General features: G+C 42.3%; 1 protein-coding gene across 6 annotated transcripts; it reads right to left on the bottom strand.

Moving 5' to 3' along the window:
* Positions 1-11669: 11669 nt before the first annotated feature.
* On the bottom strand, positions 11670-64692 carry cald1a (caldesmon 1a). Of its 6 annotated transcripts, XR_011909981.1 has the most exons (17): positions 64562-64691; positions 40674-40759; positions 31446-31583; positions 27246-27666; positions 27121-27153; positions 26910-27020; positions 25789-25901; positions 24706-24973; positions 23602-23739; positions 18885-18928; positions 18698-18773; positions 17704-17844; positions 17474-17566; positions 16347-16415; positions 15983-16034; positions 14960-14996; positions 11670-13261 (listed from the first exon to the last, which is right to left on the bottom strand). XR_011909981.1 is itself a non-coding variant. In XM_072377980.1 (16 exons), the coding sequence occupies exons 2-16, from the start codon at positions 40748-40750 to the stop codon at positions 13248-13250; spliced, it is 1773 nt and encodes a 590-aa protein (XP_072234081.1). In that variant the 5' UTR covers positions 40751-40759; positions 64562-64691; the 3' UTR covers positions 11670-13247. The 6 variants fall into 6 exon arrangements, 5 of the variants coding, with proteins under 5 accessions (XP_072234081.1, XP_072234082.1, XP_072234083.1 ...); XM_072377980.1 differs by lacking the exon at positions 15983-16034; XM_072377981.1 differs by lacking the exons at positions 15983-16034; positions 64562-64691 and adding an exon at positions 41389-41523.
* Positions 64693-72089: the final 7397 nt, after the last annotated feature.

The raw sequence follows: 72089 nt of genomic DNA, 5'->3' as shown, positions 1-72089 counted from the left end.
CTGCATACATTTTTCTATGACACACTGATATATCTAAAGCTAAGCACATCGCAGTGGCATCGCAATTTTCCAGGTGCTGAGAAGGCTTTTAAGTGATGCGCTGCAAGAAATGTCAATCATGAATCGTGGTAATACTGCTTAACTGCATCATCCCAAAAATTAAGTTTCCTCAATTAGTTTATTTGAAATTTGTCGTTTTTGTACAAGAATATCTAATGTCTATTATAAGTAAATAAGGTCAACGAGGTCACAAAGCAGATGGTAAAAATCCATCTAATGCCCTTGGTTAGGTTTAGGACATAATGACTTAGTTTTAAATACAACATCTCAACATGTCTACCACAGACTAAGACATTAGATTTTTCTAGGTTAGCAGGAGTCGTGTCCTGTGTAGAAACATGCTGGATGTCAGGGGAAAAAAGACAGCTTGTATCCATCTCCTCCAACAAAAATGATTTAGTTTCTTGAATGTTTTAGTGTTTGTCATGAGAACTGAGGTCTGAGGAAGCAACTTCAATGAGGACAGGGTAGCCCCAGTCTTCGATTTTTAAAAAGAAGACCCTTGTTACAAACTTGCAGGTTTAAGGAGGTGGGTGTTAACTGGGCAGGGCGTTAACTCGAGGGTGTTAAGTGACATTATAGGACGCAATCTTTGGCGCTTGCTCATTTTTTTCAACGTTAGCCTCTTAAAGGAATAGTTTATTACGTTCTTGTTTGGAGTTAGTTTATAAGAAGATCAATCTCACTATTGCAGTAAGAATTCTGGCCAATAAATATTTATTCAGCCCCTGTAAAACCCTTGATACTGCACTGAATAAAATATTTATAAAATGCGCTAATCTGAAAGCCTGAGAGGCTGACTTTCCACATTAGCTTCTTCCTATGTTTATAATAAGCTACGCTAACAATTGTCATGAGTATTTTTAATGGTGTCAAACCATTCCTATATCTGTTGCTCTATATCTGTCCTTTAATGTGTTAAAAGTGCAATAATGACTCATTTCGACACCAGAAACAAATGTTTTAGATAAAACAACAACATGAAAATGTTGTTTTCAAGTTTACATGTACAGAGCTAATACATTTCCTTGAAATAAATAGTCCTATAGTGGATCTAACCACTGCAACAACAAGAATGAAATGCCAAGGAGGCCAAGGTTAAAGAAATGGACTCGATAAGGTTGCTGTGTCATTAGGTTACATGTCAAAATATGATTGCACACAGCAGTTCATTTGAACCTTTTCCACAGGCTTATAAATCAGCAGATCATAAAAAAACCCAATGTCAGATCAGCTGAAGAGTGGGGGCAGAATGAAGGTCTATTTTTAAGAATAATAGGGCGAGTTTTTGAACAGGTGTGGAGCAACTCCTCCAGACAATGGCTCTGGCTAACCTTGCCTGTACTCCAGTAAATCAATGAGCAGGGACCCACATTCAGACAGGCTATTTTCGTCTCTGCAGGTTTAACAGGCAGCCGCTGGTTTGGGGAACGCTTTTACAACAATGCCTCTCAAGGGGAGCTGGTCTTGACTTCTAACTATATTCTTCATTACAGAAACAAGTCAAAGATTTATTTTGATTCTGTATGAACACCGTTCCTCTCGTGTAGCTGCAGTCCTATTCTGTCTTTGTAAGTAATTTCAAAGAGCCAGCTGCACTTTCGATCTCCACATTCCACATTTGCACCTCCTGTGAATATGGTTACTGCCCCAAATTCATGCCACTATTTCGGTTTCTTATCTGTTAAATTCCCAGTGTTCTCGTGGATGTGGAGGCCTTGCATGGTTGTTATTAGTGCCAACAGATTGTACGTCTGACGTCAAATCATGAATGTGAAGAAGTGAACAAGAAGAGATAGAAAAGCAGAAATGAAAAAAAAAAACATCTGGTTGAGGAAAAGCACTGAACTGGAAACTCAGAAAGAATTCGCAGTGTATGAGGGCTGTCATGGCTGGGGTATTAAATGTGTATTTGCTTTAATGAATGCGGTCAGTTCCCGTCTGGCTGAAACAGTGGAACAACACACAGTCTGACGGTGGCAGGAATGTTGCGGGCGCTGGTTTCAGCATTAAGCAGCATTAAGTCAAAGCCTGCAAGGCATGCTACCAATACGACAGTCTCAGGGGCGAGCTTAGCACCTTCTTCGCCACCATATGCACTGCTCGGATCTCAAAGCCTGAAAAAAAGCCATCATAAGATCCGACAGTCTTCGTAGACAATGTCTAACTCAACATTTCTGACTCTCTATGAAAAATGGTTTGTCATCCCAGCGTGCGCACGTGCACGTGATGCAACAGAGTGTGCAGTTTGTTCTTTAAATTACAAAATGAGCAATATAAAAAAAAACTACTTTCATTCTCACTGAAAGCTATTCGCCTCACGTGTCAGTGTTAGTGGCCTTCTCACTGTCATGCTCCCTCAGGTTATTGTCATGCCCAACTCTTACCTCCTGCACTGTATATCCCCTGATGAAGAGATAGGATTAGCAGCAAGTACTGGTCTTATTGCTCCACATCCAGACAAAGACAAGTTCAATCACCCCCTGTCCAACCAAAACCCACACTTAATACAGTCATGTCTGTCATGTGACCACATATCTTTTGTATGACTGGTTAGGATAGTCAGTTCTATTGTTGGAGACACACAGATGAGTTATACCTTGGGGGGAGTGCTTGTCATAAACAGCTACATATAAAAGCAGAAACTGTAAGTAAACTGTTAAAGATCAAATGCAAAGTGACTGTGGAGATGGTTAGTCGACGGTCACAGTTGTTTCTTTTGTAAAATTATCACACTACAAAGCTGTGTTATGGAAAGACAAAATAAACATGAATGAATGAATGAATGAATAAATGAGTAAGTATTCATATACAAAAAACTACTTTATGTCACTCTTGATGACAGGCAGTTGATTTTAGTGCCATCATCAGTGGACCTATAGCTAAATATCTTAATTAATAGTAAGTTCTTATATGAAAAAATACTTCACAAAATGTTGTTGAGGATAGTTCTTGTCATAAATGGGACTTTAGAAACTGAAAATGAGTTATTTGATCAAAAACTAAACCTCTCATTTCTTTATTAGATTTAATCAAAACTGAAATATAAGGCTTATATTTTACTTGTTTTAACTTTGTATTATCATGGTCTTAAAATGAAAATCAAATACTATACATTTTTAAATTCCGATAACCAAAAGTCAGACTGGATAGCCCCAAACATCAAATCACACCAATGGAAAATTGTCAATGAACAATAAACTACATCATATTGTATTGTGAATAGAATTTAAAAGCAAGTAACTGTTAACTTGTAACTTCAGGGAAAGTGAAGGTGGGAAATTTGTGCGTCTGTGAGGTTTAAGTTTTACACATGCACAAAATATTTTTACAACTTCAAAATCTTTCTGACCCATATTTGGTCCCATAGAGAGCTTTAAGTTAGAAAGTTTGAGTCTCTGATTTAACGGCTCAAACTGTTACTGAGCAGCTTTTAGTTTGTGAAGATGAGGGATCAAAGCGCTTAAAATAATAAACTCTGCAGTTCAGCATCCGAACAGAAGAATGGAAGCAGCTCAGAAAGGAGGCTGAAGCTGTGATTTGGTGGTTCAGGCAGATACAGAACAGCTTCTGGAAGCAGAGAGAGGGGGTTCAACTCCTGTGGATGCTGATGGCCTTTTATAAAAGGAAGGGCAGGTTGTTCAGTTCAGAGTCAGCTGGGCTTTTTGAAGCCAAAATAAAAAGAGAAACTTTAGGATTCACCCTTTCAGTGTGGAGTTGAACAGCTCAGGCTGTTGGGTGAAATCTTTGAGCCTCTGAGAACGTGGAAACTATGATCACAGGACTTTTAAAGTTCAACGAAGCTGCTCAGAAAGAGTAGCTCAGGATGATGCGATGCTGCCTCGGGTTGGACTGCTCATAGGTTCAATTCCCTCAAATGGTCTGTAGACTTTCATTCTTTATGGAATCTAATCATCATTTCGTTCAGGGATAGCTCAGACTGATAAACCAGTGAGCTGTTGGTTGGGACAGCTGGTGATCGAAGCCCACAGCTGCAGAGGCACCTGCTGTGGGAGCTGTTAGGTGGACGATTCAAACTTTGGAAGCTCTGAATTTTACAGTCCGACACCTACAACGAAGACTTAAAAGCGCTCCGAGAACCTCCCCAAACACCAAGAGGGCTCGGTAGCGTGATGGAGTTGTCGGAGAGTACTCCAGCTACCTGTGGAGGAGACCCTGGTTCGAAACCTGCATGATGTCATAGATTAGAAGAAAAGAAGAGGAGAGCACAGAATAGAAGAAGAGTGCTTAGAGAGAGGAGAAGAATAGCATAGATAGAGGAGTATAGCATAGAGAGAGGAGAAGTATAGAATAGAGAGTGGAGGAGTATAGCATAGAGAGAGGAGTAGCATAGAAAGAGGAGAAGAATAGAATAGAGAGAGGAGAAGAATAGCATAGAGAGAGGAGGAGTATAGCACAGAGAGAGGTGAAGTATAGCACAGAGAGAGGAGAATTATAGAGAGAGGAGGAGTATAGCATAGAGAGAGGTGAAGTATAGCACAGAGAGAGGAGAAGTATAGCACAGATAGAGGAGGAGTATAGCACAGAGAGAGGTGAAGTATAGCACAGAGAGAGGAGGAGTATAGCATAGAGAGAGGAGGAGTATAGCATAGAGAGAGGAGGAGTATAGCATAGAGAGAGGAGGAGTATAGCACAGAGAGAGGAGAAGTATAGCATAGAGAGAGGAGGAGTATAGCATAGAGAGAGGAGAGGCATAGCACAGAGAGAGGTGAAGTATAGCACAGAGAGAGGAGAAGTATAGCATAGATAGAGGAGAAGGGCAGGGAAGTGATTATCAGAGGTACAATTAGTGGGTTATGCAGCAGAAAACTTCCCTCAGTCTAAAAATAACACTTATTTTATTATGATAAAATAATAAAACTAGCCTTTCTAATTTCTGTCCCTCACCTATCTACTCTACTCTCTGTCCCTTGCCGGCTCTTATTTCTGTCCCTACTCTACGCCTAATCCTCACCTGTCTACTCTACTCTAAATCCTGTCCCTTGCCGGCTCTAATTTCTGTCCCTACTCTAAGCCTAACCCTCGCCTGTCTACTCTCGTCTAATTTCTGTCCCTCGCCTATCTACTCTACTCTCGTTTAATTTCTGTCCCTCGCCTATCTACTCTACTCTACTCTAGCCCTAACCCTCGCCTATCTACTCTAGTCTAACCCTAGCCTATCTACTCTACTCTCGCCTAACCCTAACCCTCGCCTGCTCAAGCCCATGTCTACGCTAGTCTTTAAAACCTGAACCTTCTCTAGTCTTCTTCTGGCCCTACTTCCTGTCCCTCGCCTATCTACTCTACACTTGTCTACTTTCTGTCCCTCCCCTGGTGCTCTTCTGGTCCTACTTCCTGTCCCTCGCCTATCTACTCTACTCTGGTCTAACCCTAACCCTAACCTATCTACTCTACTCTGGTCTAACCCTAACCCTAACCTATCTACTCTAACCCTAACCTATCTACTCTACTCTGGTCTACTTCCTGTCCCTCGCCTGGTCCTCTTCTGGTCCTACTTCCTGTCCCTCGCCTATCTACTCTAGACTTGTCTACTTCCTGTCCCTCGCCTGGTCCTCTTCTGATCCTCTTCAGGTCCTCTTCTGGTCATCTGACATCAGGGGGTATGCGAACCAGGGTCTCCAAGGTCTCCGACAGCCTCCATCATGGTCCCTGACAACTCCACTTCACCGAGCCCTCTCGGCATTTGGAGGTGTTCTCGGAGTGCTTTTAAGTCTTTATTCTAGGTGTCGGACTGTAAAAAGTATTCAGATTTAGAGCTTCCACAGTTGAAACCACCCACACCAGGTGCATCTGCAAGTGGGCTTCGATCCCCAGCTGTCCCAAACAGCAGCTCACTGGTTTATCAGTCTGAGCTATCTGCCCATACTTTTAGCACTTTGTTTTAAAGGGATTGTTGGGATTGTGTCGTTGAACAGCTCAGGCTGTTGGGTGAAAGCTTTGAGCCTCTGAGAACGTGGAAACTATGATCACAGGACTTTTAAAGTTTAACTGAGGCACTCAGAAAGAGTAGCTCAGGATGATGGGATGCTGCCTGTGGTTGGACTGATCATGGGTTCAATTCCCTCTGATCTTCCGTGGACTTCCAGCTTTCATTCTTTAAGGAATCTGATAATCAATTATTTCAATGATAGAGACAAACATACTAACATTTGTGTAAAAGTGTTAAAACAATGGGTAAATAGCTCAAACTGATAAAACAGTGAGCTGCTGCTTGGGAGAGTTGGGGATCGAAGCCCACAGCTGCAAAGGCTCCAGCTGTTTGGTGAATGAAAGAATTTTACAGTCCAACACCTGGAAAGAAGATTTAAAAGCAGAACATCACCGAACACTGAGAGGACTTGGTGGTGTGATGGAGATGGTCATGGTGACCGTAAGCTGCCTGTGGAAAAGACCCTGGTTTGAGTCCTGCCTGATGTCAGCACCAAGGAGAAAGAAATGCACAAAACATATAAAATAATGAAAAAGAATAATTTTGTTAATATGATGAAATAATATAACTAACCTATTCTACCCTGCTCTACTCTTCCTGTCCCTTGCCGGCTCTAATTTCTGTCCCTCACCTGCTCTACTCTAATTCCTGTCCCTCACCTGCTCTACTCTAATTCCTCTCCCTTGCCGGCTCTACCTCCTGTCCCTCACCTGCTCTACTCTAGTTCCCTATTCTAGATCCCTCGCCTATTCTGTCCTACATCTATGCTCTTCTTCAAAACCTGAACCTTTTCTGCTCCTCTTGCTCTGCTACTCTACACTCAACTATTCTACTCTACGAAGCTCCTCTTCTGGTCATCTGACATCAGGGGGTATGCGAACCAGGGTCTCCAAGGTCTCCCACAGCCTCCATCATGGTCTCCGACAAATCCACTTCACCGAGCCCTCTCGGCATTTGGAGGTGTTCTCGGAGTGCTTTTAAGTCTTTATCCTAGGTGTCAGACTATAAAAATTATTCAGTCTCAGAGCTTCCACAGTTGAAACCACCCACACCAGGTGCCTCTCCAGCTGTGGACTTCGATCCCCAGCTGTCTGAGCTATCTGCCCATCCCTTTAACCCTTTGTTTTAAAGGGATTGTTGGTCTCTATCCCTGAATGAAATGATGATTTGATTCAGTAAAGAATCAAAGCTGGAAGTCCACAGAGTACCTAAGTGAACTGAACCCATGATCAGTCCAACCCCAGGTAGCATCCCATCATCCTGAGCTACTCTTTCTGAGAGTTTTTGTTGAACTTTAAAAGTCCTGTGATCATAGTTTCCACGTTCTCAGAAGCTCAAAGCTTTCACCCAACAGCCTAAGCTGTTCAACTCCACACTGAAAGGTTGAATCCTAAAGTTTCTCTTTTTATTTTGGCTTCAAAAAGCCCAGCTGGCTCTGAGCTGAACAACCTGCCCTTCCTATTAACCTATAAAGCCATCAGCATCCACAGGAGTTGAACCCCCTCCCTCTGCTTCCAGAAGCTGTTCTGTATCTGCCTGAGCCACCAAACCACAGCGTCAGCCTCCTTTCCAAACTGTTTTCATCCTTCTGTTCGGATGCTGAACTGCAGAGTTTATTCCTTTAAGAGCTTTGATCCCTCATCTTCACAAACTAAAAGCTGCTTCAGTAACAGTTTGAGCCATTAAATTAGAGACCCAAACTTTGCAACTTAAAGCTGTTTCCCTCTTTACTTTGACCTCTAAAACCTGAAGACATTTAAACTCTTTAAGCAGCTCACAGGACTTGAACATATGAGCTCCGAGTCCCAAAGCAGTTTATTGAGCCTCTGAGTTACGACTCTGCTGGTTTGTGCTGCTTTCTTGGCACTTTTTACCTGAGACTGATGACCACAGACTCTATATTTTAGTTTTCCAAAATGTTTCCTGTGAAGCAGCTCTGCTCATCAACTGTCTTTGGTTTGTTCAGCTGCTTGGTGTTGGGTTGGGACTGTTCTGTCTCCTAATCTGTATCCAGATGAAGTCTCTGACTTGTTGGTTTCAAAATTTGGAGACTGAGAAAAATTGAGTGGAACCTGGTAAAGACCTGAACTTAGTTCCTCTTCCTTTCCAAGCTGATATCTAACAGCCAGAGCTGTTCTTCCTGACAGAAGTTTGGTCTTTCTTGAAGCTTTTGACTTTTTTTTTTTTTAGTTTTGGCCTTCAAAAATGCAACCTGGTAAAGACTCTGCCTCCTCAGATCAGCAGGAGCAGCTGAGAACAGATTCGATGCAGATCAGTTTGGGAATCTACTGAAAGTAGTTTAATGATGGGATGGTGCTGAGAGCTTCTCATCCTGTTCTCAGCTGTTCCTGCTGATCTGCAACAACTCACATCTGACTGAATATTTCTGGGATGGGCTGCTCATTCTGACCACACTCCCCATTACAGTCAAACATGGCAGCGTTGGGATGTGGATGTGACGCACAGTTGACCAGGACAGCTGAGCGGCCTCTTCTGGGCGCCAATGAACGTGGACGCAGGTTAAGGCGTAACAGCAGCTGTCCAGAGACGGGGACTCGAGTCGCACTTAAGTTGCACAAACAAAGACTTGAGACTTGACTTGGACTCGAGGTTTGGGACTCGCACACAATCTTCATGTCATGAAAATGAAAATCGGAACATTTTCAATGCGGAGGTGAAAAATCATCAAATATCATCATTATGAAATAAAAAACAGGGACAAGTACTTTTTCATGTATCTTAACCAGCTTTTATTACACAAAAGGTGGAAATAAAAATATTAGTGACATTACAGTATCTCCTCATTCATCCATCTCAGGATCCTGGGTAGAATAAGAGCAGAACATGAGAAAAACATGTCATCACCTGGTAATCTCATGCTAATGTTAACTTTACAGCTTCGCTAATGACGGATATGAAAACTGTCATAATGTTAACATTCACTGACTTTTATAAAGTTACTTAGGTCTTCAATTCATGAAAACAATCATACTTTAATGTTACATCACTTCACACACACTCACAGCCAAGTCTACAGCCAGTCCACACAAGATAAATAAGTTAATACACAACATTAATTCAAACCAGGGTCTCCTCCACAGGTAGCTGGAGTACTCTCTGACAACTCCATCACGCTACCGAGCCCTCTTGGTTTTTGGGGAGGTTCTCGGAGCGCTTGTAAGTCTTCGTTGTAGGTGTCGGACTGTAAAATTTAGAGCTTCCAAAGTTTGAATAATCCACCAAACAGCTCCCACAGCAGGTGCCTCTGCAGCTGTGGGCTTCGATCTCCAGCTGTCCCAAACAGCAGCTCACTGGTTTATCATTCTGAGCTATCTGCCCATACCTTTAGCAATTTATTTTAACAGGATTGTTGGTCTCTATCCCTGAAAGAAATGATGATTAGATTCCTTAAAGAATGAAAGCCAGAAGTCCACAGATCATCTGAGGGAATTGAACCCATGATCAGTCCAACCCCAGGTAGCATCCCATCATCCTGAGCTACTCTTTCGGAGCACCTTTGTTGAACTGTTCAACTACTCACTGAAAGGTTGAATCCTAAAGTTTCTCTTTTTATTCTGGCTTCAAAAAGCCCAGCCGACTCTGAGCTGAACAACCTCCTCAGGAGTTGAACCTCCTCCCTCTGCTTCCAGAAGCTGTTCTGTATCTGCCTGAACCACCAAATTACAGCTTCAGCCTCCTTTCTGAGCTGCTTCCATCCTTCTGTTCGGGTGCTGAACTGCAGAGTTTATTCTTTAAGAGCTTTGATCCCTCATCTTCACAAACTAAAAGCTGCTTCAGTAACAGTTTGAGCCATTAAATTAGAGACTCAAGCTTTCTAACTTAAAGCTCTCTATGGGACCAAATAAGGGCCAGAAAGATTTTGAAGTTGTAAAAATATTTTGTGCATGTGTAAAACTTAAACCTGACAGACACACAAATTTCCCACCTTCACTTTCCCTGAAGTTACAAGTTAACAAAACTAAAGTTACAAGTACGAATCCTGACTCCTGAGTAAGGTGACCAGACGTCCCCGTTTTGGGTGACCTGTCCCCGGTCAAAGCTGTCCCCGAAAACATCCCCGATTTTGACACTGAATGGGGAAAATGCACGCCGACTCAAAGTAACACCAGTTGCTATGGTAGCCATTTAACACATCGCCAGAGAAGACATCTATGACGTATGAATGCAGCAGCGTCAACAACAACAATCTAGAGGCGGCAAAAAGGAAAAGGAGACCAGCGGCTGCGATAAATTATATGTTGTGTATTGACTTGTTTATCTTTGGCAGGGTTTTCTTTTTTTTTTTGGTGTATTTTTCACCTCCGCATTGAAAATGTCCCCTATTTTCATTTCACAAATCTGGTCACCTTAAAGTAAACTGTTAAAGATCAAATGCAAAGTGACTGTGGAGATGGTTAGTCGACGGTCACAGTTGTTTCTTTTGTAAAATTATCACACTACAAAGCTGTGTTATGGAAAGACAAAATAAACAAATGAATGAATGAATAAATGAGTGAGTATTATATACAAAAAATGTAAACTACTCTATGTCACTCTTGATTACAGGCAGTTGATTTTAGTGCCATCATCAGTGGACCTATAGTTAAATATCTTAATTAATAGTAGGTTCTTATATGAAAAAATACTTCACAAAATGTTGTTGAGGATAGTTCTTGTCATAAATGGGACTTTAGAAACTGAAAATGAGTTATTTGATCAAAAATAACCCCCTCGTTTTGTTATTAGATTTAACCAAAACTGAAATATAAGGCTTATTTTTTTACTTGTTTTAACTTTGTATTATCATGGTCTTAAAATGAAAATCAAATACTATACATTATTAAATTCCGATAACCAAAAGTCAGACTGGATAGCCCCAAACATCAAATCACACCAATGGAAAATTGTCAATGAACAACAAACTACATCATATAGCATTGTGAATAGAATTTAAAAGCAAGTCCTAACTTTATACCTTGATTTGGTGTGAAGTACAATCAGGTTTTGCTGTATTTTGTCAGATACCAGTCAGTAAATGAATTATTTTAATGCTCTGCTGCTAAGCTAACAGATTTAGCTAGCTAAAACTATTTTAAGAAGACACTTTTTTTTACCCATATATTTATCTGATAATGATTTAGCCAATGTCCACACTGGAAATAACTTTTGGATTGCAGTGTCCAATAAGTTGAACTTTACCATATCAAGCTAAATATTTAGAGCATAAGCTTATGATGGTGTGCTAACTTTGCTAGCTAATGTTAGCTGGTGTTTGCTTGCCTTTTCACAGCAGATCCGTACAAATGTATAAATGCTTGTTAGTCATAAGTCATACTGCTACTAAAGAAAGGTCTAAGGTGGTTATCTAGATTACAATATGCCAACTTGCCAACACATTATTTTGAGTTTTTGGGGTTAACAACTACTTGATAGGCTAAAGTGAACATGATCTGAGGGGCTGCAAGACATAGCTACATATTAGTTTCTCTTAAAAACTTTTATTCATGCAAATCTACAGAGGAGTCCCAGAATAAATGCAGAGATGGAAATGAGTATAATATATCCCCTTAGGGCAGCTTTTTAAACACATTTATATGTAGAACATAATGTGGTACATACATAATGGAGTGCAGGAGTTTTTAAAGGAAAATCCACAATATGCGATACCTCAATGTCTTTATTTCTGTTGTTGAGTCAAGGGTACAATGTTAAAAACATTTATCCGCTTGTAAAATTGTAGAGTACAAAAAAAAAACAGAGTACAGATATTGTGTTTTGCATAGGCTTAGCGCTACACAAACAAGTGCCTGGTTAAACATGGAAATAAAAGAATTAAAAAAAACATTAAATGGACACATAGTTGTAAAAAAAATACAGCATTATGAAACCACTGTATTAAAAAAAAAAAAAGTCACATTAATTCACTCTTAGAAATATTTTGGTCAAGCTCCCCTGCTCTTTTCAGGAGCAATGGAATGTGATTGTCAGACTCTTGAGCAGTAACATGGATCAATTTAATGCCCTGACAAACCGTTCATCTTCTTATCAATGCTTATGATGCGCAAACACTATGAGCTACTGAAGAACATGTCATAAAAAATAAAAATGAAAAGTCACAAGTCTCAAAAAATCATACTGTTGCCATGAAGCTTTTATGCACTGTTTCTTAGATTTAGTTAATATTGTCATTGCAATCATAAGGCGAGAGGTTTTACATAGTGGTAAATATCCTTGCACTGCTATGTTGCTATATTCTGAGGCACCCTGATTTACTTTGCATGCCCTAAATTTGAGAAGTGAAAGAGTGTATGAAAGCAAAAGTGTGAAGGCAGAATACAAAAGATGGTCCGTTTGCACATACTCTTTACATTATAAAACCTGCAGCTTTAAGCAGCAAAGGCACCTTGTGCATTTAAAAAGGAATGTCTTGAAGCTCCAAAGAACGGCTTGAAAAAAAGATAATCAAAACACATTAAAACTTAAATAAAAATGACATAAAGGATAATAAAAGTCATGGCTGTCTGAATATTCAACACTCCTATCACCTTCAAAATTAACTGCCTGTTGGTGAATACTTTTGGATACTAAAAGAAAAAGTAAAATTACCTTTTGTTATGAGTATACAGATGTTATATATGATAAAGTATGATAGGTCATATTCAAAACATCACATGTGCTAACTTATATTACTCAGACCATTGCTGCACTATTATTAAGACATAATTAAAGTGAAATCAGCTAAATTCTAGAAGTGCTTATATTTCTATCCTGAACTGGTGAACGTTGAATAAAATAGCAACGTGTGAAGCTTTCGCCTTAAATATAAATAAAAAAAAGAGATGGAAAATAATCTGTAAGAGGGAGAGAACCGATTTCACCATCTCTTTGGAATGTAGAAACTTTAAAAAAGGGAGTACTGAATCTAAATTTGACCAGCTTTGTCTTCCTGGCAGGATTTTTAAAAAAAGCAATTAGTAATCAGTTACGAATGTCCAAATTTCACAGCATTATTATTTATTTTATTTTTTAGAAAGCAAAACTCCTTGTGCAAAGGCACACTACTTGGCAACATTACAAAAATACGCTGTTTCAGTACAGTGCGAGGACAGCGTCTCTCCTGTCAACTCTGTGGTCTTGGGTCCCCACGAGGGAGTGTGGTCTACATTTAGTTTTTAAGAAAAAGCCAAAAGGAAGAGTATTGGATTGTTGTGGTCCCCAGCTTTAGTTCTTCAGGACATTAGTGTCCCATACCTGCCGAAAGACATAAAGCAACAAAAGATGTCTATCAGTGGCTTCACTGTGACAGACAGGTGTGACTTAATTAGGGTCAAACGGTGAAGTTTACTGCGGTCTGAAACAAATATATTACTATCAAAAGAACATTAAATATCCAGGGCACAGTTTTCCAAACTGCTGTGATTTATATGACAGACCAAAGGTCTTTAAATGACATATCATTCTAAATGAATTGCATTCACTGACCATCACTATGTCTAAAATGGTCTGCTATGTCAGACACTCCAGAGTAAAGCATGCAAACAGTGTGGGGCTGCTGACTTGGGTCGTGTCAAATGTCTATAAGGTCCAACAGCCAACCCTGAGTGAGAAATCCAAAATCTGTACAAATCCTCTGTCATCCTCTGAGTCAGACTGAGATGGTGCACTAATCTCCAACATAGCAGCTATTAATGTGACAAACCGGCCTGGCAGGAGCTCCACTTCTAACACTCATCGGGTCTGAGCAGAAAAGGGGTCTTGTGTGTGAGTGAGGAAGCTAAAGGGTTTGAGTGGCGTCACCACGGCTGTTGAGCATGTTCGTAGAGGTGGAACTCGCGTGTGCATGTGTGATCCCGTGCACTGAAAAAGCAGCACATTACGTAGACATGTATGGAATCCCTCAAGGCCAAATCTGCCATTCCTCCTGCTGGAGGGGAACAAAAGGGGAGCAGATCTGATTTTAAAATAGCAAACAATGCATTGGTGGCATCCTAAAACGCTGCGGAGCCGAAACCAAGGCCAAACGGCACACTGAAAAAGGCTGCGGGGTGAGCTGTTCACGGGCCACTTATTGGCTTTTGGACACATGGTGCTGCATAAATCAAGGCTCAGGTGACAATGTAACATGTGTGAAAAGAAGGTCACGCCTCCAACCTCTGGCCACATGTCAGAGCTTCGATATTTGTCGGAGCAAAAACTGGAAGGGGTTGCTGGTGGGACGCCAGCGTGGGATCATGTGCAGGAGCTACTTTTACCGAAGGGTGAGAACACCCTAATGGATGTTGTGATCTTAAATTTCAGCACACATTACATGCCCTTCTAAGCTCGGTGAACAAGCTTCTTTAACCTATGTCTAAGGGTTTTATCTGGTTCTCTTTAAGCTTGACTTTAAGTTCTGAATGTTTATTTTGTAATGTTTCAGCGTGTGCCTTTCAAACTGGGACTGATGCGCCTTTGTTGCACATCAGTATCCACCACTGATAGCCAGCAAGGAACAGAGGCAAAATGGGTTATATTTGTAAGGGTAAGCTGGCATTTTAGGAGCCACGAAGCGGCTTAATGTGTGTCAGTTGAGTTGCTTCTGAATTACCAATGAGGAACAGCGGGGAGACGGAGAGGATGTCTTTTTCTTGCCAGTACGCTGCAACTGATACATGACAAAGGCTCCTGATTGCCACTCACCTACTTTCAGTTAGATATCAAAGGACACCCTCACATACAGAGGGAGCTCCTCATACCTACTACCAGGTTTCATGTCTTTAGTTTCAGATCTGCTTGCCAGGTTTAAGTCACAACCCATTTCAGTGTCTTTACTTCAATAAAAGGATGAAATACACCTCTGTTTAACTGATAAAATGACCCATTTATTTGGCTCGGAAACGCGACTGACCATGTTATTCTACAAGCTCTGCAGTTAGAAGCAGACGCCTGCGATGCCTTGAGAAAACTCACCGTTGGCGACTGATTTGGTCTCACCTCTGCCTACCACCTGGAACACATGAGAACAGGAAGGTAACACGGAAGCTAAACAGAAATGAAGACCTTCTCCCCATGCAGATTGTTGACTCTGTCCCCATCTCCCTCACCACTGCTCTTCACTGACATCACAGCATAGCACGGTTAGCTAATGACAAGCTCTCTAACCGCTACTTTTCCTGTTGAGGACTGTTTTTGTACGTCAGTGCAGACCACCACCCGGTGCCCTCGCTGTTGCACCGCAGCCTGCAGCTCTGTAGCTGTTGGCTACGGGAACACACCGCTAACAGGGTAAGAAGGAATGAGAGAAGGAAAGTTCTTTGGAAAATAAGTGGGTGGTAGGATATCTTTGTCATACTCTTCTCTTTCAGCAGCTCTACAAACCCACTTTTATTTTCCAAAGGAAATTAAAATAAACACTTTAAAATGTGAGGTGTCAAACTGCCACTGCACTACGTAGCAAAGCGCCTTCCGTGTAATTAACGCCGTTTCTCCATTAGGGCAGTAAAAAGTTAAGGGAAGCTGGATGCAGAGGAGTGATTTGTGGTCGTCAGAAGTAGAAGCGGTGAAGTAATTTGTGAGAAGTGTGAAAAAGCCTGGGTCTCGAAGCTTTTTACAGCACAGTCTTTACACTGTATGAATGTTAATGGAGTCAACTGGAGCCTTGTTGGTATCACTCTGCAGCTTTCTTTAAGAACGCCTACAAAAACTGGCAAACTAGTTTTACAAGTTAAGAGTTTAAATGCAACAGTTAAAGTCTGTTGCTCATAATTTACAAACTCAAACCCTCTGACAGATCTGTCACATTATGAATGTCCAATCTCAAGCTAAGCCTCTCGGATGGCGATTTCTGTTACAACTAAAACAAGCTGTAGCGTCCAAGCAAAGCAAAAGTGCAGCTGTGTCAGTGACAGAGCAAAAAAGTCAACAGTGTGGCAGCAGCGTGTGAGCTCATTCTGTGATAAGCGCTGTGGAAACGTAGATTAATCACTCTTTTACCTCTCCAGGCTTATTCCAGACTGAACGGTGAGGTCAACTAGCTATGTGAATTCTTTAAAACAAAAACAAACACAAGTGATTGGAACTTCCACAGCAGGGTTAAAACAACGTGAGGCTGTTATATTTCTTCTTCATCACTTTAACAAAACGTACTCTTGACTGACATCGACTGGAAACCAAGGAAAACCATGGAAAGCCTTCCACAAGACCACAAACCACTTCAGCATAGTTTAAACGAGTCTGGATTTGTTCCACGGTGTCTAATGCCCACTTGGCTTTTCCCCAATGGCTAAAACTGGTACTCTAATCAACCTGCTTTCTTTATGCTACTGGACAAGGAGAGGGCTGAGATCAATAAAGCTACCTTCGTTGGAGTGGCGCCTTTGTTTTCCCATAGACTCCTCTTGTTGGTGACATCAACGGGCTTCAGGTCCTGTCGGGGTGCGTCAGAACACAAGAGACAGGGACTAAGTGTTTTATCAGCGGTGCTCGGCATTTGTAGATCTATCTGAGTTACACGGTGACAGTGGCAGAGTACTTGAGACGTAGAGGGATGCAATAACAACAGAGAACAGACAGCTCGAGGACTGACAGACAATACGCTGAAAGGGTGTTTGTCTGCAGGAAGTGGAAAATAACACTCCCACTGTGAGAAAGAGTCAGAGGCAATCTGCTTTCAAGACACTCCAGCACAGCGCAAAGCAAAATTCAGGGAACAGAAACATTTCAGAACAAGTAAGTTTTACCTCCTCATTTATTTTCCTCCATCTTTAAAGCAAGTCATACTCCACAACATAAGGAGAGTGACTACAGTTTGAAATAAAATGCCTTATTGACACTAAAGAGAGCATCCCTGCTGATGCTAATCGTTTTATAATAACCACATGTGTCGATAACGGCTTTAAGAGCAGAAAGCTCAGATAAGTCACAGTTCTATTTACGGCCACCAGGTGGTGCCAGATAGATAAACCAGCCTGACTTGCTTCACTGCATCTTTTGAAAATGATCATAAAACATGTCCAGTGATTGCTGTATTATATAATATTAAAGCTGATGCATAATTCAGAACGTTACACTTCCTTATGAGGAGCAGCAGACCAGTGCAGATTAACCGTATCTCACATATTGCAGGATGAGTGTTCTCACACACAAGCGACTACTAAATCCTTATAACAAGCACTCACAGAGCTCAACAGCTGTAAAAGTGTGTGGCTGAAGATCTGTTGTGACCAAACAATCCACCAAAAGTCATCAGATTCTGATTCAAATCAAGCTGATTGTGCATGCATTACATCACTCTGGTCCTCCACCTTCAAACCGGTGACATGAGCCCAAAAGTATACTCATGTCTCATGAAAACGAGTCAAACTCTGGCAGAGGAATGAGTGTGCATGTAGGTCCACACCGCTCACTAAGAAAATAAGTAAATATGCAGATTTAAATGGCTACTTCCTGGTAGCAGCAACGAGGGTTGCCATGGCAGTGACTTACCGCTGGCCTTCCTCCTGCCATCTTGCTCTCTGGGGTTTTATTCAGCCAGTCGTTGATGCGTCCAGCAACGCCTGTTTTTATCACAGCTGCTTCCTGTTTGGACAGGATCAAAGGTCGTCAATGACAACAGGATAGAGCAGGAATTGCCAGGGTAATGAGCTCTTTCCTTTCTCTTTCTTGTTCTGCCTCAGTCACATAAGTTTGATCTCACATCCTCCATTTTTTTTTACCTTGAATGCGCTCCCGCCACCTCCAGGCGAGGTGAACACGTTGCCTTTCTCCCACATGCTCTTAATGTTTCGTATGCTGTCGGTGACCATGGGAAGGTCCACGGCTCCAGAGCGAGGGGATCGAGACTCCTTGTTCTCTCTCTGAGGAGACAGAGAGGGCAGGTTGAAACTTTGAAATAATCATGATCATTGCTCTGATGTTAGTCACGGTCATTTACAGGCTTTTAATTTCATTTTGACCAACTAGCGGAGGTTTATAAAGCATTATTTTTCTCGTGCCGTACACTGCTCATGCATCCCTCTAAGGCCCAACCAGCCCTCCTCGTCTATGGCAGTGTGTAAGGCAGATTCAGACTCGTGTGTTTGAGCTCGGGCCGTCAGATTATGAGGCTAAATGATTATCGCAGCCAGTAGCACTCACAATATTCATGTATTCAATGCGTGAGGAAAGCATCGGGGAAGACATTTGCTGGTCATTCTATTGACCTTATATCAATAATAATACAGCGTCCACCTTCCAAGTCAGAGAAACTAAAAATACAGGTGATAATGAATGATTTGTTAGTTAATGTCAGCAGCTAAAATGAGGCTTTATCAGCTGAAATCAAATATTAGCATAACTTTAAATATCAGCACCATACTGCTGTTTCATTCTTTCAATATAGCAATTATTGTTACTACCGGTATCGCAGCACCCCTACTTTGAGGTGGAGGGCCACTGGGCAGGTATTATGCAAATGTGTTCATGATGACTTCAATTCATGTGGTTTTTTAGGCCATTTACATGCACAAAAAAAGATAAAAAACCTACTTGACCCCTTTAAAACAGATAAAATTGGGCTTATAAGGTTGTTATCCTGAAGTTTGTGTTACTCCCAGCTGTTTAATACACTGCTAATCTATTGTCTAAGGCATACCTCTCTATGTGCCATAAATAAGCAGCGCGTTACTCAGATGTTGAAACTATTCAACCTTTCCCATAGCTGATGCTAACCTGAGCAGCCGAGGTGTACTGCTCCAGCCTGTTGTCTATCTTGGACACCACAGGAGAATGAGACGCCTTCACTGCGCTGTTGGGCAGAAGTGATTGATTAGCATTCGGCTAAACAGGACAGGTGACACAGCAAGTTAGTGGGAAACAAAAATGGTCAAAAACGCGAGGCTTTAAGATATGTTTTTACCTTTTCTGTGCAGACTTGTTCAGAAACTCTGCTCTCTCTCCAATCTGTGGAAAAAGACCAAAAACATGCTCATTCATCCCTTTTTCGCTTTCATTTCTGACTTACATGTGATTCAAAGTAGGTTTCTGGGCTTTGATGACTCATAATTTCACAAGCAATTATGTACTGAACTTTCTCGCCAATAAAACTTTTAATGGTTTTCTTAAACATTTGTCTCATTTTCTTCACATGGTCAACAAGTTGGATTCTCCTGACCATCAACACACAACATACAGCTCTGCATACACACACACTGCGAGCACACAGAAACACAAGAAAAACAGCGAGATTTTTCCTATTTCTGCCGCGAGACTGTGGGAATCTCAGAGGATTGTTTATGATATACGGCAAGAAGGCTAAAAGAGGGGGCAGTGCATGCGTTCCTGAGACACACACACACACACAAAATGGACAAAAGAAAGCAGAAAAGGCTTTCTTCCCCCCTTTCTCCTCGAAAAGGGACCTTTCGCTCAGCTGCTACCGAATGTGGGAGTTCCCAAAATACTCCCCGACAGGAAATTCCCCATTCTCAGACGCGTTTTAAAGAGCTGTAGCCATCCGAACGCAGTTACAGTAATCCTGTTAACCCTAATCGCTTTCCTGCATATCCCTGCTGCCTGTCCTTCATTTCGGCCCGCTGTCTGTCTCTGCCAGAGACCGCTGTGCTTTATCTGCAATACAGAGCAGGGTTATGCTGTTTTACTGCTGATAACACGAAGGCGAGCTTTTGGGACTGTGTGTTCCACTGGGAGCTCATTCCCGGTCACGATGCATATTTTTCTACTTTTTAATGTAAACGTACGGGTCCTAAAACAGCCGTTGTAAAAGGTACATTCTCAATTGCATGCATATTTTTTAAAAAATTAAATAAAAAAATCAGAAATAGGCTTTTGGCAGATGTCGCTGGAGCATGAAATTCACTCAGTACGTAAATTGAGCAGGAAATTGTTCAATTTATGTGAGGAATACAAAAAAACAGATCTGCCTGTGTAATTTCACGTGGAACTGCAGCAGCAACATGAAATAGATTAAAGCCATTTTTCAAACGATGTCCACACTTATAAACGGTTACATCCATATTGTGTGCTGTGCTAACAAAGAAACGGGACTAAAAGACAATACTGAGATGATGTCTAAAGCTGCACGTCCATCTTTTTCTTTCATTAGCATTGAAAATAACAGTGATATGTGAAAATCTGCTGCATTTTAGCATTTTAACAGCTCTCTCTTTCACGCTTACAGCTGGATGATGTTTTCTGTCAAAGATTCACCGTTTTTGTTGGTAACTCACAGCTGTGAACAGTTTAAGAAATGTACAGACTATTCTCCCTAATGTTCAAAGCAAAGAAAAGCTTTTCGTTGTGGATGATGATCCTCTTAGTAGCGAATAAGTGAGAAGGTTAGCCTGCTAAATCTTTGGCTAAATCTTTGTAAATCTGCTATACATACACTTTGTATTCTAAACAGGTAGATAAATATATAAATTCCACACCAATGAAAGCAAAAACATGCTTTGAACTTTTCACCTGATAATGATCAAGTTTAGTTTGACGGTCAAAGTTCGCTCGTTAGCCTGTTAGCTAACTCATTTTTACAACTTCCAATCAGATCTCTTCACAATCCACCGGAAACTGTCACATTTTGCCAACGTGCTTGACGAGAAAACAATGGAAGTCATTAAAGTAGAGAAAAAGTGCAGTGATTTGCAGAACAGAACTGAACTGAATAGTGAGGTGATGAAAAGGCGAAGGGTCACCGGGAGGCAGAGTTCAGCAGGGAGGCGGCTGTTGGAAAGAAGCTGTTACTGAACCTGGTGGTCTTGTAGCGCCTCCCAGAGGGCAGGGGGGGCAAACAGTTTATGGGATGGGTGATGGGACTCTTTCCTTATGTTGTGTGCTCTCCTGAGACAGCGCTTCCTACATACGTCCTCTGTTGCAGGAAGTGAGGCTCCGGCAATGCGCTGGGCAGTTTTCACCACCTTCTGCAGTGCCTTTCTGTCTGAGATGGAGCATTTCCCAGATCACACTGTAATACAGTTGGTAGAAGTTCACCAGGAGTCCTCAGGAAGAGGAGGTGCTGGTGAGCCTTCTTAACGGGGTTAAGAAGGCCCACGGCTTCCCCAGGAATTTGAACTTGGTCCACCGTCTTTTTTGTGTTGAGCAACAGGTTTTTGGGTTGCCAGATAATGATCCTTCTTTCAGCACCCGTGCAGGGAAACATCAGGACTTTTCTGGGTTTCATTAGATGTACATGTTGCTGTGTGCGTTCACATATGGAAATGAAATCACTATAACAACAGTTTTTTAGTAGATGCTTATCGAAATAGTAAACAACCATTTCTCGCTGCTGTTAGTAAAAAGATAAATGGATGAAAAACACACTGGATGTAGCTCATTGAGTTAAGTCTTTGACTGTAGTGCGGGAAAGCAATGTGTTAAATGTAGCACAAACAGCATCCCCGCAACTTAAAGGGAAGCCTGCACAGTGACATGAGCGACATTCAAGGGGGACGTTTTGCAGAGGTTTTAGCATTTAGCATAGAAAGAGTTACATACGTCTCTCAGGAGCTGGTGGAGACTTACAACTGAACTTAAACAAGAAGGGATATGAGATTTACATTCTCCAAGTGGCCATAAATTTAGCCCTAGATGACTGCGAATGTAGGCTTGTGTCTGTTGGAGGTTTAATCAGCAAATGCTTGCTAACACATTTAGCATAATATGCTAATACAGGGATATTAGCATAGCTGTATTAGCATAGATGTAGATGAGAAATGGCGGCTTTGTGGACAAATGGACGTCGTACTGTTGTGTACAGACTTTTCTGGGGCAATTATTACTTGGTGTGTGTGTATACACACATACTGTTAATCAGTGTCACATATACACATACTTGACCAGAACGTACCTGTAACTAAAGGGGAACCCAGTGACAACTCGTCTACAACTAAATGCAGCTGTCTCATGTATAAAAGAGCCCTCCTACGACACACAATCCAACATTTACACACATAAAAAACGACAAAAGCCACAGTTCATAAGCAGTGTTGTAGCATATGGCATGCAGCAGACACACACGCACAAACACACACATGCACAACGGTACCTACAGTGAACATGATGACAAAGTAAAGCTGTGTCTGAGGCAAGCGGAGGGGGGTGGAAAATGACACTTAAACACCATTGTTTAAAAAAAACTGACCTCAATCAAACAAAGTTCTGCGTTCTGGTATGATCAGTGCTCACTATCAGAGCCAAACCTTCAGCCTGGAGTGTCATTGGGATGGGCCAAATGGATATCACAGCTAACTGTCACTAATTAGATTTTCTCCACTGGCTGAAAATCCCCCTCGATTTTCAGTGTGTGGGAGTTGCCTTTTGGCAACACTGGAAACATTTAGCAGCTGATTAAACGTTCCTTTCGCTGTGGCAAACATTTATCTCTGGAGAAGGAGGGTGCAGCGGGCTGATCTTTCACTTCTCTTTGTGTGTTGAACTACAGAACATGTCAGCAAGAATATTAGAACGAAGTCAAAAAAATGTTCACATCACTCTCAGTTCATCAAGCCTCTCTCCATTTACGAGTGCTCCTTCCTCTCAGTCAGATAACACTTCATGCACAGAGTTAAAATAGGTGGGAGGTTGCAGATGTGGGTCATCTGGCACTTAATCTCTCCAAATATTCTTGATGTTTAGCTTGAGCTTTGCTGCACTTCTAGATGAGCGGGGTTTAAGGTTTGCAGGAAGACTATTATTTTGACTCCATTCTGCTGACCACCATAAGGGATTTAAAGAAAATACGGGAAAGGTCCAAAAAAAACTAAGACACACAAAGTACATTTCAGTACATCGTTACCCAATCACATTATCGTGTTGAAGAGGTTGCGTTGAAATTCACAGCGAATGGCTCGTTGATTGGTGGAGAGGAAATATTCCATTTAGCAGTTTTACACCAAAATCAGCGTGTTTGAACAGGTTTTTTTAAACAAAGTGTGTTTATCCTCGCTCCGCTGAGGTCTACGACATATTCAGAGCCGGTCCGTGAAGCGGGGGCGTTACGCTACATTCTCCAGCACGTGTTGGACAACGTTTCCTGATAAGCACGACTTTCTGAGCTATTATTTTTGAATGGATCACAGGTGTCAGCCCCACACAGCTCAAATGAGATTGAGCTGTCTTGTAAATGTAAAATTGATCAATCTTGTTTCTATTTGTTGTATTTTCAGTTTCAGAGCCTCCATTACGGTCGGTAAACGTGTGTTTGTGATGACGAAAAGTGAGCTGGTCCCCTGACACGACTAATCCAATCAGCAATTATTTAGCAACTGGTGTTGTGCTCAAAGTAACGCCGACTGGAGATAAAGCCGATGAAACTCGATGTTAGCCAGTATTATTTCTTAGATTTTTTTGTAAATCCAGCAGTATGTGGTTACTTTGGCTCTCCTCCTCTGTCAGTATGGTGTCAAACAACACAAACGTGATCCCAGGCAACCAGGAATTTAACAAAACTAAGTGAAAAGTTAGTGGAGGGAATGTGGCGTCTTTTCCAGACTTAATTTGAGAGCTGGCTGACTGTCTCAGAGTTCTACACGAGAGGAAAGCTTGGCTGGGAGAAAAACTAAGTTAGACAGAGGGCTTGATGAGTGGCCAGAGGTGAGAGGTTGAAAAGGTGGACTTACTTTCAGAGAGGAGCCTCGAGGGCTGACACACTTGAAGGGTTTGTCCTCCCCATCCGTGGTGTCTTCCACCTTCTGTCTCTTCTCGGCGGCCTCTGCTCTCCTCCTTTCGATCTCCTCCTTCATCTTCCTCTTCTCATCCTGAGAAAGCAAGTCGAGTTGACCATTAATGTAGCTTTTACAGTCTCTGAGGCTGATTTGTGTTTGTAGGTGAAGCGGCTCACTGCTGCACCTGTTGACTGCTCAAAACTGTCTTTTCCCTTTTTTGTTAAAAGAAACTAAGCTTTATTTGAGCGTTAATGACACAGCTGGACGAGGCTTTTGGGTGAGTTGCTGCTGGATACTTGCAGCACACTTCTTGGTCACCAGAGGATTTGATATGAGAACAAAACATAACCATTATTATCTGAAAATAGCACATTACTGGCAGTCAAACATACATGGCACTATCTTTGTGATTTAGTTTATCCAATGTAGCGGGTTAGAGCCCAATCTAATTATGCAGTTGTCGCCTGCGTTTAAAAAGAAAGCCATTGTGGAAAGCCACACTATGAACTGTAAAAAAAACCCCAAAACAATTATTGTGTGAACCATTTGTAGTGTATTCAGATGAGGGCTGGTGCTTGGCAGAGTATCAGCCCTCTCCAGCTTCCTTGTCTTGGTTAATTAGTCTTTCTGTATCTCTGGGCCATCTTTTAATTACAAACCAAAAGGCCTCATTAACATCACACTAGAGGAGAAGAGCAGGGGCAGACAGAGAGACGGGCCGCCACATTCTGAGCCAAGATCAACAATGAAGACCAGTCAGGGCAGGAGCAAGGAAGCAGGGCCTCAGAGCGAGCGGCTGAAAGGGAAACGAACGACACCTCGTGTTTGGGTGAGAATGGGAACACAAAGGAAGGAGCAGATTATCATGTTCCAGATACATAAGGATGAGGCTGCTGTGACAGGAGGAAAAAGGAACGACATATGCAGGTTAGAAGAAGGCTGAGTCATGATAACGGTGACGTTTGGTGAGATAACGTCACGGCCGTGCTGGTGTGAGTGTGATGTATGAGCTTCAAATCACACGGGTGCAAAGGCTAAACCAACAGAAAAGTGACGAACCTCCTCCTTGGCTTTTCTTTCCGCCTCCTCCTGCTTCTTCTGCCTCTCCTCCTCCTCCAGCACCTTCCTCCTCTCCTCCCTCTTCCTCTTCAGCTCCTCCAGCTCGGCTTCAGCCTCCTGCTGCTTCAGCCTCATCCGCTCAAACTCCTCGCTCTCGGCATCGTCGCGGCGGCGCTTCAGCTCCTCCAGCTTGCGCTCTGCCTCCAGGCGGGCGTCCTCGTCCTGCTCGTCACCTGCGGACACCTCGGGGGAACGCATGCTGCCACGGCTGGCGCAGGCACAGGAACACACGCAGGTTAACGCTTGACATTTGATCTGGACTGAATATTTAAACGCTCACTTGAGGGATTTCTCTGACAGGAAAGCAGGCGGACAAATACCAACGTTCACCTTTGCAGGAGTAATGTTTCAGCTCATCTCAAGTGACACGCCAGCGTTTCAACATGAGGCATTACTTTGGGTTGTTTTTGCTCAACAGAAACACCTTGTTTGCTTGAAAATCACATCCAGATATGCTTTTCAATTATTCTGCAGAAGCCTCGGGCAACATTTTCACACTGTGACACAACAATGCATGTCAACATCAATAAGTTCCTGTGTGATGAAACTGTGCAGTGTATGCAAAGTCGTGATAAATCTCCATAATTTACCCCCAAAAAACAAGTTCAGTTTGAATCTTATTCCTCTCCTACGCCCACTAAGCAACAGTGATCTTTGGTTGTTAAGTAGCTCTTTTTAGCTGACCTTAGTGCCAAGAATATTAGGTTACTACAGTACTTTTCCACAAGTGGTCAAGCATAGCAAGGCAATGGTCTATCTGCATGCTAGTCTCACAGCCCAATAATAGCTCCATTAAGAAGGAATGCCTTTTTCTGTGGTAATATATTCCTGTCAGGTACTTCAGTAAAAAAAAAACTTTCTTTTGTTTGTTTCTAATGAGGAAAACTCCAAATCTCGGGCTGAGATGCTATTGATGAATGAGATTCAGTGTTTTTTGGATTCTTCTTGATTATTTATTCCCTGTTGGACCTCAGAGTGAGGCCCAAACACTGACTTGGGAATGCTGCTGTTGTTGCTGTGTACCTGAGGGTCCTCTCGGGTTTCCTGTGCTGTTTGGGAGCCGCGTCCTCGTGCAGCCCTCCATTGTGCTTCCTCTGATCCTCTCTGTCCTCCCTGGCTCCGCCTCTCTCGTTCGCCTGCAGCCGCACACAAAAACAAACACAACGGCAGTGAGGAATGTGGCAATGGGTCGGTTATCTGACAGCACACCGAGTCGAATGAGGGAGAGAACAAAACAAACCAAACCAAACAAGAGAGAAAATCACTGGGTCCACTTTAGACTCACTGCTGACAGAGACTGTGCAGTTTTCACCTTCTAACTGCTCACTGTCATCAACAACCACAGTCAAACTCTGATATAGTTGGATTATTATGTACAAAACCAGAACAATTTGAGAGAAAACATCCCGATATTACTGTTCAGATGATCAGGATATGGTATAATTGACAAATTGAAGAGATCTTTTTACTGATCAACTGATGACATTTATGATCATCAGATTACATTTTTCCATTAAATAAAAATGAGTCTCGCTTCTATATTGTACCATGAATAAAATATTAGTTTATAAGATTTGTAAAACATTAGAATTGAGGTTGTGTAATCCGTAAAATGTGCCAAAGCTTTGGCTGGAGGTGCACATGATGTGATGACTGAGTTATTTCTGCTGCTCTGTCAGTGAGTTGCTGGACTGGAGTCAGTGAAATGTGACGTGTTGGAGGGGTGGAAACATGCAGACAGAAACACTGTGACCACTCTGTGCAGCATAACCTTATTAAAAACGGGACCGCACGGCTGCAACCACACCTGGCTCGGTTACCGCCACTCTGCAAATGGTGCGAACCACACTAGATGACACGAGGTGTTGGGGTAATTTCAGCGTCTGGCTCAGGAATGAAGTCAACGAGATGGGCTTATCAGGAGGAATTTGCATTTTCTCCGAGACGCATGGAGACACTGAAGTTACCCAGAGAGAATCTCTGTGCCGTGCATCACACCTCTACTGAAAGTCTTACCGCGTGTTTGATACCTCATTATCCTCTGAGTGTTGTATCTCAGATATCTCAAAGTCCTCTTCAGTGTCATTTCTTAGTAACATAGGCTTGCTCTCTGTTGAATTATCTACATAATCATCCTCAGGTACCTCTTCAGCCTCTCCTGACGCTACTGCATCCTCCTCATCCTCTGAATTTGCTGACTTGTCCTGATTTGACCTCTCACTGACTACCAAATGTGTTTCTTCTTCAGCGAGGTCCTATGGAAGAGGATTATAGCAGTTCTTTGAAAAGAATAAAGGTCTGTGACTTGTCTCGGGGATCGGCATTAAAGAACAGTGTAGGACTCAGTGACCGTACCTTGTTTTGCATTATAGGCTCTTCAGCTGATGCCTGCAGAAACAAGCGTCGCATTTGCAGTGACTATCGGCCACAAAAGACCAATAAGTGGCAAAAATAAATGAACAAGAATGTAGAGGACTCACCTGCTCTCTCAAGTTAGACCTCCTCAATTTGTCCTCCACCACTTCAACTTTCTGCTCTTCCTCCTCCTCCTCCTCCTCCCCTCCCTCAGGAGCAGCCTCCTCTTCCTCTCCAGGCTCCTCTGCTTCCTTCTCCTCCCTTCTTGAGCTGTAGCTCGGCATCTTCTCCTCGTCCTCCACATTGTCACGGTAACGACCCCTACGCCAGGAGGAGGGCCTCTCCTCCTCTGTGTTGTTTTTCTCCATGGCGACGCTGTCGTTGCTTTCTGTGACGGTGGGATCCAGCTGCTGCTGCCTTTCCAGAGACTCCTTCATGCGTCTCTGCCGTCTCTCCTCGCGTTTGGCCATGCGGTCCAGCAGGGCTTGTTCCTCTTCGTCTCCACCGCCCCCGTAAGAGCTGCTCACAGACACGGTTTCTGTCACACTAGGAGGAGAGAGAAGAAACAAGTATTTCATTGTGTTTTTTTTCTTGTTAATGAGGAGGAAGCGCTGAGGTCAGAGAAGACGTCAGCTGTTAAGACAAAGCAGGCAGGGGAAATGATATCTACTGCTACCCATGAGATGCTTTTGATCAAGCTCTATATGAATCTATCAAAGTATCCAGTGAGTGTCCACCCCATATGTACAGAAAATGCACAAAAACTCTGATTTCATGCCTGGACTTATGCATCCACACACTCTGCTGCAATCTACCAATGTTCAATAATAGATCTTTATTATCAATATCAATACATGCCATTGTTAAGGGTTTCAGGATAGTGAGAAATCACATGTTCAAATCCATTTAGTATCATTCTCTGGCAACAAAGAATATTTGTGCAAAAATTCATGACACCCACCCAGCTGTTTTCTATGTGGACAGACTGACAGTCTAACGATTTATATCCTTCCACCTCACTCAAACCAGCATGACTCAAACTATTCTGACCGAAAAGTCTGGCAAACATTATCCTTCCATCCACACAATCAACAATGGCTAGCAAGCGCTGGGTCCTGTCTCAGCATCTTCCCGCACAATCCTGTTGTTGTTCGACCGACCCAGGATGAATCTCTGAGCTCATAGAGAGGAAACAATCATGACCACAAAGCAGCATCTGTGTTGCTGGACGTCTGTTCGACCCACCACTTCCACTACAGCCAAGACAATTCATCTCATAACCTCAAACTGCAGAGAAATCGATTTTTAGCCCCTTTGTTAGTAAGGCGGCCTTTCTGTTGGAAAGGAATGAGATCATACACTGCTGGAGCACTGAGCATGCAGTGATATTCTTTATTTACATTGTAGGCACACAGTTCTACTTTGGACGTCAAATTAATGTTCTCACACTGTAGACTGCTGCAGCACATACTTATAAATATATAAAAACACGTGTACACATGTATACAGTATGACAACAAAAGTAATTGAACTGAGGTTTCAGTGTTGTGGCTTCAAGGCAATAGTTCAGTGCTAAAGAAAGACAGGGGATTGTAAAGGCTGAAGGTCTATTCATTAGCATTGAGAGAAATCATCCTGACATGACTGCCACTTCCAGATAATTTTATTTAGTTAAGAAGAATCCCTGCGTAGCACGTTCCTGCTGTGTGCGAGTTTAAATGTTTGCTTTTGGAGTAACATTAGCAGCCCTGGTCAGTTACGGCTGCATTAGCCAACATCAGCCGACATTAGCCAACATCAGCCGACATTAGCCAACATTAGCCGACATTAGCCGACATCAGCCGACATTAGCCAATCTTAGCCAACATCAGCCAACATTAGCCGACATTAGCCAACATTAGCTGGCATTAGCCGACATCAGTCAACATTAACCGACATTAGCCAACATTAGCTAACATTAGCCAACATCAGCCGACATTAGCTAACATTAGCCGACATCAGCAAACATTAGACATTAGCCGACATCAGCCGACATTAGAAAACATTAGTCAACATTAGCTGACATCAGCCGACATTATCCGACATCAGACTCAGCTGACATCAGACAACATTAGACATTAGCCGACATTAGAAAACATTAGTCAACATTAGCTGACATTAGCCGACATCAGCCAACATTAGCCGAGATTAGAAAACATTAGTCAACATTAGCCGACATCAGCCAACATTAGCCGAGATTAGAAAACATTAGCCAACGCAAAACGCAAACTAACTAACTAAAAGAAACAAACAAACAAATGAACAAATAACAAAACCATGAAGCTTTTTTCTCTTAAAACAAACAAACAAAATATTTTGCTGGCATTCAGCTTAGCCTCAGACTTTTAGCACAGATTCAATGGTGAACTGTTACGAGGGCAACCGCCAGTCCGACATCCCGCTATTCCGACACGCAAAACGTCCCACCATTCAGACAAGGCTTTCCAAATAAGGAAATGTACGTTACTCAACAGATGAGTCCCTTCTTTCTCTTCATGCATTTTACATGTTTTAAGAGATATGCACAGATGTGATACAGTCTTTAAAAGCGTAATTAAAAACACAAAGTCGGCATCCGAAGGAAGAGATGCCTTGACCGGGAAGCAGACCGCGTTGGTTTTCAATCACACCCGATGCCACTTGTTGCAACATTAGAAAATTTAATCCAGGAAAAAAAGGTTTACAAACATGGACCAAAACGGCCCCACAATATGCACAAAAATCCAAAAGAAACTAAAGTTAACTAAAAAGCAACTAAACGGCATGAAGTGGTCAAAATTGGTGTTTTACGCATGCCTCTGTGCGTCTGGCACATGCGTCTGGGGCTCTTCCACGTTGGTTTGTGGATGAAAGCTATATGTTCAGCCCTTACATGTAAAAACAATCTCTACGTGACATTTTGGTCGGCAAAATCCACAGACAAGACGTCTTTTGTCCCTGCTCACAATCATTACGCATGGCTCTTTCACACTGCCACTTTCCACGCAGATTTCCAAATGTATAATCATCCACGGGCAGTGAGATTGTGCGCATGGCGACGTATCTTTCATACCATGCATACCATATACGCAATCTTTTAAATACCATCTGTGTGATGTTGCAAGTTGGCAAAAAAAAAAAAGATCATAAAAGGGTGAACTTGTATTTTCTATAAAATAAAATTATAACTTTAAATTATAACTTTATTGTCCTCGCTTTTCTCTGCTTCGTCAGCCTGCTGCAATTTCACAACATGGCGCTGTGTGTGTGATTGCGTGATGGAAAAAATAGACTATTAAAGGAACTGTCGGAAAGGCGGGATGTTTGAAAAAAATAAAAGTCTTAATGATGGGACGTTGGATAGAAAATTGTCGCCATTCCGACAATTTGAGGCCCATGTCAGACTGGTGGGATGTAACCACGCTGCACTTGTATCTCTCTCCAAGCAGGAGGATGTTATACCAACCTTTTAAAACACCATTAAATTAGCGCACCGTGCCATAAAAAGCCTTGAAGTGCAAACTGAACACCTTTCAAAGCCTCTCATTTTAAAGCAAGTCAACTGGATCATTAAAAAGTCAGACAGCCTTTTCAATTAATTCAATATCAGCTGGATAATTAACAGCTTGCTAACAACAGCCACAAGAGTAGCCTCTAATAGTGTTAGCCACTTACTGGAAGTAATTTCTGCTCTCCATTTAGACAGTGTTTGAGGATACATTGTTTAAAAAAGAAAATCTGCTTTAGCTATCTGAGAAAACGATATATGTGCCTTGGGAAAATGGAAAAATGTACATTCTTGGCAGTGGTAACCAAGGCAAATGAGGCTTTCATTGTGAGGAGTCCTCAGATAAAGTGCAATATATTCTCTCTATGTGAAAGGATTTTGGAGGCATTCCTCTGAGCTTGCCAGGGATTAAATCAGCGAACAACTGAATGTCAAACTTGTAGTTTAGGAAAACATGCAATATATTGCATTGATGATATGACTTGCTATATATAAACAAACACTTCAATATATGGGGATAAGCTCCGGTGGATTAACAAGGAGTATAGTCCACCTCTACACCTGTGCACGCTCGTTGTTGAAGAACTTCCTCTCAGAGGAATGCAGCCCTCATTATAAACCTGCGTTTGTCCAACTTCAGGTCAAAATGTCTTTGCCATGTTCATATTGTGATAAAGAAACATTTGAGTTATCACGCAGCCCTTCTGACGGTTTATTCTCACTTAGATTTAACCAGAAATCAGGGGAGGCAAGCTGCTGACAACAAATTCATCACACAGTGTTGCTGTTGATGCATCACCTGTGGCTGTTGGTCATGACCAGGCTGTCTGGCTGGCCGCTGTGCTCCTCGCTCTCCCTGCTCCTCATCCTCTCCTGGCGTGCCCTGCGCCTCCTCTCACGGGCAGCCTCTTCTTCATCATCATCATTCCGTGCCATCCTGAGGGAGACAAAAGAAGAAAGTGAGCCTGAAAAGGACACATTTTGTCTTTCTTTCTTTCTAACTTTCAACCCTTCTTTCCATCCTCAATTACCTCTCCAAGTTAGAAACTTCAAAGTGAATGATTCTTTAAATTGGACTGTAATCAGCACAGTGACCAAAGCTGATGGATTTGCTTCAGTTTTTTTTTTTCCTCCTCTTATCAAGCCAACCTGTCAGCTGTGCAACAACCAATACTTCTTATCGTGGCTGCAGTTTTCACAAGCTGATAAAGAGTCGGTCTGGAGACCTGGCTTGGCTGAGGATAAGAGAGCCATGAATGAGTGTTCTGGTTAAAGGCAAAACTTTAATGTGTATAATTCCTCCAGAAATTTAGTACAACGGCAGATTTTTCTGAAGTAAACAAACTGAGGTAAAACTTTCTGTTGTGTCCAAACTACTTTCTGCTGACATTTACGGAAATGGGCTGCTGGATGTAGCTGTAAAAGACAGACATGAGGGTTGTATTGATTCTCCCATCCAGCTTTTGATAAGACAGCAAATGACTTTTCTTTTAAAAGTGTTATAGTAAGCTCTAAAAAGCAGCTGTCGGGCTTGCACCTTAAAATTTCTGTTCTCCTTTAACGTTGTGCTGCTTGCTGCAATGCATTACTGGTCAAGCGTACAGCAGATGGAACGAGGTCATGTCTAAAACAAGAGTAAACATCTGTTTTTACATTAGACACAAAGACTGTACCACAATACCTTGATTTTAATGGATGTAATGTTGCAAAATAAAAAGGGAAAAGATCTATAAACCATGACAGAACAAAATCCAAAGCAGACACACAGTGGATTATGAACATATTCATCCAAAGCGGTGGTTTAAGTAAAGTGTGCAGCTGCAAGATATCAGAAACAAGATGCTAGTTGGCTAGAAAGCTTCTGTATTTTTATGCGCTTAAATTTGATTGAAAGCAACAAGTTCAGGCCTTTCTCTGGGGCCAGTCCAAAGTCAGTCTGGGGAATGCAGCAAACTCTTAACCGAGAACTGAAGTACAATAGGCAGTTATTGGCAGACCGACTACACCCAAATGTGGAGTACATCTGATACTGAAATGCAGATTAAGTATCATAAAATATTGATATCTAACTTGTTCCCCCAAAGTGCCAAATCCCTTCCCAAAACTGCTGTGTTTCTGGCCACCTGACATCTATGAACTCAGCTCCATGCTTCATCTGCGTCGCCCTGGCTGACCTTTACACTCCCACTGCTAACCACATGCCTAGCTACCTAAGATCACAGCGCAGCCTTTGAGGTTAGCCAGCGAAGCATGCCACTGCATGTTAATTGCAACATGTGTGGTGAGCTGAGCTGAAGCCGCCTTGGTTTATGTGAGGTTTAACAGCTTGTGAACAAGAATTTCCCCTTTGTTTCGTTCTTCTCCGACGTTAGCCTGCTGTTGTCAGAACAGATGAATCCGCTAACGCCCGATCAACACCGGTGGGATGGTGACATCAGTGATGACAGGCAATCCTTCACACGTGAGCCTCCTTAGTTCAGATAACTTTGTGTTTAGAAATCTGGCTTCATCAAAAAGAGAAGATACCAATGTGCTTCTGTTTGTGGCCATTACCAGGTTCTCTAAGCCCTCACAGAGGGTTTAAAAAGGTTTTGAAGGAGCAGGAATCCTGGTCTAATGTGCTCAGTTGTGTGATTAGTAAAGCAGATCTTTTCCTTAAATGTGTGGGCTGTGTCATCACAAAATGTATAAAAGTCCTGCCTGCTGTGGGACTGGGATTAACAAGCCACCTGAAGGCTTTTCAGTACAGGCTGTAAGGGGACGCCAGCTTTAATTCACCTTAAATCTACACACACAGTTCCAAGCTAATATCAGTTAAGAATCTCTTTACTGTTATTTAATCACTCATGACTGGTGCTCAGCTTGTGCAGCTCTCATACTGTGTGCATTTAGTCAGCCGTTGTCCCAATTTGGCACCCGAGTGTGCATAAAGCTTGTGGGTGGTGTGTTTATTGATCAGGAGGGCTTGAATTTTCTTGGAACAAGGGTCAAGATGTGAAGATCACAGTTTGCTACTGCTCCATACCCTATATGTGTTGCTGGAGACCTTTGACCTTTTCCTCTCTCCATGCAACTTGGATGTACAGTCATATGGAAATGAAAATGCATCTTCTTTTAATTCAAAGGTCTGAAACACAAGGACATAAAACCTTACCATGTGCTTAAAATTAAGTACATCCTACTTCAGATGAACAACAACACATGTCACACTGTGTCATTATCTACTAAAATTAAGCCAAAATGTAGAAGAAAACTATTTTTCTGCTTCTGTAGGAATTAAAAGGGTATCAGCCAGCCAGGTTAGACAGTTTGCTGGTCTGGAGTATTAAGGTGTGTTATCAGGTGGAAGCATAGATGAGGCAGTTGCCAATCTTCCCAGGACTGGACGTGTCAGCGAGGTCAATGCTTGGATAAATTGCAAAGAAAACTAACTACATCAGACTACAGGCCTCAGTTAGCAGGTAAAATATTTGGCTCATTATTTAAAATGAGAAAAAGACTGAACAAGGATGGCTTGTTAGGAAGGGCTGCAGGAGAAAGCCTCTTCTCTCTAAAAAGAACATGGCAGCACAGCTTAGGTTAGCAAAGCTGCATCTGAACAAAGCACAAGACTTCTGGAACAATGTCCTTTGGACAGACCAGAGCAAAGTGGAGATGTTTGGTCCTAATGCACAGCAGCACGTTTGGAGGAAACCAAACACAGCATATCAGCACAAACACCTCATACCAGCTGTCAAGCACAGTGGTGGAGGGCTGATGATCTGGGCTGGTTCTGCAGCCACAGGACCTGGGCACCTTGCAGTCATTGAGTCCACCATGAACTCCTCTGGATACCAAAGTGTTCTAGAGTCAAATGTGAGGCCATCTGTCCCACAGCTAAAGCTGGGCTGAAACTGGCTCATCAACAGGACAAAGATCCCAAACACAGCAGCAGATCTACAGCAGAATGTGTGAAAAAGAAAAGAATCAAGGTGTTGCAATGGTCCAGTCAGAGTCCAGACCTCAGCCTGACTGAAATGCTGTGGTGGGACCTTAAGAGAGCTGTGCAGAAACCAATGCTGCAAACCTCAATGAGCTGAAGCAACGCTGGGGAGAAGAGTGGCCGAGATTCCTCCACCTCCATGAGAGAGACTGATAACGTCCCACAGGAAACTTACTTATGTTAAACAAAGTTTTAAAAGGTATTAAATCGTAGGATTTATTGTTTTTCAAGCTTTTAGGTTTAGTTTTTGTTCAGCAAATAAAGACAAAGCATAACGTGCCAGATGTTGTTGGAACTCACCTAATCCTAAGACAGGGAACTTGATTTTCTTAATGATTTTTAACTTTTTTTCACTGATTGTAGGTGAAGTTGTGCCAGAAACTTTTACTCTGGGAGAAGCTATTCTTTACAGCACATTAGCCGATGAAATAGGAAACATTTTCAATGGAGTTTATTCTCAGCAGTAACAGCACAAAGGATTGAGACTGCCGCTGAAAGAACAGCATTTACAGTTAGCTTACATTTGTCCCAATGTCCATTCAGAACAAGAAAAGCTGTATGTGAGCCTCTAAATAACTTCAACTGAGTTCCCCTGTAATAGAGAGCACATTAACCCTTATTTAAAATGCCATGGCAACGCAATGTTTTTTCGATAAAAAAAAAAGTGAAACACTCCCAAGGGACTGATCCATCCCAGAAATGGCACCAAATGTCATGAGAAAGAAGGAGAACGACAGCAGCTAAAAATGGAACAAAAGAGTCCTCGGTGGCGTTGACGACAACGACAATCTCAGGGTTAAAGATTCCCCAGTAGGAGAGAAGAACAAACTCCTAAAAGCTGAATTAGCATTCCTGTCAATCACAGCCCTGCTTGGAGCCACATGCACAACCGAAGCTCTGATTTAATATCCCCTTCCTTACCTAGGCCCCAAACTCCATCAGCATACTGACAGAAATATGGGCTGAGGTGGAAGCCGAGTGGGGGGGGCAAGTGAAATGGAGAGTAGGGATAAAAAGGAGAAGCGGGAAATGAAAAACGGGAAGGGACAGGGCGTGCACAATAATGGAAAAAGGAGTAATCTGCAGATTTTATCAAAGTCAACTCTTCCTGTATAAAATGATGTGTAGCCGCAGTAATACGCTTCAGGTATGTGTGTTGGCCAGAATATACAGTGCAACAGATGCTTACTGCCCGGGTAGCCACATGCAAAGAGAGCAGCGAGCTGGCTGGTAATATGCACTCCACACATTTAGCTTTACATGTGGCAGCTATGATGCAGCTGAATAATTTGATGCACATGTTCATGAGCTGAATAGTACAGCAAAGCGGTTTTAAGCAGGACTCTGCATTAGGAAAGTTATCAGTCTGCACACAAAGCAACGCCATCAGTGAGCCTATTAGGAAGAAATATGTCCAAATATTATCTTTACAGCAAAATATCTCAGAAATGTCAGAGAAAACAATTTGGGAAAAGCCCATGAGAAAAGACTTCTTCACCCCTCCGCGGCAAGAGAGGGACAGAGGGTAGGGAGGGAGGAGAGTAAAGAGGAAGACTGAAGGAGAGAGGGGAGAAAAGGCTGCGGTGAACAGAGGGGAGGGAGGAGAGGTGAAGGAGGGAGGGGGCTCGGACTGTGCTGTCAGAAATGCTGACCCATTCCCACGCTGGCCTTTCTGGACTATTTCCCTTCCTATTGCCGCCCCACAGGACCACAACCTACCCCGTCTGTCTCTCTCCCCCACCCTGCACTCCACTGGACATACTCCAAGGATACAGTGTTTGCTGAGATACAAATTCCCCCAGACTGCATTCACTCTTACTCACAGATGACTGAGATTGTATAGCACGCAAATAAAATGAGTAAGATCAGGCTTCAGCCCTTTCCATGCTGATGTGGCAAGTCAAAAGTTGGAATATGAGGCCGGATCATAAAGTCTCTCTGCCTCTATCAGCCTTTCTATCTGAATTCTCCTCCATCTCCCTGTCAAAGCTAAAGGTTTATGATGGAGGACTGGGTCATATTTGGAAGGGCCATTCACCCAGGGCGGGGATTGTTTGACATGGCTCATTCACGGAGGATGGGTGTTATTTCCTCAGCACTTCCTGGTCTCTCGAAGTGGAGTGCCAGTACAGATGTAAAGAATGAAGAGGAAGGGCAGGAATAGGACGACGGTGGGGAGAAAGTGAGAAAGAAGAATTTGCATCGAAAAAAGAGGAAGAGACTGAGATGCAGATGCAGGAAAGGAGGCAGTGGGTGAGGAGGGGGGAGAAGAAAGCCTCTGAAACCCAAAGAAGAAGGAGAGGAGGAAAGAGGATAGGATGCAAAAAGATTTAGAGAAGGAAACAGGAGAGAGCGAAAATCCAAAATGAACTATTCCCCAAAAGGGACAATAAAGATTTTTAAAAATGAGCAAAGTGCAATTCAATTGTTCCAAAAACCTGCCCTGAAACAGGGAAAATATTCAATGCAGTGAATTGTAAATCATTAAAACAATATATTAGACTGGAAATGGAACAAAAACAACATTAAAAGTTAAAATTGTGAAATCAAACTAAAAGCAAAGGCTACTGAAGAGTGGAAAAGTTAGTAATGGTACAAAGAAAAAAGAATACTGTCGCTCACACTCATAAGTATCTGTATGCGATGAATCAGCTAGCTGTTAGCTTAGCACAAAGCCATGTACACTTTCTATTCTTTAGACCAAAGTATGAAAATGGGGGTTATGTGGAGGCCGCCATAAACAAGAAAGCAAATATCATATTTCACAAAATGTGAGCTCGCTTCCTGTTTAATCAACAGCCAGCACTGTAGAGTCACACCAGACGTGTGACTGTAACATGGAAACACCCAGTGAGGGGCAAAAAGACAGCGAACTTTCCAGCTGACTTGCATTAGGTCAACTGGAAAGTTCGCTGTCTTTTTGCCGATTCTGACAAACTGAGAGGAGCTGGCTTTTCTTTGGTCATCATTTTCATGCTTGTGCCTGAATAAATGGCCTATTTGAGCTTTAACCGTAGCTTGACTTAACTTTGCATGTAAACTGTCACAGAGAAAGGCCAAATTTAGCAGGAGCTGGTCACTGAATTGACTGGGAAAATTCCAAGTGCTTTTTTGGAGACATTCCTGTCTGACTGAGTCTCAGTGATGGAAAACATACGGCAGCACTGATGAGCAGCGAACTGAAGAGCACATGAGGGCGTGAAAGATTGGGGCAGATAATTATGCGCATAAGTGTGGCTTTATTGAACACAAATAAAAGTTAGGTTATGTGTCTGCAGTACTTCAACTAGTTCAAGACACACCAACACATGCAGGAGAGAGACCCCACAGCATGCAAATGCTCATCCCACCTTTGTGCACATGAGCACACAACACAACACGCTCACAGTGCTCATAGTGTGGTAAGGCTCTGCATGTGCACCATCATCCATATCCACAAATAAAGCAAACTAACACTCTCTCACACAGACAGCCACAGTGTCCCAGCATGTAGGAAACCATGCTGGTCTTGGCCAGTAAACACTTATAATAGTCAGGAATTTGGCATTCCTACAGCCGTCATTATACGGCCCCACAATCTCCCCAAACTCTTTTCACAGCACGCACAGTTATGGTTGAATGAAGCAGGCCAATGACACAACATGTGGTTCTGACTAATCCAACCAAGACAGGCATGTAAATATTGATTGTTTCAATGTATTGGCAGAAATGGAAACAATGTCGGGATGTAGCCTTTTATCAATAACAGGAGCAGCGTGTTGCCCGCCAACTGAAATCATGGCTGCTCAGACCAAATCCTGAACAAACTCCCTCCAGGCAATGTAAATCTTGAAGGTGCTTACAACTCTTACTTGTTTCCTTTCATCTCTTTCTCCCAGTCAGCCCTCATCCCTTCTGTCGCCTCTTCTTAGGGAATACTTTCTGCCAGATTCCATTTCTCTCCATGTTACATAAACACTTGAAAAAGGCCTCAATAACTAGCAGCAGGGAGCTGTGTGGGCATTTTATGCGGGGGAATCATTAAGACTCACTTCAATAAGCTATTTAAAGTGTATTTGAGGAATTGAGCATAAAAATCTACGAGGTGAAAAATAAAAGATGCCACAAAAATTAACACTGCGTAGCTGTAATCAGTCGGTATTTCCTCTGAAACCTATGAATGAAAGCGGAGCTCTTTACCATATTCTTGCAAACAGTTTTGGCCCATAAACATTTCTATCATTAACATTTGTATTGGAGCCTATAAAGCTGCACAGAAGACCCTTTATTATGTTGCAGGTGCTCACATTTACTCATTCACACTAAAAACAACTGAGTCATCTTAATGCTGGACCAGTTAATCATCATCTCATCATTAATCATGCTCAGTATGCTGTGTTGCAACACGCTGACGTCACAAAAATGTTTCTTAAACTCTGTGATGACCTCCTCTGTTGGCCAAACAACATCCCTCTTTTCCATCTCTGTAACTTTCAAACAAAACATGTTGCTGCAACAGTCCAGCCTTAAAGGGGTCACATAAAACCTGAGCCACTTAGACCCAGTCCGGATTCAGACTGTGTGCCTCTGTTTGTGGGACTCTTCACCCCAAAAAAAGGTATTTTTATTCAGTAGAGATGACCAAGAACTTCACTTGCTCTAAAGGAAATGTGCACGTTTGCACCCATGACAGCCTTCTCACAACAACAAAAATCTTTTGTGCAGGAAACGTGAGGCACTGGGAGGGGAGAGGCTGTGCCCCTCTGATAAGAACATCAGTACCCTGCTGTATCTTTAAATAGCAAGAAGTGGTTTCATGTCATGTTAAGTTTTTTATACTGGGTAAAACAGATTACCCAGAAGCTGATAAACGCTCCGTACACAACCCACAAGTTAGCTGTTAATAAATACTGTGATGTAATCAGCAACAAGATGCACGATGATGAAAAGGCTTATGTGTAAAAGCATACATATAGATGTTTGCTAACATGCTAGCCATGGCTAACACAATCTCTGCAGCTTTAAAGACGTTTTGAAGTTTACGAAGCTTCAGTTTCTTCTCTACACTTAGAAATGCAGATGCAAATTTCAGTGATAAACTATGGAGGGATCATTTTGGAAGTCTGTCATTCTGCAGTTTAACATTCAGCCTTGATTTTTGGGCAGGTGCAACATGGAAGTAGTTTAGCTTCAGCGTCTGGTTGAAGTACTTAACCCTGAATTTCATTACCCAGCATGTTTAAATGGTGCACGTTTAAATGGTGCACATATCATTGAGATGGGAAAAGCCATTTTACCTTCAGGAACTGACCTTGCTCCTGACATCGATGAATGCTACTCGCATACTTTTAGTGTTGTAAGAAAGAATTCTCAGGGAAAAACATTGATGCATTCAGCAGTGGTCAGACCCATGTCAGCTTGTTTTCCCAGAGTGATGCCTTCTCAGGGCCAAGTGACCTTGGCCAGTTATCTGCATCCACATCAGACTCATCCTTAATTGCAGCAGAGATGAAACGACTTGTGAGAAAACACGCTGCATGAAAACTTTCAGCTTTTTCTGATTAGTCCACTTGGTGGGTTACCGCTTAATCAATCTGCTGAAACGAACTTTAGTTTAATCAGTTTCTTCCACTGAATCAAAGACGGTTCACAAGGCCATGGTATCTGGGAGAGAAAATTGGAAACAGGGAGGCAGGGCAGGTTTGACCATTAAAGGTCATCACATTGCGTATCAGATTTCCTATCAGCCCTTTTTCTTCTTGCCTGGTTTGGGGAAGCCAATAGTTGCTGAGTGATGTTTTTAAAAGACCCAGGTCTTGCCCCCCCCCCAAACTTGGCACAAGCATCAGAGGTGGTGTGCTTAGCATTAACAAGCAGAGCTTTATTACACAACACAGGCTGTGCAGCACTGTTTTAACAACCTAAGCAGTAAACATCATAAATGACAGCAAGGTCTCCTCCTCTGGACTGCAGGTGTTCCTTAAGCCACTCTCTGCTTTGCAAGGGAATTATAGGGAAGCCTGGAGTGATCTGCAAGTTTGAATCAGACAATGAGGAAAGTCTCACCGCTCAGCTTCCAGGCGCATCTCCTCCCGCTTTTGCCTCCTCAGCTCGCGGCGCCGCTCAAAGTCCATTTCTTCCATGATTGTGCCCTGGAGAGGTTACATCATCAAACACAGACGTGTTAATTTACTCCATTTATTTTTGGAAGGAAACAGGAAGTAAATACATATACTGGCACAAACTTCTGGTTTAACTCAACATCAAGTTTTAATCCTTAAGAAATCAAACCCCGTTTCACCAACAACAACCTCACTGTTAAATCTTTTTACACAACATCGGCAGCGTAGTTGCTTGTAAATCAAATGTCATATTTCTGGATTGGTGTTTCACATTAAAAGCATTTGTGGCAAAACACGGGGCGGCTCAAACTGGGTTCGCCTTTGCATTTAAAAGCTATTCAACTTGCTGTTCCCATGGTGATATGTATACAAGCCTGATTAGGTGACAGCATATCAGGGATTTATGGCCACATATTTTGTTGGAACAAAAAAAAAAGTCTGCGAGGCTCGAGACCACCCAGGAACTGCTGAGCCCCCATCATACATCTACAATCCCTGCTAAACTGTCACCAACATCTACTACACATAGCAAAAAGATGCTAAATGAGCAGTTACCATCATATTCACACGCTCCATGAGCAGGCAAACAAGTGACTGAGACAACAGGATGCATTTGAGGGAATTCTGGTAATACAGAAGAAGTAGACACGACGTCATACCTTGAATTAGCCTCCAAACAAAGCCTCTTCTCTCACACCATACCAGCTTCTTCAAATGATTTGTTTAAGCAAAGATTCAATGCAGCAACTTGTAGTCGTAGTAGTATCCCACAGCTGGCCTCAGCAAAGTGAAGAGGCAAATGCCTGCTTCTTTCCCTCCCTGCTCGTTGTCCCTCCCTACATCCCTTAGTGACCTCCTTCCTTCCATCTCTCAGCTTTGCCCCTTTCACCCCCCCTTCCTCCCCCCTGTCCCATCCTGTCTCTCCTTCTATCTCTGCTGCTAACTTTTCCTGTGCTGTTTACTGACATGTCAGAGCTTGGCTAAACTTTGTTTTCGCTCGCCGCTTCCAATAAACTGGCTCTCTGCTTCCTTTAACTTCCATCTGCAGTCCCACATCAGACATCTGCACCCAGGTATGCACGCACACGAGCATGTGGGCGCGCACACTCATGCTAATAAGCAAACAGATGTATGCATACTAAGAAAACACACAAAGGAGAGAACTTCTGTGAGAAGCTATGACTTTAAGAAGGCCTGAAGTGTTGTCGTCCTCATTGTCGATTCTCACCCTGTCCCCTCCTCCCCATGAGCCTGTACAGTAAACACAGCCTTCCCTCTATGCTACTGCACTCCAGAAGCAGGCTGGGAGATATTCTAAATACCACAAGAATTCACCATCTATGTTTAGATGCACACTTAGTGTCTTTTGTGAAACAGCAGGGAGGGAAATGACTCTTGGATGTGGGGCTACTCATACAACTGTAATTAAGACTAAATGAGAGCAATAACTAAAACCGACAAGGCCTCCAAACATCACCAGTCTAATCACATACTTCCTAGAACCAGCGACGCCAAGGGAGACAAACTTATTAGTAACACAATCACGCAAGCATATAAATTTAGGCTTATTGTTGCAAATAAAGCGTGATTTATTCAGCTGAGAGGACTGCATTTTAAGTGAGTGCTTCCATTTGTGCAGAATGACTTTAATCCATTTAAAACCTTGTAATTTACTCTTGGAAAATAATTGGTAGCTAGATTGAAATAAAATTGGTTGGATTACTGTACAATCCAAGTTGGAATTGATTGATAAACTTGAGGAAACAGCCTTTTAAAAGCGATGCCTGATGTGTGAATGGGCCGCATGCAGCAGTCTCATTGTTCTGCCGCCGCCATGGGGAATCACCACGTTGAACACCGACAGAGGGGGCCTTCAGTAAAACCTACAAGTGCGACTGTTGTGTACATCAGTCAGGGGACCACCCACACTTCGCAAAACTAACAAAGCCAAGAGAGGAGAGAAAAAGTATTCCATAAAGTTGAGCAACCCAGAGTCAACATTTTGTGACATTTTAAGCTTGCCTGAGCCTGTCCGCTGTAAAACATCTTCTTCCTTTACTGCTCTACTCTCTTCATTTATTCCTGTTTACTTCCATCCATCTACTCTTTTTTTCTTTTCTCCCTCCCATCTTTCTCTTTCCCTGTCTGCCCCTGCCTTCCACAATGGCTATAATGACACATTTACCAGTCAAATTACTACCTGTCGAGACTGCCAGACCCTGGCACACAACCCAGTTTCTAAATGCCAATCGCTTGAAAGCCTTTAAAGGTAAGTTGATATTATCCTCACAGCCACTGGGATTACACCACCTTATAATGCCTCTATTTTCTCGCAAAGTCCTCAGTTAAAAGAGCTAAAACAATGTAACCCTGTCGGCCAAATTACTCCGGGAGTGAGCGAAGGAATAAGTTATGGGCCAGCAGTACGGGATCTATTTTAAGCTCTGGTGAAATGTTCCTAATACTTGCTTACCAGTCTTTCAAAAGAGTGGACTTTGGTCAGATTTTTACTAAGAGCAACCATCCCCTCGCAGCCTTAACACAAACACATTCATCTCTACGTTATGGTTATGGAGCTATGCAAGGAATGCTCCTATTTAACCTTTGATTTTAGCAGAAAGGACTTGAAAGAGTTTCCAAATTACTCATTCACATGCCAGTTGAACGCAGCTGTGGATCTTTGTGCGTGCAGTTACTGTTTTGGTTATCGAGCACAAAAGGGAATTAAAGCTAAGATGAACAAGTAAAAACTAACATACCTCTAATTATATGGCGTGAGCTGTGAGGTTGGAAAATAAAGGAACAGAGGAGGCTTGTTGCTGCTACAATGGTGATAAAGTGACCTTTATGTCAAGTACCAATAATTATCAATAACCTGAAGATCTAACCCACTACAGCTGGATCATATTCAAACACACACATTTATAGGGTTCATCACGTCATGAACCATGGAAAGAAAAGCCATCGATCTTCCCAGGAGTGGACGTCCCAGCAAGTTCATCCAAGGTCACAATGTGCAACGCTCAAAGAACTAAATCTCAGACTCAACAGTTCAGGACGGTACAGTTAGAAAAACACTAAATAAGCTGAGGTTTGCAAAGCTGCTTCTGGCGACGTTTGACCACAACAAAAACAATCAAACCGCTCACATCAGCTGTCAAGCACGGTGGTGTGTTGGTGATGATTTGGGCTTGTTTTGCAGCCACTGATCCTGCTTCTATCTGACAGCAAAGCTTGGCTGAAATTGGCTCATGCAACAGGACAGTGGTCCCAAGCACAGCCTCAAATCTACAAACAAATGGCAGAAAAACAAAAGAATCAAGGTGTTGCCACCCCCCAGTCAAAGTCCAGACTTTAACCGAACTGAAATGCTGTGGTGGGACCTTAAAAGAGCCGAGCATGCATGACTTCTCAAAAACTGATAACATCATGCAATATTACTCCAACGGGTGCTTCTTAACCCTTTTACACGACTGTGAAGGAAAAAGGCAGGACCAGCTACACATACCACAGCCTCCAGCTGACATTTTTTGTGTGTTTGCCCTAAAAGGAAGAAAAGAGTGCGTTACCACTCGGGTTGAGTTTACATTGTGAGGACAGAGATGTACTATTGAGCTGCAGAGGAGAGGAGAGACATGTCCAGAGGCTACAAGTGTTCAGGTGAGGAAAGGCATTCCAGCAATGTAAAAGAGACACTGGCGTGAAGCCAGGCCTTTCTGGTCTTTAAGTCAGTGGAAGAAAATATTTTGGCCACCTGCTGCAGTGCTTGGTGAGCTGCAGAGTTAATGAGCCACTTTCGTTCTTTTACCAGCCACGTGTCACTTGGTTTTTCAGAGCTGCCTCACGGGACCAGAAGGCATAAAAGATAGATTCAAGTGAAATATGTTATCACCGCCCAATAATAGAATAAAACACGTCACACATCATTGGAAAATAGGCCATCCTTCACGGACAGTGGAGGACACGGCCTCTTTACTGTTAAAAGTGCAGGATTCCATGTAGAAAAAATATGCAGACTTTTAGGTCTTCACGACCGAAGTTCGTCTCCACATCCTGACAAATTCAAAGCTTTGATTGTAACATAATTGTTGCCCTCTTGAAGCACTCTCATATGTTTGCAACAGTGTGACAAAGGACCTCGTCTTCACAACAGAAATTACAAACCAATGCAGAGTGTGTTTTTTTACTCAAAAGAAAGGAAAAAGTCCGGTCTGCTAACTTCTCTTTGCTTTAGCTGGCATCTATGCCAATCCCACACAAATAACTACAATAAAGTGATGAATTAATCCGCTTACAACGAACAGAACAGCTTGCTCTGCGTTTACAGTAAAGGGGAATGAGACGCTAACCTCACGGGGGGGTGAAGATTAGAAAAATATGAAGTAAATTCAAATCGAACTGGGAGGAAAAAGACAGAGACAGATGTCTTAGTTGAGTTTAAGCCGAGATCAGATATTTTGGCAAAGGAAGAATGTAATGACTTTACGGTTATTTTATCACACAGATAAAGCCGTGCAGTAAAACAAGGAAGAGGAGACATAATGAGGGGGAGAAACTGTGAGCTGGTAGGTGGTGCACTCTAACAGCTGTTGTGGCTGAGGCTCTGGGGACAGTTTGAGTTGGGTAAACCTAACGTTTTCTGCAGGGGTAAGGACTCTCCGGAGATTAGTCTGACAGAGCTGTTAAAATATGCTCAGCCTGCGCACGAGGGCGTGCACATTACGGCAAACAGCATTTAAAAAAATAAGATTTACTTTTGTCAATGTGTGCGGAAAATGAGAGCAAATGAGCACTGAGGTGATGCATTTGAATGAATGTGATCGAGTGTTTTTACAACTGTTTCTCCTCAAACACGTGTGTGTGTGTGTGTGTGTGTCTGGTACAGTAAATGTCTATACATGTGTGATATTCATCAACACCTACAGTGCTGTGTTTGGAAAGCTGGCCTTGAAGCTGCAGGTTTTTGCACGAGGGCGAAACCAAATTAACATATTTACTGTCTCGGGACGTGAGCGACTGCGGACGAGTATTCATAAATTCAGCTGGAAGCTGCTTGTTTTTTTGGCTGAGCATTTTCCTGCCTGCATTCCACAGCCTGGCCGGTACACCGATGAGATATTTTTGACTGATTATTGACAGATAATATATACCGGGGTATGGGACTGTCATTTGTTAATGAAATTCCCAACAATCTAGTATTCTTTTCTTTATTTTCTGTCACTGTGATGTCAAACAGTCTATATTTAGAGCCCACTCGTCACCCTGGAAACCTGGAAAATCATCTATCATCTACGTCCATGAATTATAGAGCGCTTTAATAACATCACATGCTTTTTCCACCACACAATAGCTGATATCACCACAAGAGTACGGGATTACTGTGGGAAATGTTTGTCAAGCATCAGTAAATGGAGTAAAATTCACAAATAGCAGTTAAAACTGAACCATACAAAAAATAAAGCCATTATGTTAACCATGTCCAGGAGTAGTTTTGACTTCTCTGGGCTCGGAGGCATCTGTATCGACCATCACGCAGTGGAAACGGGTATCGTGGTCAGACCACTCATTCTTCCAGATATTTATGGAAGAAAGGAATGAAATGAGGCAATTAAACCCAGAAAGGACCAACCAGGGCTTTTTCAGCAACAAGTCCAAAAGCCAGGCTCTGCGATGGCCATGGCTGCGTAAGAGGGGGTATAGATGCTGGACCGGCCCGTCTGCAGTGATGACCTGTGCCCTGAAAGAGAACGTGTAGAGACAGAACCACCAAGAACTGTTCCACACCTTGATGCAGGAAGAATGGGGCAAAGAAACACCTGACAGATAGCAACACTTTGCATCCTTAATGAAAAAGAAAACATCTTGAAGTGGTACTGTTAATGTGTTAATGTGTTGCAGGCCTGAAGTACAAAAATGAATATATATCAACAGCTGAAGTGAAGTAATTGTACAACATAACGTGTCAATAAACTCCAGTCTTCATCCAATTTTCACCCTTTTCCAACTGTGTCTCCTTCCTGCTTGGACCACAATGCGGCAGCTTAACCAACAGCTGGGTTCAGGCATAATATGAAGAGTTGGTTGGCTATGAATTAAGTTTAGTGCATGGTTTAATTTGATCAAATCTCCAGCAGCCAAGCATCTATTTTTTCTTTATTTGTCAGTGTGATTGTCATCGACAACAGCTTCTGCCGTCAAGGCCAAGATCCTCAGCTGCAACCATTTTTTTTCTGAGCAACATATGAGACCGCGAACAGCATCAGAGCGCAGCTTAGTCTCAATACCATCTGCTTTCCGTTCACACTATCTCCTCCAAAATATATTTCTAAGGGTTTTGGCTCAAATAAGGAAAAATCTAACAGAGCGTGAGCCAACTGCATTCACTGCAAATCTGAGAAGCTAATGCCAGTGCAAAGTGAAATGCAACCAGACCTTGAATGCCTCCGATTTATTGTGGTTAGTGATTAGACACAATCCTCCCCCAAATCGAGCTTCATCTCCTCTGTGCTGACTCTGGATGTCAAATAGAAGATGAACCAGCGAGGGGAAATTTCACAGCAGTGTAAGGGAAAGACCTGAAGGTTAAAGATGCCAAGTTTCCATTTGGTGAAAGGAAAAAGGAGACTCCTGCATTCCCAGACAATGGTTCACATTCCATAGCACCTCTCTGTGCCCTGTGCATCATACACACTGAGGCAGACTGACTGAGGTTATCTGCACACACACACCCGCCAAGAAAGTCTCAATGGAATACCTCAGAGGCATCATTTGATAGAGCTAAACATCTGGATTGATCACTGATCCGGTGCACTAAAAGATAAACTAGCACAGTCAAGATGGTTAACAAGCAGAGAGGTTTTAAGCTTGAATACAATAATAACCTCCTTTGTACTTGTCTGCTGTTTTATTGAGTTTCTATCCTTGTCAGACTTTGTTGTAGCCACGTTCCTCCCCATGTTCTCAGATATTAAGACAAATAATGGCGAAAACTAAAAACCGTAAGGTCCAGCATTCTGAAATTATCCTTAAAAGTGCAATTTAACTCAGCCGTGCCTCTCTGGCTTACTACTTAAACTGAATGTTGTGATAAATTAGACATTTGTTTCACTTAGCTTTACAGCTGATGAATCCCTTCTGGACAGGACGCTGTAGCTTGATACTTTTTAAAGTACTGCCATGATAAAAACTGATTACTCAATCTTGAATCCTGTGTTTTATTTTCCATTGTCAGAGAGATAACCTTGTTCAAATCTGCACACGCTCTTCTCTGTTGTATATTTAGATTGTGACTCGCTGTTCTTTTAATATCTTCTCCATCTCCTGCCCCAAAATATGCATGACAGTTTCTGCAGAATTAGCTCCAGAGGTATCATGTCCTTTCCTTTCTTTGAGGAGACAGCTGAAAACACCTGCTTGCATTCCCCATCAGGCTGTGGGCGTGTTTATGCCTCCTTAAACACTGTGCCTGAAGCTAAGCCCCTCTTAAACTGCAATAACAATAATACCCCAGCGTGCCCAATGCATCATCGGAGTCTACAGCTTTCTGTGGGCAGGTTTTAGCACATAGGTGCAAAGACAGTCCTTTTTTCAAACTAAACTCTGCTTCAAAACCTTGAAGCTCTTTAAAGTTTACCACTGAAACAAGATGATAAATTCTTATTTGTCAGCTGCTGATCCAATTTACCAAATTAAATAACTGCCCAGGAGGAGGCAATGTAGCTGTTGGCTGAAAAAGAGGGCAATAAAACACTGTTTTACTTTTAAATGTTGGTTTTAAGAGGGACATTTGCATTAGGACTTGGATTCTTTTGGTCTAAATCATAAATAATACTGTAAAGAGGAAAATTCTTTGTGAAAAAGCAACCAAAGCCAAGATAATCCTTTTCTAGTCTTTGACTTTTAAAGGGCCTGAGTCCCTTTTAAAAGTGCAATTTTAAATGCTACACCACAATGAGGCAGAATTGGAGAAAAAGCAATCCAAAAAGTACAAATCCCACACAAAATAGGGATGTTTGTACGGCATCAAAAGGCTACTGCTCTTTGGCCGTGCTCCATATGACCAAATATGGAAGGAAAAAATGCTGCCTTTTCCCGTAACCAAACTGGGAAAAAAAAGGGGAAAAAAAAAGAGGGAAGGTTTTCTTGCATGCTGCGTGCACAGCAAGATAGAGCTCTCACACTCACTACACAGTGGCCACAGAGTTGGCTCCCTCTCTAAACAGCATGACTGATGGCGATGTTGGACCTGCCGTGACACCTCAGCCAATGCTGTCGGCCCCAGCCGCACACACAGACATGCACACCTGCACGACTCTGGACTCATGAAAGAGAGGCACACTGATCTTTTCACCGCGCTGACGTTTCATTTTTAAACACACACAAAAGTTTTGGTTTTTTTTTACTCTCACATATGAGCTCTCTACCAGAGTCTCTGCAATGAACTTTGAATCTGAGCCCCCTGGAAGGGAACATTCCTCTTGGTGAAAAAGCAGCCGTCTCCAGCGCCACAGTACTCTGCTGAAGTTAGAAACGGTTTGTTTATCTGGCTCCCCCTTGCTATGTGAAGCTGCTCTGACAGTCTTCTACAACTGCGTGTTGTGAAGGAATAAATGTATGTGTGGGCATGTCGTTCCACAAGAAACTTATCGAATTATCCGAGTGTGCTGCCAGCAGAAAAACTCTTTCAGCAGAGAACTGCAGGAAGATTAAAAAAAGGCAGTCTGCCCTTACAGAGCAAAATAATAAAGATCATGTCACTGAGGTTTTGTGTTCAACTTAAAGACTAATTTCTCTTTTACATAACTTAATAATTATTGGAAAATAATGTACTACCCACAGGCAGTTAAGAGCTGGCAACAAAAAAATATCTTTACAATCTTAAAATCTATTGTGGATTCTCATATCAGCCAAGTTTTAAATGAAGAGGTCAGCATATGTAAAAATATCTTTGACAAAATCTTTGGCCTCACTGTTCTAAATACTTGACTTACTGTCACAATGTGCAGGAAGTGCACCCTGCAAGTGCTGGATGCATTCTTTTCATAGGTTTCAAGAAGGTGGACAATCAGAGGAAAGTTGCCTTTGAGTGTGCCTTCTCTTTATAGCCAAGAGGCAGATGAGAAAATATTAAGCTAAGGTCATTCAGCAAATGTTTAGCGTAACTTACTAATACTAAAGAGTCTCAAAGTCTCTTAAATGCATCTGTCGCATTTCATCCATCAAAAGATTCCTGCAAATCCATCTTTGTTAAGCAGTACAAATTGCCTTTTTGTGCTCCAACAGGCTGTTTTAGGAGCTGTTTAGCTAGCCAAGCTCCTAAGCAGAGATGACAAGGCAGAAAACTGAACCAACCGCCAAAAGAGATGGATGGGGATTGTTCAGTATTCTGAGGGGATCACAGCCCTTTGCCAAGAGCAGAAGAAGATTGAGGATCCAGGGCATTAAAAGGGCGGACTCGGGTCCCATGAGTCCCGAAGGCAGCAAAGTCTCTGCAGTGCTCAGTTCATCTCTCAAAATGCAAATATCTGATGCAGTTTCTTTATTTTCTTGTAAATTCGTAGGTCAGATAATTTGACCCATCTAAGGTCTCATATGTACGCTTATTTTTCTTAGTTTAAACAGTTGGCTTCAAAATTACAAATGTATATCAGACCATCCAATCACTCACTTAAAATTATCTACTATTTGTTCTCAAGAATAATGCTGAGATCTGGTCATTTCTTGGCATAGTCAATAACAAATTTATCGATATAAACAGTAGCGGTTCAAGCTAGCTGTGCTATCAGTTTCAGACTAAGCTAACCGTCGCTCGTGTCTTGTACAGTAGCCTTAGTTTATGTGTTACTTCTGCTATGTGTTGGAGGTTGTAAAATGGAACATCGTGGATATTTTTACTTATAAAACATTACTACCTTGCTGGATGCACACGTACGCGCTAATATTTGTTAGCATGAAACCCGTCTATATGATTGGCGGAATGAGTGACTCCAAGTTCATCACGAGTTAGCTTTAGCACAGCTAATTGATAACAGCAATAGCAAAACACACTTTTGCTCATGATCCTCACCAGCCGCAGTAGTGTAACTAGTCAGAGTCAAGAAACTTTGTGTCTAGGTAGGAGTAAAATATGAACTCACTAGAACCAGGTAGCGTTTGACCTATGCTAATGCTTCCTAGCGCATGTGGTTTAAAATGGGTTTCTGGTATGATGCTACAAATGGCATCACCTCAAAAACTGCAATTTTCACAACATATAACCATATAACTCATCTTATCATCATGTTTGGCATAAATGTGATAATTATTTCTGTCATGCAAGTGAAAGTCTCCTGAAGACGGTAATACTTTTTACGATGGACACCCTTTGCTTTGCTGCCAAGCGCTGAAGAGGCTGAAGAAGAATGTAATTAATAAGCTGTTCTGGCTCCTTCTTCTTCTGTTTGCTCAGGATCCAAGCAGTGTTGGTTTTCAGCCCTGCAACCCTTATATAAGCATCCCCTTGAAATATTGCATTAGAATGTTTCCAAAACATCAAGCAATTTCAATAAATATACACTTTTGCACTTGACATGATATATTAATAGATCTTTAAATAATACCACAAGGTCGGAAGAGTTAAAGTTTCATCTCTTTGTCGAATAATGCAGTTTAATAGGATAACCCAAGACAGGAATAAAACCAGTGAACAAATGCACAATTTTCCTGTCAAAACAAGGCAAAATCCTCATCTCTTAGTCTTATAGAGCGCTTTTTAATTCAAGATTAAGGTATCGAGATTGTAGGAAAGAGTAGTCTATAGTGTGGACAAGAGTGAAAACTATCTTAAAATGCAGCATTTATTGCTTTAGAATTCCTCCTGAACCATCGGTAGTTTTTCATCCATTTGAAACATAACACATCATGTGAGTTGTCATGACGCCTTCTCGCATCCCTCTGTCATGTCAGCCTCCTTCCGTTCCTCCAGGACAGCCCACGCTGATACCTGCCTTCTGTCAGAGTAAATGAGGCCCGTGCAGGAGTCTGTGTCTCCACAACAGGACATTAATCTGCTACTAGTGAGCTGACCAGGGAGAGTAGTGGAGCCGGAGGGCTGATAATGAGTGAGTTTTACTAGTGAACGGATGAACCAGCTGATGGCAACAAAGCAGAATTTAACTGAAAAGGATTAAAGCAGACAGGTATAGAAGATAAACTACATATAGTGAGTCTTAATTAATTTAAATAAATGTTAGTGACTCTGAAAATGTATGAAAACTGACTGATAACAGTATTAATATCAAAATATACATGATGAGGAGGTGCTATGGCAGGCGAATGCCCCTGGTTTATGGACAACATCACATGCTGGAGTCATTAAGTGGAACATAAAAATGTATTCTCATAAAGCTTGAGAGGTTCCTTATGTGTCTTGGGGGGAGGAAGTGGAAACAAAATGGATCTGCTGAACATTTGTGACACGCTTCCTATAAAAGCCACGCTTGGGTCGCGGTGGACGTGTGGCTCCCTCCCTGGCCCGAGAGAAAATACTCTGCGTTGAGACAAAGGGAAAAATTCGAAAGGGTCGGGAAAAAAAAAAAAGGAATATAAGTGGCGGAGTGATTTATGTGGCTGACTCAAACCCACACAAAGGGAGAATGTCTTCCCATCATACCTTACAAGGAAACACATAAGGGTAGAGAGAGGCTACAAAGTATGATGCAATTCCACCACCCTTTTGAGAGGCTGTTGAAAACATGACAGCTGAGTGAAAACCCTGACATTAGTTAGCCCTTTCTGTGCATGTGACAGAGCCTTGTGTGGTAAACAAAAAGAAAATCACTTGAGGAGAAGACATATTTATTTAAATCATTCCAAAATGCCATAAATCCTTATCTGTCTTGCCTTGTTTTAACACACAGGTCAGTAAATCATGCAGTGGAATGCCAATTTTTTGAAGTGTGCTGCGAGGCTTTTCAAGGGTATTACATGACAAGGTATTTTTCAAAATAAGGGCTGCATTCCTGGAGAGAGATAGGAGATTAGGGAACAGGCGAGGTGGCGGACCATCAAGATGACCTGACCAAGTAGGCCTATTATTCACGCTGGATGTGGGGAGGTGGAGTGATTCAGTCTTGTTGCAAAAAAAAAAAAAAAAGGTGGGTGCAGAGCAAACACTTTGCAGCAACACTAGTAAGAAAAAGCTCTAATAATAGAGAGCTACACACCGGCGACAAGGTGGTTTGTTTTAATTCTGTGATTCTCTCTTCGGGAGAACGCCAGAAAACTGCAGAAACTTCTGCACTTTCTGATTATCAGTTAATCAGGTGCATTTGATTAGACGCACCTGGCTGCTACCTACCCTCTATATAATTCAAACAATCAATATTTGTTATAAAGCTCAATTTCAGTCTGGGATTTTAGCAGCAAGAGGATGCACTGGGCTAGCCATGCTTGTCAGCTGTTTGATGTGTAGCTTTAAGCACTCCTCATTTAACAGGACATGTTAAGCCGGGTTTCTGCCTTTTGTGCAATGTTGTTGCAAAAGTAACAGTCTGCCTCTTCACCGGAATGTACTTTATAAGCTCCACATCTGTCCTTTGAAGGCAGCTGGAATTTATTGCATTGTTTTATTGGCAACTTTTAACTCTGTGCCTAACTTCATTAATTTTGTAGCAATACCTCTTTCGAAGACAAGTTGGTACAAAGCGAGAGTGGAAAGAGCATGAGGAGGAGCATAGCTCTTGACAAAACATTGCAGATGTCAGTGGAAAATTCAGCAGAGAAACCCAGTCCACCTACACCAACTTAAGGATACGATACCAGGAACTATGACCGATGCATTTTTTTGCTGTTTATACAACAATACATTTCCAGTAAACATCACGCCCTGGTGCACATGACTTCCACTCTGACGGTACCAAAGCATTAGCAGCCGCATTTGAATCGGTAGAGGTACATTCTGAGTGACAGAGAGCTCCCCGCTCCTTCCAAAAAATACATTCCACTCCTCTCATCTCACCTCAGATCCTTTCAGGGCTCTACAGGGCTGAACTTCACTCGCCTTACCAGATCTCATTTTCGTGCATGGCTGTACTGACTCTTATTATTAGAGTGGCAGCCAGCCAGCATAGATGGGTACACGTCTTCTGCACCCCGCCTCAAAAAATCTCCCTTGAGGTGAAAGGACTAAGCCAGAGTCTTAAGGCCTTGAATATGCTCCACACAGGGGTGTGAACACTACAAGCAATACAAGCCAGATTTTACACACCATTGCCTTCAGTCATGTGTCACCTGATGAGCTGCCATCCATGAGAAATCACAACACTCATTTCTGTGCATCTCGGTTTGAAACAATCATGCTGACTGGTCTCACAAAGATCTGCCCTTTAGCTAAAATCTGACAGCACTCTATCCAAAGGGTAATTTTCTGTGCTTCCTTTCTGAGTGGTTGAAATGTTTCAGAATGCATGAGCTGTATTTTCTCTCTTTTTATTAATATTACAAGCATGTAACCAGACACCGGGGTCATTTTTGTGGACTGGTGCATCCTGGGATGCGGTGTAAGTAATTCTTTTTATACATAAAAGAACACAAAAGACATTTAAAATGAGTGAGACATTTTATGACATAAAATTAGTTAATCTGGAATTAGTTGGCAATAGGTTAGTAGCACCTTAGAGAGGCAGAGTCTCTCTAAATTCCATCATGTACAGAACAAAAAACTAATGATGCAGAGAATACTGGAGCCCGATATTATAGATCTAAAGGAACACTTCCAGAAATCACTGTCTGAACACAGTTCACCGTGTCATCCACAAATATGTGAAGAGCATCTAGAAATGCTGCCATCTTCTCTGGACCAAAGCTCATTGAAAATGAACTGAGGCAAAGTGGAAAACTGATCTGTGGTCAGACGGCTTCTGCATCTCATAGATTAAAGATCAGAGACACCTACCAGCTTGATATCAGCTCTCAGTTCAAAAGCCTGAATCTCTGATGATATCTGATGATACTGGGGAGCATTAGTGCCTATGGAACTAATAACCTGTACATCTGGAAAGGATCCATCAGTGCTGAAAGGTAAATACAGGTTTTAGAGCAACATTTTAAGGGAGGGCCTTGCATATTTCAGCAAGACCATGCTAAATTCCAACAGCGTGGCTTCATAGTAGAAGAATCTAACGGAAAACCAGGACTTTTGAGCAGCTAGAATCTCCTCAGCTTTACAGACTGGTGTTAAATGGGAGGGATGCTGCACTCACTTTCAGCATAATACATTTTATAGGTTCTATTCTGAATAAAAATGTTGCTTTATAAGCTTTGTAAATGATTACATTTGGTTTTTATTTACATTTTACGTGTTCCAGCTGTTTTGGAATCGGGTCTATGTCGTATCATTGAGTCGTTTCCAATTTCTCTTTGGGTTTGATAAAGTATTTCTTCAGTTAATCTTATTTTAATTTAATTTCAGGGACTCTCCATTAGATAATGTATGCAAACCACAAAGGCAGAGCAGCTCATGCCAGTCTTGCATTGTGAGTTACCCCCTCATCCCTTGTCTTCTCTCTTTCTGTGGTTATGCGACTTTGGGATCCACTGCCAGAAATTTCAGGAAACCCCAGAGGTTCGAGAGACATAACAAAGCTCCCCCTCTTCCTCTGTATTGGTCTTCCTCGGCAGCCCTGGAAGCTGTGCAGCTTATTCGTCGTGACTGACTCATATCACACCATTTTATATGCAGGGTTTCTGTTTTTTTTACTTTTAATGCCTGTGCTAATTCTAGGCCACAGACTATTTAGACCGTAGAAGACGTAATCATCAGTGAATACCATTAGCATGATGTGGTATTTACCACTAAATTGAGAATAAAATTCTGCTTCAGAGGTTAATGTATGTGTGGTATTTAAGCTTCCTAATTCCTAAATTTATTAGAATAACACATATCTCAGACAGCCATGAAATTGTAAATAATTGAGCGGCGCTCCAAAGAGGCTTCTCTGGTTGCTCTGTTGATATCGCTGCAAGCTTTTTCTCCCGTAATTTTCTTCAAGCTGATGGCAAAACTGGAGATGAGATTTGATTCACAAAGCACCAGTGCTTAAACTGGAATAAATCCAAAACCAGCCATCCCTCCTCCAGCGCTAATCTGTCCATGGGGGGTTCATCCGTGTCTTCTGGTGGGATATTTGTCTGCTCCACCTGGATCAACTCCCCTCTCATTCACCCAGATACATGTCTAAACCCCCTCATACACATGCACCTACACATATACCCATTTAACCCACCACCCACCTTGTGTTTATGTTCAGAGCTTGAGTGACTGGTATTTCATTTCGGCCTGCCCGGAGCCCTTTTGCACAGTTTAGCTTGGCTGGTATACCATTACTGGTCATTAAGTCTAACCTGAACTAATGGGGCCTATTTTCCAAGGTGGTCTCCCAGGTGGCTGTCACAGAAGTGACTGGCACTGTGGGGCTCAGGCCTTGACTCAGGCATATAAAGTCTCATGAAAAATCTGTCAGGAAGCAAGCCAGGCTCCATCATACGCATCTGGCACAGATTCTTTGATAACAAGAACCCACTGTTCTGTGGGGAATCTGGGTAATTTGTTTTTGCATCGAGGCAGGTGTAATGAGGCCATCAGGAATGGGCACCATACCCCAGGTACACTATGCTGTATTTGCACCTTGTTCAATCACCGTTCATTGGACCAGACTTTCAGGGGGGCTTTTGGTCGGCTCAACAGCGCAGTAAGCAGTATCACTGGGGAATGACTTTATTGGGAAGACTTAGAAGGGAGAAGTTCTATCCAGACGTGTGGGACGGACAGTCAGAGCGACATCGCACCAACGCCCTGAAGTTAAGGTTTCCGAGAGGTGGTGTGGCGCTGGGATTCACAGGACGGGGATCCTGCACCTGGCCTCCACGCTCACTCAAACTTAATGTTGATTAAGCCGTTAAGGCAGGTCACCAGGAATGCGATCGTCAGGTGGATAGCAAGACCAAGGAGCGTTGTTTAACCATAGGGAGCTCGTCTCTCATCAGAAACCATCACACCCTGGTGGATGGAGGAAATACCTGCCCTGAGGTTCTATACCGAATTCTGTATTTTTCATTGATTATCATCAAACAATCATGAAACAATGCAGTGTTGAGTGTTACAGCCCTACGGTCCACAACAAAAACTGTTGCATTCCTTTCAAGTAGAAGAAAATCAGGCCAAGAAACACCATAGTCAATTAAATCCCTGCAGTGTCATTCAATACAGACACTAAAACTACCATATATTTCACCCCACTGATTATCACCTGACACTTATTAAGACAAAGAACGTTTCCATATGAGCATATTTCATCTTATTCCAGCTTTAAAGTCTTTGTGTGTTTTAGCCATGCACTGTTCCATTGTGACATGTGTCATCATTAATCAGGAGAGTAGGAGCCATTAGTCTAAATGCGGGGGTAATTAATCCATGCTCACACTCCATTAGATGTCATGCTTAATTTGTGCACAGGGCTGTGTACTGTGTAAATAAGCAGAGATGATGGGACCCGCAGCTATTATTTACGAATAGCTTGGCATCTAAAGGCTTGGTTTTGTGCTGTCGAGGTGCTAACATTTAGGAAAGCTAAACTACTGAGCCCACATGCCACAGTTCCAGTTTATATAACAAGTCAAAGTGAAAGTAAAATGTCTGTACGAAATAATTGTAATCATGTGGTTAATTTGTCTGAGAAGAGGGTAATTGTACACATATGTAACTTAAACATTAGACATGAAAAAAAGTGACTGGACTTCAGCAATAAAGCCAAACCATAAGCCTCCAACAAGGTTAAACTGCAGCAGGGCATCTAGTACGAATTAGCCTTTAGTTTAATAAGTACCATTTGGCTGTCACCTCGGCGGCTGTAGAGCTGCTCTATTACAGTAAAGCCCCTCTGGTACTGAGCTGAGGTTATTCAATAAAAACCTGACTGAGTGTTTCTCCCAATCACCACTGGCAGAGCTCTGATGAGGTAAAGAGCTCTCCAATGCCAGCCTCGGTCCCCGAGGAGCACTGTCTGATTAAAATGGTTTTCTGAGGCCATATTTTTGCTCTTCTTGTAACCTTGCCAGACCCAACTTAGAGCACACAGAGAAAAATTGACAAATTACCTAATGCATACCGAAATGAATCCACAAAAACAGATTTACTGGTAATCCATAAAGCCTCCATCCCGGTAGGTAGACGGATCGGAGCGCTGGATTTTTACATTTCACAGAAATTGTTGGTATCAATATTTCAAAGCCACAGGAAGAGAATGTTGAAAGTGTGCCTAAACATACTCTACACTTGTTATTGGTGTTGCGGGAGAAGTGGTTTTGCATCAGTTATTCTGCTCTTTTGATCTTCAGCCTTAATCACTTTCGCACACATACACACACTTATCTTTTAACCCCCCCACCCCCACCTTTACCCCAACAGGGCAGTGACATGTGAAGTGGAAAGAAACAGCAATAACAGAGTGGCCCACTCGCACCAGCTTTCTGGCTCTCCCGTCCTCTCGGCTTGCTTATAATACATTCCTGAGCAATCCTCGGAGGCTCATATGTAAATGCCTGAGTATGCTTCTGATTAGGAGGCACAAAGAGTACACTCTATAAATGCACTCTTAAACAATTACCCCTGCTCCCAACTGCAGCTCCGACACAGACCTCAGACTGTGCTGCAGACTTACTCGCCTACTCAGGTGGGAGAGCTGGATGCGGATCATTTACAGCTATGAGCCCCGCTTTACAACACGCGTCTGATTCTAAAGCCCTTCTAAAGCCGGTCAAAAAACACGCTAACACTGGGCTCTCCAGTGCAATGTAAAGGTGTTTAATTGGCATTTAGACTCTGCAGAAGGCTCCAGCTCAGCTCAACACTGACATGAACACAACACCCGAGTTCACGAGCTAAAATTCTCTGAGGATGCTTCGGTCGGGGGTGCAAGAATAGCTCCAGCATTAGTCCTTATCAAAGAAACAATAAATTAAATGAACCGAAAGTGCCAAAATAAAGCAACCGCCCATCGAACATGATGATGTAAAACAAACCGCTGTAAAACTTTGACTTCATGAAGTATTTAACAATAAAACAAGTTAATTAAAAGAAGGAAAATTAGCACGCATAGTCAGCAATTTATGTCTGTAAGTCATAGTCGGCTCATTGTTTTGGACTTGAAATGTCTCATATTTCAGTCTCTGTTGTTTTCAAGAAGGAACATTTGGCTGTTGTGTACTTCTCAGGTTACCCTGCATGTGGAAGAATGATGCTAAAAGACTATCCTGTGCGTTAAAAACACGTGCAAAGAGATTCTCCTGGTGTCAATCCGAGTTAAATTTGTGAGAAAGGAGTTAAACAAACAGGAAGTTGAGCCTTTAGCACCAAAAGACAGATGAGTTGGTGGAGACCAAAGCACTAATGGACACTTAAAGAGAGTAAACTAACATGAGTCAGGCATCCAGACACACAACTACAAGTCATGCTAATGCTGCACGTAGCAACAGGATGTTTTAAATGGGGATTTTTGCACGTCTGTTAGTTCATGTTTTTTTTTTTTTTTGCCTCATTTAAATTTCATACTTTTTAATAGTAAAAACTAATAATATCCATCCCAGGAAAAAAAAGTGCCTCCTCAAATGTGAAGATTTCTGTCTTTTTCTGCGCTTGTCTGCTGTAAATTCAACTGCTTGGACCTGTCAAGAATCTGGTCGGTAAAATCACGAACAAATTTGATGGTAAAAGTAAACGTTAACCCATATTACAACACTGCAGTCTTCACCGAGACTTAAAAGAAATAGTCAAATTCTTCAATAAAACACAGCAAGGAGCTCAAACTGAAGACTGAAAGAGAAAAAGAGCAGGAGTCTGACTCATGTGAATACCCATGTAAGGACAAAGTGATTGTTTTATGTGGATGAGGTAAGTCCTTACTTCCATCATTACCACATACAAGCCCAATTTCGCTCTCGCCGCTTCTCACTCTCAGGATGGCAGACGTCCAACATGGCCTCTCAATGCTGTCCCTCACAAACGCCGTACACACTTCAACACGTTTAGAAAAGCCACGAGCATAAATCCTGTAGGCCTATAACTGACCCACACATTGGCCTGTCTGTCTTCCCCCGTGCGATTCATTGAGCGGTTAACCTTGCTAACTGTGCAAACACATGACCTCACCGGTCATGTGTTCCTGCTGAATGGTATTTTTCACACACTCCTCTGGGATTTATGTCACCATATTACCTCCACGTTCCCTTAATTCCCTATAACCATAAAATACGGGAGTTTTAAATTGCGCTTTGACAGGCCCTTGATTAGCCATGTTTGTTTAGTTTTAGGAGTATTTGGGGAAGAAGAAGAAAGGTGGAAAGCAGAGGGGAAGTGGAGAGAGGACAGAAGGAAGAGAATGGAAAGCTGGGAAGGAGAGGAACTTGGGGCAAGTGAGAGTGAACATTACAGAAATCATTTCTCAGGGAAAGAAAATGCTAGCAGAGGGATATGTAAGGTGGTTTCTCTGCCACAGGGACATACTGTGCACGTCTGAGGTCCCAGTGGAACGCCGCTGAAGGAAAACACAAGGCCAATCAGCTAACAGAGACATTTCCTGTGCTTGTTTTATCAGATGAGAAGAAGCCTAAAGGCTAAATGTCCCCTCTCAACAAGGTTGTACACTTCTCAGGATAACCCGATTTGGGGAACGAAGGGGAGAACATGCATCTTTGTGGGATGACATCAGAAGTGCTGCTTAGGAGCACTGACCTCACTCTTACACCATCAATCATGCTCAAAAAACCCTACAAAATGTGGAGCTTGTGAGTAAGAGAGGAGGTTTTACCTCTGAAGACACAAAACAAGGCTGCCTCGTGAATTAAATCATCTCCTTGTAAAAATAGATTTAGCAAGAGCTACAGGAATACAAAAGTCTTTTTTATAACAATGAAACCACTGGCAGAGCTTGGCATCTGGCAACTGGCAGATGGCGGACCAATATGCCAATTACCAACGCTGACGTGCCATGCTGCCTATTAGGCAATCTGGCCTCGAGCGATCGCACTTTAAAGTCAGAAAATGATGCGAGTGAGAGATTTATCTGACAAACATTCTTCATCAGAGTCTGACTTAAGCCCAGAGGAATTTAAACACAGGTCTTTTGTGTCCTCCTGGCTGATTCAGACAGGAGAATCAAAGTTTGAGAGTTAGTTAGGAAAGAAAGAAAGGAAAGATAAAGATCTTGGAAGAGGGAATCATTATGAAATTATTCATGCGTGTACAGTGTATTGAATATGAGGCCTGAATATGGATTAGTGCATGTGTGTTTTCATTAAATGAGGCACAATTTGGTGGAGAATGTATAATAGGCCAGGAAAAAAAGTCTGGGGCAAGCATTTCCCATCACCCAGGGGATGACTGGAGTCTAATTGTGGAGTGAGAAAATGCCAGAACATCCAAGTGTGCCGTGCTCCCCCTGCATGACTGTTCCATGTCAGCATGTCTGCAGGCGAGGAGCAACAAACAGAGCCAAAAGCTCAAGTCCACATTCTGCAAATTACATCAATTTAACTGATACAAACACCGTCATAAGCTGCTCAAATCAGACAGCTAACATATAAAGTTACACTTGTAATTGAGAAGAAATACCAGCTTTTGCTTCCCACTTGCTGACCGTCATTACCCAGTGAAAGAGTTAAGATTTCTTCTCCAACGCAACATCTGCCCGTACATCCAAGCTCACCATATAACACAACTTAGTGTGCGGTTCTGGATGCAGTGCATTCAAATTACATGCTATCAAATTCAAAGGGGTGGGGGGGGCAGAATGGGTATGCTGCTGGCCTCAAGTTCAGGGCCAGAGTCCCATGAGCCTTAACTGCACGTCAGTCACAATTACTTCAAATGAGTGGAACCCTCTCCTCCTCCTCCTGTTGCTGTTGTCCAGAAGACACAAATTTAAAACCTTAACTGACTTTATTCCACGCCAGCAGTGCAAAGGAATGAGAAGCACACCACTGATACAACAGAAAGCACTCATTCTGCTTGTGGTTCTGCAAACCCAGAGGGGCTGCCTCTCACTTTCAGAGCAAATCATTACAACAAACAAATCTGCATAAAATGACGCCAGCGGGCAGAAAGACCTGAGCACAGGAAACATGCCTGACATAGTTACGCTGCTTTGTTATGAGAAGAAATCAGAAAATAGCTCTGGCACCTGCTGTGCAGAAACAATGTGTGTTTGGACGGACATGTCAGTATGTAATCACTGGGAAATGAACCGCGTTTGGAAAACCAGTGTAAGTACACATCCATTAAAAATACAAAACACCAAATGGTCTGATCATTTGTGTCAGTGGACTGCCTCTGCCAGGTTTCCATTCTATTCAAATACAGTTTGCCACTTGGTAAGCTTCTTTTGTGAGGTGGTGGTAAAAAACGACTGCCTCACGAGGAAACTCTGGATTCTTGCTTTGGAACTTGATACTATGGTGGATTATGTGTATCTAGCATCAGACTATAACAAACCAACCACATATATTGGATGCACATAAACACATAGCTGCGCTTCATGCTGAAGCATTTGTTGATTGTGATGAAAATGATTCAAAGATAATCACCGAATCCAACATCTAACTTTAATCAGGGAGAAATATTGGATGGAAAAGGAGATCGAGGGAAAAATGCAGCCAGAATACAGTAACTAGAAGCCTTCACCGCAGTGTGCAGTCCAGAGCCAGACTCCGGAAATGCATGGCAGTGTTCCCTACATCCTGCCCGCCCAGCCCTGGCCCTGGCTCTCGCTCCACACTGCCAAACCCCTGTTATCACTCTGTGCAATTACCTCCAGATTCCTCTGCACCCATATCATATCATGCCAATTATACAGTCCCCTTCTAACTACAAAGCACGACATGCATTTCAGCATTAAGGCTGCAGTCTCAGTCTAGAAAGAGTTGTGTGAGGGTGCAATTGTGCATATGTATATGTATGCAAAGACTGGAAAAAAATACCCCCTCCCCTACTAATAAAAGATGTCTTTAAGTAATACGTAAGTGTTTGAAGAAGATAGCAAAAGTGATGAATACATTGTAGAAATGGTTCATTAAAAGTAAAGGATAAATAGTTTAAATGAGTCGCCTTGAATCTGAAGGGTTATTTAAAAGTAGTAAAAGTGGCGGATTAAACCTTTTTTTTTGTAAAAATGTAATGTGATATTTATAATAATGCTGTCATAAGTGTTTGTCTGCGTGAAGGTGAGCTGCACAGCTTCTTCCTCGCTGTCCATCGTGCTACACTGACATGTTTCTACAGTAGCCCTTAACTGTCAAACACCCCACTCTGGCTCCAGAGTGGGCTTTTTAAATGTATTTTCTTCTGCAGGCTTGGACGGGAACAGTGAGGACGATGGTGTTAAATTGTTTGGATTCTGAAACTTTTTGACGCTCACTGCACATAATGGATAAAGCTACAAAATTGGCCACGGAAATACAAATTTGCACAAAAGCGTGACTGGGACGAATATTTTGTCTTCTCCTTTGATATATGACATGCTTTAGAATCAAGACATTGGCACATAAATGAACACATGGGAGCATGACACATTATTGAGTGGTGTTAATGAGAGGGTACTCAGACAGGGCTGTGGTGGTAAAAAATGTGGGGAACTGCTTTAGCTGAAGCCTGCATTCCAGAGACTATTCCAATCATCTGTCACCAGGTCAGGCCTGAACCTTATAAGGAGCTGAGGGCATTCTCCACGTGTTTTCCAAACACTGCACAACTTATCAGATACAGTTTCATGGACAATTACTATGTTGTCTCTGGCCTGAAACCATTCAGAAAGCAAAGAACCGACAGATCTATCCTATGGGGTCCCTCCCTCCATCCCCTTCCATTTGCTACACCTCTATCTCACATATACTACTATGTAATAAAGCAGAGTTCAAAAGAATGTATGCACAGCCCATGTACAATCGAGGCTGAGGGGAGCCTTTTGCCTCAGGGGTGGTAGGATTCAAAAGAATGTGATATCTAGAAACCAAGACTGGTGCAATTGAGCAGGCCTTCGCTGAGCGAGTCTACTCCGAGGCTTTGTCTGCAAGAGATACTGGATATGATGAAGGGTCACACACCAAAAGACAATCACGTCTTTCATCGTGATCTTACGGTTATATTCGTCTTTGATGCGGCATGCGGGGGCCTTTAGTTCCCTATAGTCACGTTTATACGCTTTGCACATGTCAAATATGTAGGGGAATACATTCTAAAGTGAACTCAAAAGTACAACTTTTCATCAGGATCTGGAGGATGCTAATGACAGATTTATTTTCCTTCCAGGAACGTTGTTCATAGGCTGAAGTGAGTGTCATGTCGGCTACTGAGGCTGGCTGGGGTTTGGGGTTTGGAGACACCCCCCCCATCCGCCGTTTCTTCATACTTTGTTCGATAAGAATCAGACTGAGCAGAGCGCGCATTACGGGGGGCGGACATATGGCTTTCTTAGTGTGCGATGAGTGCGTAAAAACTTTTACACGGATGCGCCAGCGTCTGATCGCGAAAAGTTTAGTAAAGCTCGCAGTCCTAACTTCACTTCGCCTGCGGTGAACTGCTGACGAGAAAAGCGCACAAAAGAGGGAGCGGCTCCCAGCCAAGACATTCTGAAAAGTAGAATCAGAAGCCCATGCGCACAGCAGAGACTCAGTATGATAATCTGCCATCGTCATACAACAGCCTACATCGTGTTTTCCAGCTGCAGTTGCATCCCAAACTTTTTTTCTTGTGCGTGCAAATAAGTTTTAGATCATCTGGAAAGAGTTGGAGGTCGTTGTGCTTACCTGTGTATCTTAACGGGACAAAAAGTAGAGCTGTAGAGTCGAGTGAGAGGAGAGGAGAGGAGAGGGAGCCAGTCTGCAGTCGGTCCTCCACCACACTCAATGATAAAACCACACCGAATACCCGTTCAAGCTCCTCCCTTTAAGACATAATCGCACATCTACAGTTGGCTGACTTTGTTGTCCGCTTCAGTCTGCTGTTAGAACGCCAAGCAGCTGCAGGCTCCCCTCTCACAAGGCTTTGCAAAGTTTGCAAAGTCCGAAATGAAATATGAGATATGTCGAAATGACTTATGTAAAACTCCTAATATTTTAAGCGATTGGAAGCAGAGAGCGCTCTCTTTGCGTGGCATACTCGGGGCCTCTGAGAGAAACTCATCTGTCAAGAGGAATCACGTAATGAACATCTTGGACAAAGAAGGAGGGATGCTGGCTCACGGACAGAATACTGGAGGGCCGTCAGGCTCCATATTGTGTTGGTAAGAGCACAAAAGAGGTGCCACAAGCCACTGAGCTGAAATTAAAGTGCCTCTAAACATCACAAGTAGTCCAAATGTGCTATTGTGTAGCTGTATAAAACGAATTTTCACAATTTAACAGATAAGAAATGTTCCTTCGCGCCTCTTTCAGACTTATATACATAACTTAAAGTGATTCAAATAAAATCCTTATTTCGTCTGCGTTTTTGAGACAACACATTAGCATTTCACTTTGTGTCGGTTTGCTCTTTTAAGGCTGTAAAGATGGACGTGCAGGTCCAAAAAGTAAAGCCACCGTGGAAGTGACTCATCTATGATCATTTCTCCTATTGCAAGAAGTCAGATTATGTACAAGTTCACGGGAAAATTACCACAGTAAACATTTCGTGTTTATTTAGTAAATTGTGGCCCAGTATCGGTGAGATGACGTCATGGACAAGCTGGCATTGTCACAATGATAATGAGGATGATAATAATAAAGTGGGCTTGTATAGCACTGAACAATGTTACAAGTGCTTTATAAGAAAAGGGGAGTTAGGTCTGATGGATGTTCACAAGAATACAGTAATAAAGACCAAAGGAGAGTTTTAAGAAGCGATTTTAAGGTAGCTGGAGACAAAGTGTGTGTGTGTTCCAAGGACATATTTCCATAAGATGGGGGCTCTAATGGAAAAGGCCAGATCTCCTTTAGTCACAACCTGATCTGGAAATAGTTGGCAGGTCTACATCAGGAAATCTCAATGGTTTGGAGAGCACAAACCATACCATACTGCATACTTTCCACGTGTTTTCCATCTGAGCCGTACCCGTATGTCTTAAAAACAAACAAACTGAATCTATCTGAAATGCAAAAACTCAAGTGTCTGAAACAGTAGCTCATGAGCCATGGAAAAGGCTGTGATGAATTTGTGCTCACTACCGTTGAACACTGGCCTGCTCATCTGGAGATGCTGTTAGATTCTGGAGGTAGAGACAGCGTCTGACAAATCCTCTCGTTTGGTTGGCTCCAAGTTCTCTTTCAGGAGCAACAAAAGCATCATCAGTGAAACACTTTTAGGTGAAGCTACTTTTAGGTGAAACTACAGTTCATTTCGCCACAGAGACTGGCCAAAACATCAGGCACTACAGGCACTATAACTACTACAACAACTGTGTTGCAGCATGTATTTTTATCGTATAGTTTTCTGAGTATACGCTTCACAAGTGGAGGTTAGTTTATGCGAGTTACGCTCAGTTCCTTTATCTTAGTTTTGCAGAGTTAATACAGTTCTGGAAGGGACAGAAAAAGTCCTCCAATCAAAACATCCAGACAGGTTGTTCGGTCATTTCCTTAAACGCGACACACAGGGACGTCCAATATAGAGGAAAACGTGACACACATGAGCATTTCCACACTTCCTGGTTGGGTTTAGGACACTTTAATGAAGTTATTTGATTACGGTTAGAAATCAAAACTAGGAGGTTATGACAACACTTTATTTCTACTGATGGGTTTAGGCACAAACGTTACTTGCTTAGGTTTAGAGATCAAAACTACTTGCTAAAGACATGCAGTTGCTCTCACGACCGCTTAAGGTCACGCCTCGTTACTGGTTGTGTGAGTAAACGACCTGCTGGATGGTTTCATTGGAGGCAGACTTTATGTTTAACTGTAAACTATCCAACAACCAAGATGTTTTACTAAACCAAAAAGGCCACCAGTGTGGTTACAAAGAGGATGTCCATACTTGTGAGTCCCTCATATGCTAATGAGCTCCATTCAGCAGATAAAAATCTATAAAACATATCCTCCAGCTCAGTATTGCTTAAAATGACATTAGGTTCTGTCATCTCCAGCTACAGTTAAAATCTGGGAAACAAGAAAAAAAAAAAGAAAAAAAATCAATTTCATGCTAATGATTACGGATTATTTATTACACATGCTTCTGAGTCTCCAGGACAACAAGAATCTCAGCTCTATGACTGGAAAGAGAAGTAATGCACGGGAAGGACAAATCTTAGGTATTTTATATGCAGAATGCATCGCACTTTTAAAGAAGAATTATTCACATTCGCCTGTATTTTCTGGTACAGATTTTCAGGTTAAATCCTCCTGTGGATTGAATACGTTGCATGCCTTTGTTTTGTTGCATCAGGGCCACACAAAAACAGGTCAAGCCACATAAATCCAGGCAAAATCTGGCCCAAACCTACTTTTTGCACCCCAACAATACTAAATAAGTCCCTTGATTTATCATATGGAAATATTAAATCATTTAATAGTATTTTTATCTACGTGACCACCCGTGAGGTTGCCCTCAGTACAAACTAAAACTCTATTTTTAGCACCAGGTCATCGAGCTCATCCATCAGGAAATAACTGGAGAAACAGTATTTTAGCATCAAGGATTCATTTCAGTGGCCGAATGCAATGCTATTTGTGACCTGCTGTCCGTCAGCAATTTTCCTGAGGTTGCAGGAAGTTAGGAGGTGACAAACATGAAAGCTGCAGTGTTCCACTTTTTGCTGTGAAGCAGCAGCACAGAGACACTGCCCCGCTTTGTCCGCCCCTATAAAACAATGCTGCTCAGAACAAAGGACCAGCTTAAGAGCATTAGGCCACCGATGCAGAAATAAGCACCATATGCGCTGGTACTCCTTTTTTTCCCCTGTGCGTTTTGTTTAAGATAAAGTAGAATAAACGTTAATTGTGTGCATGTGAAATATGCGGTTGCATGAAAGCGTGTGGCGTGCATATGCTGGAGTGACATAACTAAATGTGCATGAGAAGAGAGGAGAGACAAAGAGAGGGTGGGGGGGGCAGCCTGTTCAACAAATCCGAAAATGTGTTTATGTTCATTCCTTTAAGAAGAATGATGAATTTAACGATAAAACTGTCATTCTTCATCTTGCGTGTTCCAGTCCGACTTTGATTCCCTTTACATTTAACATGTTGGCCTCAGAGAGCCCCATTCCCCAACATCAGGGTTGTTTCATGGCATAATTTGATTGCCAACAATGATGCATACGCTGGGGAAAGTTTATACTCAGGACAATGCCTGTATTTGCTCTATTTACATCATGAGCTCAGGTGTTTACCTCAGCCACACACCTCAGTTTACACTCAGCTTCCTCGGCTCTGTGGCCTTGCCTGACAGTATGGCAGAATTTTGCTTTAGAGTTTTACAACTGCAAAAAAAACTGTCTTATTACAAATGAATGAACATATCACTCTATGTCTCAGCCCTATTAGTGCAAGCAGAGGCAGCATTGTACATATAGATATGAATGAAGGAGGGAAGCATTATAGCCCCTGGCTGTTTGGCTTTCTGTGAGCTGTTTATAGCTGCTGTCAAGGTTTCTCAGATCTTTGCAGCCTCAGGCCAGAGAGCTTCACATTGCCAAATTTATCTAAAATATATATCTTACATCAGATGAACAACACCTCAGAAGCAATTATAAAGGTTTTAAAATGGCATTGATATGTTTAATCATTTCAGTATATTGTTTTAAATCAGATGAAAGAGAATTTTGTGAAACTAACATTGCAAGTGAAGCCTTTAAAGATTTCTTTAGTGGGAGAAAAGAGCTGTTGTTCATGCTGTGTAACCAGGACGGCACTGTTTGAGAGTAAAAATATGTCATCTGTGTCAGACATCAACTTGAAATGGATTAATTTATACTCTGGGAATGTAAGATGAATGGTTGGCGTCTCAGATTCCTGCTTCATGTGCATACCGAATACCTGCAGAATCCTGGGCAAGACCCAGCACCTTTGTCATCACAGTCTTCCTCTTCCTGCTAACTGTGTTCAATCAGACAGAAATGCCAAATGATGGACTCCTGCGGTGACAAACGTCTGTATTATTTCCCTGGCGCGTGGTTCGTGTTTGATTTAATACGGAGCGGTTTTCAATATTCTGCAGACAAACAGAAAGATTATCATGAAAATATCAGATGAAAGGTGATATGTGTGGCGCCACATTGACTCCCATTTGAGTGAGTAAAACATATGAAACATTCCTGTGGATAATAAACTGCACAGAAAATATTGGCCATGTAGAAGTGTGTAGCCACACTAGCATATAAACTGATCGAAAATCCACATTCCAGCTGAAGGTGATGGGAATGGCATTCATTTTTCAGGTATCCGACCATTAAACAAAGACTGGGAACTATTGTGTGTGTATGAGTTATATACAGAGCTACAGTGTTGGATGCTCATGTGAAACTCATCAAGAGTTTAAAAAAAAAAATTAGATAAATAATCGAGGTGCGCCAAAACCTCAGACTGCTCAAAACTCCAGGTTTTTTAATGCTTTCATGACAGTTTTAATGACAGTTTCCTTCATAAAGTCGTCTGCGACAGATGAAACATCCCCATGAAATACTGGTTGTACAACTCACCAGTGCTGAGTGCTGCTTCTCGACAGTCTTCTGGAAGAAAGAAACATTTCTGGAGACCAGGAAGTGCAATGTGTACGTTTCGTGCATAGGTGTTGAACTTTTTCTTTTAACGCATGTGCACAATGTCTACATGCTCTGTCTACTTTTTTAGTTTTTGGACACATGACTTTGAAGTTGTGCACAAACATCAGCTTTATCTTCCATCGAATGAGTGCTCATTAAGGGGGTAGAAGGGATGGCAGGATAGGAATGGAGGCATAACATGAGTTTTAAGCTAACAGAATTACAACATTCTCATTTTGTTTAATCCCCAATCTCACTGTTTCCATATGGTTCTGCCTTTTCACCCTGATTTTTAAAAGGATTTGCCTTGGTTTCAGGTACACACCAAAGCCATGTGGTTAAGCTCAAGACATTAAATACCTGCTTACAGGTATGACAAAAAATATTTAGTGAAATAGTTCAAGAAAATAAGGCATTTATACACCATTGTTTGATTTATGACTGAATTATGGACATATACATATATGTATAGCTTCAAATTAACTGTTACATTTATCTCTATATTTGCTGCCTTAAAACAGGCGTTCAGACCAATTTCCGTTGCGTAACGTGGTTTTTTAATGATAAATTACTTGTGGCATGCTGAGGGAGAAAATAAAAGCTGAACTGACATGTTCAGGGGCCCTTAGACCAGTCCCTGGGGGCCTCCTTCACGTCAGCCATTAATGTAAGAAAAGCAAACACAGAAACGTGTGTTAAAAGGGAAAGAAAGCATCGTTTAAGCTATCAGGGCTAGCTGTTTATATTAGCTATAAAGATAAGTCTACGGTGTGTTAAAAAGAAAATGGAGAGCTTAGAAGCCAAGCTTTGAGACACAGTGGAAGATTTAACTGGGTAAAAGTGGGCACCTCCCACTGCAGATGTTCAACTGAATCTCTCCCATGACACTTCCACAAGGCTCCTCTGAACGCCAGCGCTGCCACATCAATGACCATAAAAAAGACATACATATCAATTTGTGGACGGAGCTTATTTCTTGCTCGTTTCAGTCTAAGCGGCACTGACACAGAAAACAGCAGCAGACAATAAAGCTTTGAAATGATTTCTGCATGAGAGTCCAAGCTGGGGCAAATGTAACACTGTGTGGGATGTTTGATATTACCACGGAAACCCCATGTGCGTCCAATAACAACAAGGCCATCTGTTCAGCATAGAAACACCACAAAAATGACAAAAGGAAGAGAATTTATGTTTTCTGTGTGTACATGCAACAGACACGAGGATGTAGCTCAGCCACCTGCAATCGTGTTTTTTTACACAGCGCACACTCATTGTAAGCGTATAAGGCACAAATAAGGAAACCACTTGCACATATACACAACAGAGCACCTTTGGAGTTAATGTTGATGAACCAACTTTAGCGGCATTTCTTCAACATCCTCATTTATGAATGAATGAATGGAGGATGATGCTTGGACAGCCCCTGGTGGAGATTATGATATAGTGAACAAAGAATGAGACAGATCTTATATGCATATATGTATGCATCAGAGTTTAAAGCAGGTCAATGTGCACCAATAAAGTGAGGATTCACGTGCCGCTGTGATGGAAAACTTTTGCTATGCGGCAGTACAGCGAAGCTCAGGTATTTGTAAGAGACACACCGGACTCGCAGGCATTTGGAGTTTGTTGATTTCAGAGAGCAACGCTTCAGTACGCGAGCTGCACGCCGCCTGCAGCCTTACTTCCACTTTCTTTGTGATGTCTCAGTTTGGTCTCCAGAGTTCTTCGTTCGTGTCGGGTTTGGCCTCTTCTGAACCCCCTCTCCTTCATCTTCAAAAGTCAAACAATCTGGATGTTTTTCCATTTCCGCTGCTGCTCTTTGCGATCCAGGGTATGTTGCAGGCAAATGCAGCATTAGCGCGGAGCGTCTCCCGGTTGTCTTCTTTGTGGATTAGAGCAGATCACAAAGTCTGTAGAATACAACCCGACGTGATGCTCGGTTTTTCATAGCAATCTTTGCAATTCACGGTGAGTTAAGGCAGTGCGTGCATGATCATAATTTCACTTTGGTGTGGCTGGAGATGTAAACAGAGATAATCTTAGAGGGAGGATTAAGATGAGAGCGCAGCATTTGATCTTCAAAGAGATGGAGGGTTACAATGGGAAAAGAAAAGGTGGGGTTAGGTTCTATAAAAGAAATTGATATAGAGTCAAACTTCTGTTCATTTCCATTACAAAGAGAAGTACTTCTTTCTCATTCTTGGCCACCTTCACATCCATATCTTGGCACATGTCATCCCTCGTGTCAGTCTTTCAGTGTAAATCCTTACAGATCTCCTCTGACGACTTGGGTTTCTTTAAACTGCTACAGGAGTGGAAGAAAGAGGAAGAAAGGAATGATTCATCATCAAATAGCATGCAAAATCCTCAGCTTTCAAATTTCACTCAGCTGTCAACTAGACAGGTGGCAGGATGCTTTTTGAAGTGGGTTTTTAGAAAGTAAACAATAGAGAGAAAGATGATATTTAGGAACAGCTGCGGTGAAAATCCTTGATATTTCAGACAAACTTTACATATCTATACATAAAACCGTTCCCAAATCATCCTGGATTGAGAACACAGACCGAAGGGCCAGTTCAGAGCAGCAGTCTGGTGGGTCA

This window comes from Leuresthes tenuis, unplaced genomic scaffold, assembly GCF_036924035.1.
Source record: "Leuresthes tenuis unplaced genomic scaffold, fLeuTen1.0.hap1 SCAF_23, whole genome shotgun sequence".
NCBI classification, from domain to species: Eukaryota; Metazoa; Chordata; class Actinopteri; order Atheriniformes; family Atherinopsidae; genus Leuresthes; species Leuresthes tenuis.
This window is presented reverse-complemented; position numbering and strand designations above follow the sequence as displayed.

Coding starts and splice junctions, on each gene's coding strand:
- cald1a (XM_072377980.1), bottom strand. CDS start 40,750: ATGGAAGAAATGGACTTTGAGCGGCGCCGCGAGCTGAGGAGGCAAAAG. Junction 31,584..40,673: donor ATGCGCCTGGAAGCTGAGCG/GTGAGACTTTCC, acceptor TGTCTCCCTCAG/GATGGCACGGAATGATGATG. Junction 18,774..18,884: donor AACAAGTCTGCACAGAAAAG/GTAAAAACATAT, acceptor TCTGCCCAACAG/CGCAGTGAAGGCGTCTCATT.